General features: G+C 39.6%; 4 protein-coding genes across 9 annotated transcripts in view; 1 reads left to right on the top strand and 3 right to left on the bottom strand.

The window, feature by feature from the left end:
- Positions 1-13,010: 13,010 nt before the first annotated feature.
- Positions 13,011-29,727, bottom strand: tm9sf4 (transmembrane 9 superfamily protein member 4). The gene is made up of 18 exons (XM_063882405.1): positions 29,683-29,727; positions 26,935-27,039; positions 25,896-25,995; positions 25,586-25,742; positions 21,103-21,247; positions 20,690-20,813; positions 20,455-20,576; positions 19,635-19,746; positions 18,730-18,800; positions 18,413-18,545; positions 17,736-17,817; positions 17,558-17,633; positions 17,375-17,458; positions 16,437-16,612; positions 16,280-16,343; positions 16,067-16,186; positions 15,489-15,578; positions 13,011-14,422 (listed from the first exon to the last, which is right to left on the bottom strand). The coding sequence occupies exons 1-18, from the start codon at positions 29,698-29,700 to the stop codon at positions 14,273-14,275; spliced, it is 1,929 nt and encodes a 642-aa protein (XP_063738475.1). The 5' UTR covers positions 29,701-29,727; the 3' UTR covers positions 13,011-14,272.
- Positions 22,079-24,876, top strand: LOC134863731 (zinc finger MYM-type protein 1-like). Of its 2 annotated transcripts, none has more exons than XM_063882385.1 (2): positions 22,079-24,393; positions 24,659-24,876. In XM_063882385.1, the coding sequence occupies exon 1, from the start codon at positions 22,220-22,222 to the stop codon at positions 24,383-24,385; it is 2,166 nt and encodes a 721-aa protein (XP_063738455.1). In that variant the 5' UTR covers positions 22,079-22,219; the 3' UTR covers positions 24,386-24,393; positions 24,659-24,876. The 2 variants fall into 2 exon arrangements, with proteins under 2 accessions (XP_063738455.1, XP_063738463.1); XM_063882393.1 differs by lacking the exon at positions 24,659-24,876 and having other exon boundaries at positions 22,079-23,510; positions 23,604-24,560.
- A 2,318-nt stretch (positions 29,728-32,045) lies between the features above and the next one.
- hck (HCK proto-oncogene, Src family tyrosine kinase) lies at positions 32,046-58,844 on the bottom strand. Its single transcript, XM_063895654.1, has 13 exons — positions 58,609-58,844; positions 48,976-49,117; positions 45,139-45,172; positions 44,380-44,470; positions 44,113-44,208; positions 43,199-43,302; positions 42,299-42,448; positions 41,211-41,363; positions 40,930-41,112; positions 39,959-40,035; positions 38,826-38,979; positions 38,379-38,510; positions 32,046-34,786 (listed from the first exon to the last, which is right to left on the bottom strand). The coding sequence occupies exons 2-13, from the start codon at positions 49,108-49,110 to the stop codon at positions 34,584-34,586; spliced, it is 1,512 nt and encodes a 503-aa protein (XP_063751724.1). The 5' UTR covers positions 49,111-49,117; positions 58,609-58,844; the 3' UTR covers positions 32,046-34,583.
- A 10,245-nt stretch (positions 58,845-69,089) lies between these two features.
- The window catches only part of rbbp8l (retinoblastoma binding protein 8-like), a 16,264-nt gene continuing 13,264 nt past the window's right edge, over positions 69,090-72,089 (bottom strand). For all 5 annotated transcript variants that reach the window (XM_063893746.1, XM_063893769.1, XM_063893761.1 and 2 more), the window contains exon 14: positions 69,090-70,631. In XM_063893746.1, the coding sequence (XP_063749816.1) occupies positions 70,570-70,631 (62 nt within the window). In that variant the 3' untranslated portion in view covers positions 69,090-70,569. The remainder of the gene's footprint in view (positions 70,632-72,089) is intronic.

Genomic DNA, 72,089 nt, shown 5'->3' with positions numbered 1-72,089 from the left:
TAAATTATTATTCCAATTATTAGTACCATTGCATTTATGGCTATGACTGTGTGCTAACCTTACTAAAAATCAAGGCGTTGCAATTCAAAGAATAAATAAATCACGAAATTATGAAAATATTTATTTAGAACTGACATTATGCACAATATAAAATAAAATGAAATGTTTAACTTGACCACACATGTGTAGCCTACATGAAATAATAATGTACAGGCCTGTAAACTGACTGGCCTGCTGAAATATTGTAAAATTAAATATGCTCTCTCATAAAAAAACAAAGTGCATTAAGTCAAGTGCATTCAGAACAAGTGCAACTGCTGAAAGATAACAATAGCCAATTTTCTCTGTAGGCCTACAACATAATAGTATATCAAAACAAAGATCGCCATAGCCCATATGTTAAACTTAGGCCTTTAAGCACTGAACAGTCTCTCGCTGTCAACGCTTGTGCACGGAGCAGACAAGTACTTGCGTGCCATCTTTGCCAGGTCAGGGAAGCGGCCTTGGTTATTTTTCCAGTGGGCAAGAGGGTTATCACTTCTGGGGATGGTGACTTCAGACAGATAACCATCTAACTGTTGAGCGGTTGAGCTTGTCATCTGCATGACATTTGAGAAAGATAAATAGGGCCAGTGCATAAATAAACATTATTCTCAAATAGCAACAAAAAAATATCTAGCAGAAAAATAAAATCATCTGATAATCACATATATAGTAAGTATAAGTATATAAGAAAATAATACCCTACCTATTATTTGGGGCACTCTCTTGCAGGATCTCATTGAACATATCAGACAATGAGGGTGCATGCCTCTCATCTGGTGCAGAGAGACGAGTCCTTTTTTCTGCGCTCTGCTCTCCTTCTTCTGCGCTGTGCGCTTCTCCGTCTCCAAGCGGGTTCTCCGCATCCATCGCGGCTTGGATCATTTCTCGTGCGCGCTGCCTCGTTCCCACATCAAAGTAATGATCTTTATAACGCGGATCAAGTACAGTCGCGATGAAGTGCAGAGGATCCGAATAGATCTCAATGAAACGTGTGCTGACAGACTCTAAGAGTGTACTTTTCATTGTTTTCACTCCGTGGTCCGTCTCAACCTCTTTGCTTAGAAGACGCTTTAGCGTTGCAATTAAAGGAATAACGTCTGCTGCAGATGCATCAGAGGAGCTGATCTCTTTAGTTAGCTGCTCAAAGGGGGCAAGAAGAGAGAGAATGTTCTCTATTAAGACCCACTGGTGTGAAGTGAATGTCGCGGGGAGCTCGTGAGCTGCGCTGTATGCAGCCAAGACACGCTTTTGCGCAAAGAGGCTTTCGAGCATGTAATATGTGCTGTTCCACCGTGTACTCACGTCTTGTTGGAACCGTTTTTTTTGTTGTTCCTAACTGATCTTGCATAGACTGCAAGCGGGAATAGGCCAGCTGAGAATGTCTAAAGTGGCCAACAATTCTTCTGCCTATAGCCAATACGTCTTTTACGCTCCGCTGAGACAACACTCCCTCATTCACAGCCAGATGTAGTGTGTGGGCCATGCACCGTATTCCTTTCAGCTGACTTTCTTCTATCGCTTTTGTCATATTTCTTGCGTTGTCACTGACTATGGCATGCACTTTAGATCGGTCGATATGCCAGGTGTCGAACATATTGGCGAATGCATCAGAAATGGCTGCTGCTGTATGTGATCCTCGAAACTCTTGTGAATTAAGCAGAATCTTTTGCAGCTTGAAATCTGTGTCGATCCACTGTGCAGTTAGACTGAGCATACTCGTGATGCTGACGTCTGAGCTCCATATATCGGTCGTGAAACTGATTGCTGAAATATCAGATGCCATAAGCTCATGGACGTGAGTTGCAACAACATTGAACAGCTCAGGTAAACATACGTCTGAGAAATGTCGTCTGCTCGGTATGGCATAACGGGGCTCAATGTGCTCTATCAGCCTACGAAATCCCACGTCCTCTACAACAGAGAACGGCTGATCATCTAAGGCAATGAATTCCATCATTTTTTGTGTAATGCCCTTAGCCTTGGCACCATCACTGGGAAACTTTTTGGCCTTTTCAAAAACGTCTGCCACAGACGGAGTCGGTGTGCTCGGAATGGCTTTCCTTTTCTGTGCCGCGTTTTTCTCAAATTCAGAATAGCGATCGGGATGTTTTGATTTAAGATGATGAATTAAACCCGACGTGGAAAAACTCTTTGCAGATATACCCCCTCTAGAAATTTCAGCTTTACACGTATTGCAAATTGCTATTCGTTGTTCTTTTTCAGACACAGTGAATTGCGTCCACACCGCAGACATGTTGGCCCGAGTGCTGTTCGCGGTTTTTTGCTTGCGTCATCATCACAACGTTCTGTTTCGGCCTTGTTGTTTCGGTGACAAAAGTCGGTGGCCGAATTTTCGGTGGCCGAATTTTCGGTGCATCCCTAATTGAGAGTTATTTTTCTGTAAAGGTGAGATGTGTGATGTCGCTTTCCAGGTCATTAAAATGTAATTGAAGATGGTGTCGGCAGCAGAAAGGCAACGGCAGTACAGGGCATGGCGAGAGGCTGACCCTGAAAGGAGGGCGGCGAATTTGAAAAAAGACAGGGAGAGATGGATGAAGAGAAGGGATGCAGGGTCAACTGGCCAAGTGGCTACTCTGACTGAAAGGGGGAAGAGGCAGAAGAGGAAATATTGGAGAAAGGCTCAGCAAAGATGCAGAACAAGGAGTTATTTGAAGCAACACCAGAGATTTGAAACACCACCGCAGAGTCCTGAGCTAGACCCTGAGCCAGACCCTCAGCCAGACCCTGACCCAGGGCCATCCAGGTTAGAATGGTTAAGTGAGAGCAGGTTGATGAGTTTAATATTACAGTAGAGAAGGCTACTATAGATTTAGAGAAGTGTAGTTCTTTCATTATTAGAAACTGTCAATGCACTACGTAATATATTAAAATATACTTGCAATATGTTAAATTCACTTGGTAAATAATGTATTGTATTTGTTATTACAGACAAAGGACATCAGGACTGAAACGAATGAGACGAAAGAATTCCAAATTATACAGAGAAATCAAAAGATTAGAGATCGAGCTGAAAAAGAAAACGTCTACTGTCGAAAGATACAGGAAGCGCATGCAGATTCCCAAAGGCGACTGAATCCCCTCGATCACAAACAAAGAAACAGATAGGAAGACAGAGAGTCTCTCCGGCGATTCAAAGAACTTTACTGTTTCATAATGCATTGACCAGCACTATCAAGCAAAAGTACCAAGAGAGCAAAAAGGAAAGAGAGCGTCAGATCATTGCTAAAATTGTGTCAGGAAAAATCCTGAAAAGATACAAGCTACTGAAAATAACACAGGCCGTATTTGGTTTTTCACGAAAACGGTGTGGTCTCATTAACAGACATGGATTGTCATTTCAGCGAAGCAAGTACCAAACATCCCAAAGCGTGCTCCAAACAAACGTGAAGAAGTTTTTCTTGAGAGATGACGTGAGCCGCTCAACAGCAGGAAAAAAACAAACCGTTACTCGGAAGAAAGTGAAAATGCAAAAGAGGTTTCTAAATGATACCTTAAAAAATCTTCATCGCAAATTTCTTCTTGAATACCCATCATGTAAGCTCTCATACACGCTTTTCTGCTCCATGCGTCCTTTTTGGGTTGTCCATCCATCCATTTCTGACAGGGAAACCTGTCTTTGCAAAGTGCATGAGAACCTATCCTTTCTTGTGGAGAAGCTTCACGGGCTGAAACTTCTTGAAACGAGTCATTGCCAACTCAATAGGTTGTGATAATGCTGGCAAAGAATGTGCGTACGGTGAATGTGCAAACTGCAGAAGCAAGGCCTATCCCATCAAGCAAGGCTATGAGGCTGGGTCCTCCGTAAAATTTGTTCAGTGGACAATTGAGCTGGGAGAAAGGAGGAAGAAAAACAAAGAAAATGAGAAAGAAAGTAAAAAAGAATCACAACCAGTCCGAATGACTGTGAAAAAGGAGATGGAGAGTTCTCTTGGAGAGATGATCGATATGTTCCAAAGTCAGCTGAGAGTCTTCACAAGGCATCAGTTCAACATTAAAACACAATACAAGCACTACCGTGAGCACAAGAAAAGTATGACATCTCAGGAGTGTTTGATTCACATCGATTTCTCCGAAAACTATGCTTGCAAATTGTCTGCAGAGATACAAGCGGTTCACTCTCAGCAGCAGGCTACCCTGCATACAGGAATCCTTCATGTGGGTGGAGAGGAGAAACATTTGTGCTTCACCACTATATCAGCATCGAAAGAGAAAAGTCCACCTGCCATATGGGCGCACATGTCCCCTGTGTTAGATCATGTGAAAACACACTATCCATCAGTCAATACGGTTCATTTCTTTAGTGATGGACCATGCACCCAATATCGACAAAAGGGCAATTTTTACATGTTTAGCACAGAGCTGTTCAAGCAGGGCTTCCAAAAGGGCACTTGGAGCTTCTTCGAAGCAGGGCACGGGAAAGGTGCTCCAGATGGAGTGGGTGGCGTCTTAAAAAGAACAGCAGACAGACTGCTCAGTGAAGGAAAAGACATTGCAAATGCCAGGCAATTGTATGACAGTCTGTTAACGGCCCAGACCTCTGTACAGCTGTTCTACATTGAGGAGGAGGCTGTGAACAAAGCAGTGCAGAAGATGCCAAAACAACTCCCTGTGGTTCCATCCACAATGCGCCTCCATCAAATGATCACTGAATCACCAGGAAAGATCATCTACAGAGATGTCAGCTGTCCCTGCTCCACTAGAGGGACTTTTGAGTGTACATGTTACAACTCACAGAAATTTGAATTTCCTGTTCAGCCTGTCCTCCCTGATAGCACTGAAGAACAACCCATGCCAGTCTCCTCTGATTGCACTGAACAGCAAACAGCAGAAATCAAGTGGGGGAGCAAAGACATGATGATTGGACAATGGTGCGTCATTAAATATGACGATGACGTTTATCCTGGAACCATTCTTGAGGTCAATGAGACGCATGCAAAAGTCACATGCATGCACAAGGCTGGGAAAAATAGGTTCTACAGGCCAATTCGTGAGGACACTTTATGGTATCCCTTTGATGATGTCCTCAGAATCATCCCACAACCTACCCAAGTGACAGCGCGCCATGTTGAAATAGACAAAGAAATATGGTCTGAAATTGCTGAATAATTCTTACTGCAGGGACTGGGGGCAGGGTGCATTTGTTATTTTGTTGCATTCTTATTGATCAAATCAATTATCAAATCAATGATTTTATAGATGAACAGGATGGTGGGGTGGAGGGGGGTGTTATATTGTGATTTTGTGATATTGACAATGTAAACAAATTTACAACTTAAAATGTACAACTTTATAGATGTTGCTACCAGTCATGTAAAATGTGTTCACATTTTTTAAAGACAAGTTTTTAAAATTGCAATGTTACTGGTTTGGACTTAAGTTCATGGTGTGTCAACTCTGTTATGTCAACTCTGTTCGAGTCACGTTAACTCTGTCCTATGTTTTGTTAAAAAAAAAAAGACAATTAAATGCATTTTATTGTCAACAAAAAAACAGAAGATGTGTCATGACTAACTTACTCATTACAGGACATTTCTAAGCATTTGATTAATTTTTAAATCTATAATTATGAGAAAATGAAAGGGCCCTTGGCAACTTTTCAATGAAACGTCTCAGTGTTTTAACTCCTGAAAAAATAATATTAATCCTAGAAAGCTTAAGTTTTAATTAATTGATATAGGGACAAATGTTCTCTCAGGGAAGACATCATTTAAACATGTATTGCATTTTAGTACAATAAATATTCAACCCACTTTGTCCATAACAGAGTTGACAGATTTTACTCTTAGTTCACCGATTATCTGTTAAAATATTAAAATTCTTACATGATTAAGCGTGGCAAATACTGGAAGAGTATAATATAAAGTATTCTCTCTGAGAAATGAAAGAAGAAAATACAGAAAAAAACTCTTTTTTTTCACTCTTGTCTAAACTCAAAATGTACCCACAATTCTGAATTGACCCATGTACTGCCTGTTTTCTTGTACTGTTTTCTCATGTCCAGCATCAAGCTTAGTCATAATCATTGAACCATTTTTCATCCTTGCCTTAAACTCACACCAGCCTTCCATTGCTAGTTTATGAGAAACACTTGCATGGTGTTTTGTTAGTTTCTCACCTCCTTTCCTCCAGTTTCTGAAGCCAGCGTGGGTGAAGCTCTTTTCTGAGTGACCAGATGTCCGAGCATGGTGGGGAAAATGCCGACAGGCAAAACAGAAAGCAGCATCAACTGACACCGAGTATTCCAGCCACTCGTATTGTTTAAACCACGACTGGCAAAAACTTCTTAAAGTTAGCTGGGAGCAAAATGCCCGACGCGGGTAGGACTTCAGCTGAGGCTGCCTCGGTCCCTCTGCTGGGTCTTGGCTTAAATCCACAGGGCCAGGTTTCCCGCCACCCAAGATCGGAGCTACGGCTGTCGGTGAAGCTCTCCCTTCACTCCCCGAATCTTGCCCGACATTTTCGGGGATGTTATCGGCCTCCGTCCTCCTCCATCGTACTGTGCATCCGCAAATCACCGCCGCCACCACCATCATCCACTCTCATCCGCTTTCTGGAAATTAACGTTACAAAACGGTCCCTTTTGCTCTGTCACTTGCTAATCTGCTCCGTCGTTAACTAGCCGCTATGCATCAACCGCCGCCAACATGAACGTCAAACGCACGTCTGCGTGCCGTCTGGGTGCAAACTGCCAATCAAATCGCACTACACATCCTAACCCTTGTTACCATAGATCCTAAAAAGATACAGACGCTTCTGTAATACGGACCACTACAGCAACGTTATAAACAATTGTTGTCGGACGATTACCTATGATTGTTATGTCTCGGTGGTGTCTTCATTTTTTCTTTATTCGGATTATAGTTTGTAATGCTTATATGTTTCGAGGGCAGGGGGGGCAAATGGGGTTGCAAAGCCTTTGACTCGAGGATCTTAAGACCCTGCTTGCCCCCCCCCCCCCCCAGCGCCGCCATTGCCGCCATTGCCGCCATTGCCGCTATCCCTCTGTTTCAGCCCTGTTTTCAGAAGTGCTGATTCTGTGACTTTCCCTTTCATGCAAATGAACTAGCTGCTGCTGGCCACGCCCCTTTGGAGCTGCTGCTGGCCACGCCCCTTTGGAGCTGCTGCTGGCCATGCCCCTTTGAGCGCATGCATCTCTCCTCTGAAGAGAGAAGTTTCTAACGGAGAAACTCAGCTAAACGCTGCCGTGATTAAACTCCATATTATGTTCCAAACCACATCCAGCATTATTTCTGAAACTCTTGTCAGTGTTTCTACGGTGGTGTATTGCTATCACACTAAAAAAAAAAATAAGGCTCAGTATCAAGTAATTACGTGAAAGTTTCTTGTTATAACAAGATCTTTTTCACGTTTAAACAAGATAAGTATCATGTTATTACATGAAATTATCACGTTATAACGTGAAAATATCATGTTATTTCAAGATATGATATTTTCACGTTTTTACAAGATATGCAACTATCACGTTATTCTGAGATAAGAAATCCACCAAGTCTGACTGGGCTTTCCTCCTGAACAACCCCAAGAACTTCAGTCGCCTCCTTAGCGTTGGCATGCTTATTATAATTCCGTCCATCCTAACAAATGCCAATATCTCCCAGTGTCTCAGGCCAAGTAGGAAATAAAAGCATATATTATCAGAAACATCCATCTCGGGCAATTCGGTTGCGCGTCGGGCCGTTTTACTTCCTTTATAGTGTAGTGACATTACGATCTCCACAATAGGCTATTTCTTTGAAGCGAACGCTGTTTCGTCCATGTCATTATCTTGAAATAACATGATATTTTCACGTTATAACGTGAAATTATCACGTTATAACGTGATAATTATATTTTCACGTTATAACGTGAAAATATAATTATCATGAAATAACGTGATAATTTCATGTAATAACATGATACTTATCTTGTTTAAACGTGAAAAAGATCTTGTTATAACAAGAAACTTTCACGTAATTACTTGATACTGAGCCTTATTTTTTTTTTTAGTGTGATAGCAATACACCACCGTAGTTTACCACTAGAACAGAGACATTATATGTATTATATACACAACAACTCTAAGTCGCTTTTAGAGATGTGGGTTAGGAGGAAAAGAGAGAGGGTTGTAATTTTCTGACACTTTGTGAGTCTCCTTGCACACCGGGGACACATAGTTATGTATAAAAGACATAAAAAGTGCATTTTGCATAATAGGGGACCTTTAATAAAAACTGCTAAACAAACTTTATTTTAAAAAAAGAAGTCTTAACTGATATTTATTTTCTACGGAGCCCGCGAAGGGTCATGTTGGTAAATATTTTTATTGCGTTCCCTCGCAATAGTTTTGCGTTCCCTCGCAATAGTATTGCGTTCCCTCGCAATAGTTTTTGCGTTCCCTCGCAAAACTTTTTGCGTTCCCTCGCAATACCTTTTTGTGATCATTTTTTAAAGTCCAGGTTATCCATGGTGACTGAAATCCAAATCAACCGTGTAGCCTATTGTGAGGTTGGAAATACAGAGCCCTATTCAAGGGAGCACAAAAGTTATTGTGAGGAAAAAAGTAGCCTATTGCGAGGGAACGCAAAAGTTATTGCGAGGGAACGCAAAACTATTGCGTGGGAACGCAAAACTATTGTGAGGGAACGCAAAACTATTGCGAGGGAACGCAAAACTATTGCGTGGGAACGCAAAACTATTGCGAGGGAACGCAAAACTATTGCGAGGGAACGCAAAACTATTGCGTGGGAACGCAAAACTATTGCGAGGGAACGCAAAACTATTGCGAGGGAACGCAATGAAAATATTTACCAACGTGACCCTTCGCGGGCTCCGTAATTTTCCACTGTAGTTGTAGTAGAAAGTAGAACGTTGCTGCCGAATCAGTATCGCTGAGATCGAAAAGTGTCTAGAGCACAATTACACATTATATATAAGGGATAAGTGTGACACTACTGCTCCAGCACAGAACTAGAAATATAGAAAGGACCTCACGGACCGCTCTGTACTGAGCTTGGTACAATCGGTTACTTCCCTCCATCACATTCAGGGCAGGACATTCATTTTCTATGCTTTGACTGCTGGAAACTGGATGAAGCAGACTTCACAGCTTCAGTATGCTTCTCTCTTTCTCTCTAGGCCCCCACCACGTGACAGGACACATGACCAGTAACATGCCCCGAGAGGGAGCAGTAAAACACGTGAACTACAGGGAGGGGGGTTTACATTTGAAATGAAGACAAAAATACATAGAGTAATACGACTTTTAACAACAGCCATGCTTTTTAAAAAAAAGAAAGTTTTAAAGCCATCCCAGAATATCTCAAGACAATAAGACTACTGGCTGGTGTCCCACAGTGTGTGACCCTATTGGACCAGGGTCTGGACTATGTCTCAGTGAGCTGCAGCATGCACTGCCCAGTGTCAGGATGGCCCTAATTATAGCAGCATAAATCTAACCTATACTTACATCCACTAAGCTGTGAGACACACACACACACACACACACACACACACACACACACACACACACACACACACACACACACACACACACACACACACACACACACACACACACACACACACACACAATTTCTACATACTTGTACTTTAATTGAGTATTTACATTTAATGCTATACTTTTGCTCCATTACATTCATTAAATGCTCATAGTAACTATCTACTTTGACTTATGCAAACACAGGCTGTGATGCAATGCGTACATTTTTTTAATACACAGTATTTTAAAAGTATCTCAAATTGGCTCAACACTGAAAACCAGAACATTCAAATGATGGCACATGTATTTGTTACTGATGAAAACAGAATAATAATATTCTATAACACTGTTAAAATAGCCATTCTGCAAACTGAGTGCTTTTACATGTGATACACGAAGTACAACAAAGATAACCGTCTTCCCTTACAGTTACATAAAAAAAAGTCAGTTAACTGATGCATTTGATATTTTTAGGGAATATGAGCAGGATTAAAATGTTAGAATGCATTGTAAAGAAGCACATGCACACATTACAACAGATCACCAGTCTCAGGACGCTCATTCCAAGAGTCCTGTGTCTCTGCCTCTTTTCAAGCTGTCATTAAACCGGTCACTGCAGCATTATAGAGTATTAACGTGCATTCATGACATGAGCCTTGCCACCTTCTGCAGACGTATTAAAAGTAAGAGTTACTCAGTCATTTCAGGCTGTGGCATATAGCAAAGCATGTACTAGCTCAATCTGGATAAAGGCAGCTAATGGCTCGGCTGCATAATACATTCTAACATTATATACTTTTCTTTTTTATTTATTTGCTCTGCATTTGATATTGAGGTAATCCAAAAGTGACAGCACGTAATCACATTACAATTATATTGTGATACTTGGATTGCTCATAACATATTTTTGCAGGTCATTTGTTATTGAAATAGATGGTCAGGTGGGAGATGAAAACTGGGTACAGATGTGCATAAGGCCCCCGTTACTCCTATAACAAAACACACTTTAAGGGTTCTTTATGCTTTGTTTTTTCCCTTTGTCGCTACGCATCTCTCTTGCACATTGTTTTTAATCATTTTGTACTATCTCTCTGAAGTTTTTTTATTTGTAGATATGCTGTGTCTGTGGTTGTCCTTTCAGTTGTTCTGAGTCTTTGCAGAAGTATCGGTCACTTTGGAGAGGTTATTTGGGATAATTTTCAGCCTCATTCTAGTTGGTAAGGGTCTCTTTTAGTGGCATTATGGAGATGATGGCCCCTGTGACTGTCCACAGTGGACCTGTTCAGTAATTCGTCCACGAGTACTGCTGCAGACATTAACAAAGAATGATCAAAATGCAATTCTAGCATCTTTCACGAGACTTAACCTGGCAGTTAGTAATGCAACAAGAGGAAAAAGAGACACCATGAACACCTCAGAAGCTGATTTTCATATTCAACTTGTCATCACTTTATTGTTTTTTCATTGTACGTTTTGTAATTGGACATTCTGTAAAAGAAGCAAAGAGAGGAGTAAGTTCCTTTGAGTCATCATGAGCGTCATGCTTCTGGCTAAACCGATGACAGGATTGTTACAGAGAGCGCCACAAACAGCGAAACGCAACAAATACAAAGCTGTTTTCTTTTATTTACATTGTAAACCCCTTAATCATACGTACGCAGGCATGATCCGGGGTCTTCTAAAAGTCTGTGTAAAAAAATCTCCTCTTGCGTGTGCACAGCAGGAGAGGCAGTCTGCCTTCAGGAGAGACAGAGGCCCGCAGTAACTCTGACCGCACACACAGGGTGCTACAGTACCGTCCACTTGCCAGCACTGTGAACCCAGGATTGTTAGGTACACACAAGTTTAATTGCAGAAACGTATAGTACAGGTCCCCAGCACATAGAAACTGCAGAATGCTAACTAGGTTGGGCAATTTGCTCAATTAGCAGAAATTGAATTAATGTACATGAATTACCATTATAGCCTTTGGACATTAGTTTAAAATGGCCAATTTGCTCAATTTTAGCGTGGTTTTGGGGGTTATTGAGGATACTGGCGGTTTTATCAAGGAAGTGGCCATATTTGTACTCTCTGAGGGCTGATTTTGACTACCATGAGTAGTGTTGCAACCATTGGATACAGATGAACATTATTATCTCTACTGTGGAATTTGCTTTCAAATAAATAAGCAATCTATCCAATCCAAATGATCCAGTCCCCTAAATCTTCAAAATGCATTAAAATCAGCCCACAGAGAATCAAAATATTGGCATTTTCTGGTTAGATTCGCCATTTCTAATGCTGAACATGTCAGAATGGATTGAGCATCCTCATTAACCCCCAGAACCACTACAAATTGCCCAAATCAGCAAGCCATTTTTCTACGGTCTTCATGTGCTAATCGTGCTAGTTACCCAACATATGAAAGTTATCATCCGGCAGTTTCTATGTGCTGGGGACTCTACTATACATTTCTAATAGAACTTTGGGGGACTCTACATTTCCGTGTTCACAACAGGACTCTATGAGCTAGCAACAGATGAGTGAGAGATGCTATTGGTGTGTCTGATGGACTGAGGAACCCGGGGGCTTTACTGAGCAGTCCCAGGGCAGGTGGCAGGGCAACTTCAGTTTGGCTTGATTCACTCATCATAGAAAAGTTGTTGTGTTGATGAGGAGGAGGTGTCATTTTTACTCTGTTGCTCCTGGAGAAAGAGGGGTGTCCAGGCTACTTCCCTAACTCAATTCTTTACTGAAGCCATGTTCATGGTAACCATAAAGACAATAAATATTAACTGAAGGGATCATAGTGCCCTGCAAGCTTTAAGAGTTGATCACTGAATGGCTTTTTGTTTTGGAGCTTGTGATTAAAATTGACCTTTAGAATATTCCCTCAGGATTTAAATGTGCCCCCCCTCCAACCTCTAAATAATTCTACAGCAGTGCAGCAGAGAAGGATCCATGTGCTGGAGATACAGTTTATGTGAGGGCTAGGGATAACCATGTTGATGTGCCCAGGTTGAGTTCAAAGGAAACCAAACACATATATTCCCTTTCTTGAAGGGGGATGTGATGAAAATATGAAGCTACCTGCCAGCAGCTAGTTAGCGTAGCATCTTGACAGGACATTGGAACACTTTGACAGTTAAACCTGCTGGTTGTAGCTTCATGTTTAACATAACATTATGAGGGTTATCAACAAAGTGATCCCACTGTCGACAAGGAAGCCAAGACGCGTCTCCAAAAAACGTCGAATTCTCCTTTAACAATATGACTATTATGCAAGGCGGTTAATATATTTAGTGTAATTTAGCTAGTCGAACACCTCAGGAAGCCCTTAGCTCGAGTTGCTTTTCAAACCAAACTTTAAATTCATGTTCCATCCATGCTTTAAATGCAATTGTAAGGTTATTAGCTGGAAAATCTGACAAAACAAAGAAAATAAAACATTTGTCAGCCCGGATAAGGTAAAAAATGTGTGCTGTAATTTAAGAATACATTATTACTGTACAGATCTATTAAGAACATGTCAATGCTCTGCAACCCAGGACACTGAAAATGTTTTCTGAAACAAGGATATGATCCAGCTGGCTGTCATATTACACACACACAAATATCATACATCATAATTAAACTTAAAGAAACGACTCAACAAAAATGGTCCTTTAAAAACAACCTTCACAAACAGTTTTCCTCCCATTACTGCATAGTTCAGCAGGCTCTGCTAAGGCTACACTGACGGCACGGCGAAGGAACCAAACATTTGGACTTTTTCTGGACCTTTCTACCGGGGAAGCTTCAGACGTCCTTGCCATTCTCGTGTTGTCATCTTTTTTCCATCTCCAGTTGCTTCCCCCAACAGTCCATCACTTCAGGTCATCGGGTTCACAGTCCCATTCTGAGTTGTTCCGCATCATTTAGAGTGAATGGACCAATATGTCAACATTTATAAAGAGACTCGTTGTTTTGGAATGAGGGGAGATATATCTGGATTTCAGATGTGGTTAACATGGTCACACCAGGACATTGTAACTGGGGTAAAAATAATAGATCATTTAATTTATCCTTTCTTGTGTTACAATGCATTACTCCCAGCATAATTTCCATCCGCTTTTGTTGGACACAAGAAAGTCAACAGTATGACCACAGTTAGACTCCACAATGCTTCCCTGATCTCCAGAGTCTCTGAGAGGAAACCATTGGCAAACAGAGACAACGGAAAGAGAAAAGTCAGAATTTATGGAAAGAAATCAGAGCAAATATCCTGGCAGAAGATGATTGAAAAGAAAAGAAAATCCTGTGATGACAAAAATAAAACCACGATAAGTTAGACTCCGCAAATAAAATAGACAAAAATGTGCAGAAACCATTGTTTGACAAGCTTTGGCCCACTGTGCTGTGTGCGAGGTGAAACAGCAGGAGACGTGAAGTGTCCCATCAGAGGATTCTCTCTGAGTCTCTGTCCTGGTTAGGAGAGGGGTGGGTAGAAGCTAGAGAGAGAGCGAGATAGAGTACACAGCTGGTTTACCACCTTACTGTTATTCCCCAGGAGGCCAGCGGATGGGGCTGCTGCACCACGAAGAGTACCCGTCTCGTTCCCTCTACACAGAAGTCAGTGCTTGTTGGACATGAAGAATAAAAAATATATACATTAAAAAAAAAAACTGAATGTGACAAAAAAAAAAAGGAAACTGAAAACAACGAGAAAAGCAGCGACAGCGACCCTCAGTCGATCTTGACCGCGGCGTAGATTTTCCTGATGAACATGTAGGCTGCGTAGAAGCCGATGGTGCCTGTTAGCAGCCAGAAGGACAGCACCATCAGGGCGGTGTAGCCGAAATACAGGAGGGAGGGGATGAACTCCACGATGTCCAGCTGCGGAGCAAATCAAGAGGAAGCGGGATCAACAGGTGCGTCATTTCATATCTTTTGCTATTCACTCCCATAAAGTCAGACTTCCAAGGTGCAATTTTAATAACCAATAAATCCATAATAGTCAGTTTGCCAGCTCTGAGAGTCCTGTTGTGAACCCGGGAATGTAGAGTACCCCAAAGTTTCATATTAGAAATGTATAGTATGTGTTCCCAGCACATAGAAACTCCAATGAATCATTTTCAATATTTTCTGACATTTTATACAAAAAACGATGAATCAGTTTTATCTGGAAAATATTAAAACATGGAAAAAATGTTTAGATGCTGTCCTACTTTTACAAGCATTCATATCCTTCTGCCAACTAGTCCAGCTGTACTTCACATACATCCGTCTAAATTATCATTACTTTATTATCAATATCCTTTAATCTGTTCCAAAGTGTCATAATTAGCAGGTTCTGTGAGGTCATAGTGACCTTTGACTACAAAAACCTTATCAATTTTGAAGAAAATGTTGAAGAAATGTATATAAAAACGTTCCTGACATATCACATTTAAAAGATAGGGATAGAAAACCTGAAATTGTAATCCCTCTGGACACAGCTGTTGCCAGGCACATAATCAGCACAAGCAAAGACGTTCTGACTCTTAGTTCCCGGGTCTCCTTTATGTAATGTTTGTTTCAGCTATTCTGATACCACAGAATATTTACAGAGCCACATTGCTCATGTGATATTTGAAACCTTTGAAATGGAGCGGGGTCAACAGGTGGATGGGGTTTCATTTCTTTCTATCATTAAAGCAAAAACACCTCCACACCAAATGTGTTTCCCCTCGTTTTTACGTGGAAAAAACACAAATCACAGTGAAATATATTTTCTATTAACTTTATAATCCGGACATAGAATAAGTTGTCGGCAGGAGACATGTTGAGTTGTGTGAAATTCATATTTGCTCACATCCTGCAGGAAATGTTTAGTTGGAACAATGAATGAAACATAATTGGCTGGGTGCCAATCACAGAAGCTGTGGTTACCTGAAATGTTAAAAACAGCCTCAAGGTTTACCTTGTTGATGAAGTAGAAGACGGCATAAATGAGGACGTAGAACGCGGATCCTCCTGAAACCAGGAACGTTCTCCACCACCACCTGTAGTCCTGATGGAGAGCAGAAACAGTGATGATGCAGCAGCTGCTTTTACTACAGAATGTTGCTTCCATGTACACACTCCAAAGAAACCTGTATAAAACAGCCCTGCTCTCTAACTGATCATTACACTCCCTCATTGTCTGGTAGAGTGTAACTAATGCCTTTATTGTTTGCTAATAACTTGTTTACTAATGACTCATCGGGTATTGAAACGGATGGATTTGGTTTATTAGAAATCCATCAGACAGGTGTAAATCCTTCTTTAGCCTAACACACTTTTTATTTTTTTGCTTAAACCATTCAAAGGTGGCACATGACTTTTGAAAACGTAAACATTATCCGTGTTTTGAATACACAGAAAATATGTAGAAACGTTTTTGGATCTACACAAGGCATTTACACCAAACTATGATGGCGATCTTTTTAATTAAACACTTTCCATTCAACCAAAAAGATACCAAGGTACAGTACACACACCGAGCCTGAGTGAACTTACCTCTGCACAGAGCTGGAAGTACACCATCACTATGCTGATCTGAGAGCAGGACACCACCAGGATGATGAAAACCAGGAAGAGGAAGCCAAAGAGGTAATAGAACTGATTCTCCCAGATGGCCTGTTGGTAAACACACAAATGAATAAATAAATGAATAATTGTACAGCACTGAAAGAGATTGCAGGACGTTGAGGGCAGAGCAGTAGTACTCACACTGAAGATGAAGAAGAGCTCGATGAACATGGCACCAAAGGGCAGGATCCCCGCCATTAGGATTCTACAGGAAAAGGAGATTTTAGCTTCTTACAAGAGTGTTTAAAGCCTCCATTAAAGAACATAAGTGGCTGTAGACTCAAAGGCATACACTCACCCTACAAACTTGTTCATGTACCAGCGCTGCTCGGGCACCTGGCGGGGGATCTGGTTGGTGCGCACTGGGTTATCATAAGGCTGCTTGCGGAAGCCAAAGTAGTATCCCAGGTAGACCAGGGGCATGGAGATACCGAACCACATGCAGAGCAGGGCCAGCATGGTGGTGAAGGGGACCTGGTGGTGCAGGGGTTCAACAATCCATGAGTGTACTGATCATCTTTACATACATGGGCTTACTCTGTAACACAGCGGTCCACCAGGAGTTCTATGTAACTTATTTTTGTCTGCTTTCTTTCTCTGAACTTTTCTGTTGATTAACTCTAGAATTTACCTAAATCGTATTGCTAGTAAACTCTAGAATATACTAAAAATATTTGTACTGATAAACTCCAGAATTTACCCACATTGCTGACAAACTCTAGAATTGACTAAATGACTTTTTCCTAATAACCTCTAGAATTTAAGAAATCTTTTTGCTGATGAGTTTAATTTAAGTTACCTGCTAATAAAATAAATGTATATACATATATAAGAAATGGCAGTTAATTATGACACTATATCGATAGGACAGAAGTTGGATATTAATGTATTGCACTTTTTCTTGTTAAGGCAAACTGTGTAACCCCTGAAAGAAAGAATAACACGTTCTCCCTCTTTTGAATGACAAGTTACCTTTTTTCGATTAGATTAAACTTTTTTATTCAGCTACTTATTATTCTGAAACGTGCTGCTGACTTTCATACAGTCAGTGGTGGCAAATGTTACAAGTATTTTAACTTGACGACTTTAGTTTTGCTAGAGTTCGAAGATTTTGGTTTTACATATTTTCTCAAAGTGACATTCTTTGATATGTTTAAAGTGATTCATATTGTATCTCATCTCAAGTCTTATTTCAACATCACATTTACAATAAAGTCATCATGTCATGACACTCACTGCCCCAGAGGAGTGCTCCCCCCAGATGAAACAGTTGAGAACGAAGCAGATTCCAAAAACCACAGCGGGATACAGAGTTGCTGTCTGCAGGGAGATACAACAAACAACCTCAGCCTTTCTGTTCACAGCAGCAGCTCCTTATTATACATTAAAGGTTAGAGGGTGAGGTAAGTATTGGCTTACACAAAACGCTCCTTTCCTCCACCGATGGCCCTTCAGTGTGCGGTACAGTCTGCCAGCAAAGTAGCCCCCGAACACACTGCAGGAGGAACATCCCAAGCAGAGTAAATCAAATAAATACACTTTTTCATTTTCTGGGATTTTTCTTTATGGGGATAGGAAAGATGAACATGGCTCTTACCCCATGAACATGAAGAGGAAGCAAGCAGTGGTCATCAAGGCTCCTCTACTGGAGGGGGACAGCATGCCCAACATGGCAACAACTATGACACACACACACACACACACACACACACACACACACATTACACAGACAATGTCACAATGCGTTGCACAAGTGGACTGAATATTTTGGTTTTTGGAGGTAACATATTTAGAGGTAAAAAAGAAACAGCTGGAGCTCTTTCTCATGTGGTTGCCAGGCAACATTACCATGATGACAATACTCCAAGAGTTATCTGGAGTCTCACATCGTGTACTTCTGTACCTACAAAATCTTACACATATTGCTCGGTGCACGACCTCAGTGTATTAAGGGAAGTACCTGAATGGAGACACAGCATATCTCTAAAAAGTCATTTGAGACCATCACAACTTATTTAGACAATAACTCCCAACATTTAATGTCAACTCATTCAGAAACTAGTTTGTTTTAAACCGTCAGCTTCACTTTGGTTTAGAAAAAGGTATTCCTCTGCTTCATATTAGCTGGATGAATGAGAGCCCCCGCACCATGACAACATTCCACTGACCCTATGTAAACGCGCTGTTTGAACCATGTGAATGAATGATGGGAGAAGAGCTGTGTGGTGTAAAGAGAGATCTACAGGGAAAATATGATATAGAAAACAAACTCACAGATGACAATTAGGATCATACAGAAGAGCTGGATCCCTGAGCCTAGCAGAGAGCTGAGGATCATGGGATACTGAGGGGGCCTGAAGACGTCACCGTGGACATTCTTCCATCCAGACTCCTCCATGGTGTCCTCCTGTGTAGAAAAAAGAAACACTGGGCTTAAGGGCCTGGAATATACTGATAAACAATAAGAGGTCCCACTCCAATCAGTAGATATTTAATCAAATCACTCCCATCCAAAAGCTTTCTCAACTCCACAAGTGTTCTTTTCCCAAGGAATTGAAACCAAGCAAACTGTCAGGACTGCATTTACTTACTATGTCATCCTCTCTGTTGTAGTTGGCAATGTCCTTCCTCAAAGTCCTGATGATGATCATACTCAGAATACCTGAAAAGTGAAAGGCAGCGAACATTAGACAATATATATTCTATATATTTATGAGACAATTTGCCTTATACAGGGAGGGATTTTTTCTTCTTATCTTTGTATTCACCATTTGTTCTTATTTTAGTACAAGAGCACTTACCAAGATATGGATAAAACATTTGGTTCTAACTGTCCACAAATGATTGGCTAAGTTTTGAATTTGAGGAACATGAAAAAGCATAAATATCATAATCAAGTTGATATAACATGTGTTTGAGTTATTATAGTGTGTGTATAATTAGATGTGTGGGCTGAAGAAATGTTGGTCCATTGATCTGTAAAAACTATAAAACCTCCAGCTTCTGAAAGGCTTTTACTCTTCGAGGGTTTTTCCTGTCAGGCCTTAGGTTCTATGAAATGTTATGCTTTCTTTATTACAACTTTTCTGACAAGGAATCTCAAGCATTATTGGGCATGTGCCAGAGTATTTGCACACAGCACACACCTGCCTTTATACCTGTGCTGATCATAAACAATCAACCATTATGCCTCCAATTTATGATCATGTAGGATTGGTGACAACACTTCTGGAGCTGTCTGTTTGCACTTTTTTGTCTTAACAGTTGCAGTCTGAGGCCTCACATATAGATGCACATGGCATTAACAGTGAGGTGTAAACAGAGCAAAAGGCTCGTAGTATGTGTTAAAATCTCACCAATCAAAAAGGCAGTTTTATAGCCAAAATGTGTACGTAGCATTTGTGTTTTGGAATGAACTGCAGCACTTTATTGTGTTTATAAGGCCATTTGAGAAATGATAGTAGCACTGAGCAGGATTTGTCAAAAATGGACATACCAGACAGGAAGAAGACGACCACCACAGAGTTGACGATGGAGAACCAGTGGATCTGGACATCGCTCATGGTCAGGTATGTGTCCCATCGAGACGCCCACTTTATCTCACTCTCCTGCACAGAGGACATTAGAGGCTCAGCCCTCCTTCCTTTACATATATCTAGCTGTAGATCATCTTAGAAAACTAAAACAGCAGAAAAAAATGCTGGAATGTTAACATCTGACCTATATAACCATAATTGTACAGCAGTGGAAGTATACTGTATAGGGTGCAGTCGTAAATAGTCACTCTGGCACAAACTGGACCATTTGTTATTGGAATGTGATGTTCTGATTTAGAGAGCAGCTCTCTCTAAGAATGGCAGAGCGCAAAGCATTTAGTAATACGTTTCACTAGCTTTCATTTACTCTTACTCCTATAGCCTAGCTTTTTTCAAATGTATTTTCATAGGCATAATGTTACAGAGTACAGGCGAGTATCCCAGATATTATAAATAACATCACCTTTCTTCACAAGAAGCAGGCACAACATTTGTTGAATATACATATTGATGGGAATGGTTTTTCTTATGCATTGAAATGTATTTTGTAGTCATAAAGAAATAGATGGCTCTGTTTCTTCAAACAACAATTCTCTTGTTTTCATTTTCAGTGTCAGATTGGATAAACATACTTAACAGAGACCCATTCTAGTGTTTAGATTGTGTAGCACAGTAGCAGACTAGATTTGAAGTTGAATAGTAAATCCCTTCAGCTTTTCAGCCTGAACAGACTCCTACAGATGATTAAAGTCCCTGGGAATCCATGCAGCAGTCACTGACCTCCCAGTGGACGGAGTAGGTGAAGAGGACTCCGTTCTCCTTGGTCGGGTCGATCTCCTGTGGGGCAGAGCCACTGGCTTCAGGCAAGGTGCAAGTCTTGTCCGTTTCCACAGGCTTCAGATCTGAGAATCAATACAAACGAAACTGGGTAAGCATAACGCGTGTCACCACAACTCCTTTAATCCCATTTAGATCGTTTTAAATCACCATAGGTCAAACACATTACACAACCTACCATCTACTTTGACACTTTGCGGTACCACCTCAAAGCGCACCACCCTATAGTTGTGAACATCCCCCTGCTCTAGCTTCTCCCTGTGGAAGTACAGGATGAAGGACAGGTGGTTGTGCAGATAAAACTGTGAGGGAGAAGAGAAAAATCAAAATAAGGATACTTTAAAAACACAGGCAGAATGATCATTTGAGTAAATATTGAATGGATTTCAACACTGACACATAATCACGTGTGATTCATCTGGAAACCTTAAAGTGTTAAACAAACATTAATGCAGATAAATCACATAAGCAAGTTTGACCCAAACCATGATCTTGGCAGTTATAATATACTCCTTTGTCAATGCTTTAGCTAAGTCTCAGAAAACTGTTGGACTTCATGGCAAGAATTCCTGAATCGTTGTATAAACACACCTTGTTGTTGTCGACAAAGCCCAGTCTGTATCCGTGTTCAAACTGGATATCTTTCCCCACGTCCTTCTTCTGCTCCTCCTCCCCTGCTGCCTCTCTGTTGGGGTAAAACTCTAACCTGGTGGCAACTGGCAGGTTGTCTGCAATACTGAGAGGCACAGAAAGGTTCACTTAGTTATAGTTTGAATATTAAAAACATCTCATTTCCAGAGAATCACATTATCTAATGTAGTAACAGACAACAAACTGCATTCTGCTAAAAAAATACTAGACTAGGAATTACTTCAAACATTTTCCTTTACAAATCAGTCACTGAACAAAAAAATATGACTGTTTATATAAAGTAATGTGTGGTATAGATCAGTGCAGGAATGAGTCTTAAAACCCAGAAATGAGTTAAAATGTTAGCACTTCTGGGGTACCTCATCTCAAAGTCAATGTTTTTTTGAATAGATTTTTGTTTAGATGCCTAAAATAAGATCTGTGGTTAACACACGTTAAAGAGGTTGTGACATTTGGTTGTACCGCACAAAACCCTTCAGTACATACCCCAATGGAAAATGTCTGAAAGTGGATATGGCGAATGCTAACAAGCGGCTAAATGAGACTACATTATTTAGTTTAGTTTTAATCACGCCAAACATTAGCCGCCTTAAGCTTAGCAGTGGTGATGTGAAGTCATGTGACTGTCATTTAGTTTGTTTATAGCATAACATCAGCTATTTACTTCTGCTGATTGCGTTTTGCTTTAACTAGTATTAAAGCGATACTGGAGATTATCCTGCTAAACAAAACGTGTAAATATTCAAAACACTGGTTTGCCACAGAAATGATTCCAAAATCCATAAGGGATTTTGTTGAGGGATCCCTTGAGATGCTGTATACTTCTGAGTAGGCCTACAACAATACATCATCACTGCGTCACTGTAGTCCTCGTGGCAATAGGTCAATATTAGCATTTGTGTACATAGGCGCCGATACCGTGGGTGCTTCGGGGCCCGAGCACCCACGGAGATTGCCGAGCACCCACGGAGATTTAACCGCACACACGGAGATTGCCGAGCACCCACGAAGATTTAAACCGTTTAACCGCCAATGTAGAGCGCAGCTGGCTTACGAAATGGAGAGATTTCTGATAAAACCCCCCAAAAAAACATCAAGCGATGCTCAAACTTCCACAAGTGCCCAGTCAACTAACGGTAGGCCTAACGAAGATAACCAAAGCAGTGAAGGTGTGCGGAAAAAAGGACGGTCATTTCAGGCTAGTTGGAAGACGAAATTCCCGTGGATAGCATATGCCACCACCAAAGACAAGGTATTTTGTGAAGTTTGCACAACTGCTAAAAAAATGAATGCTCCGCTTCCATCAACAACACACGATCAAGAATCGTTCAAAGGTTTTGTACAGGATGGCTTTTCCAGCTGGTCTAAAGCACTGGAACGATTCAGATCTCATGAAAAGTCAAATTTGCATCGCATTGCTGCTAGCATTGTTGCTGCTGCTAATGCAGGTGTTAATGTTGCCGCTTCTATTTCTGCTGGAAAACTAAAGCAGATGTCTGATGCCAGAATAGCTTTGTTGGCTGTCCTATCGTCTATTCAATATCTCTCGTGTCAGGGATTGGCCATTCGAGGAAAAACAGACCAGGCTTCCAATTTGATACAGTTGCTAAACTTACGTGCAGAAGATATCCCGGAGTTACAGTCATGGCTGGCTCGGAAGGAGAGCAAGTGGCTATCTCATGACATCCTCAACGAGATGACTGAAATTATGGCCCATGATGTGATGAGAACGCTAATTGGAGAAATTAAGTCTGCTGAGTTTTTCTCTGTGATTATGGATGAGACCGCCGATATTACGGTCAAAGAGCAGGTGTCTATCTGCTTCCGTTTTGTGACTGAAGATCTGGAACCAGAGGAACTTTTTCTTGGATTTTATCAGACATCAAAAACGACAGCAGAAACCCTTTTTCAGCTTTTAAAAGACGTTTTGGTTAGATTCTCACTGCCAGTCAGTAAATGCAGAGGACAATGCTATGACGGTGCGTCAAATGTGTCTGGCATTAGAACAGGTCTACAGGCTCGCATGCGGGAGCTGGAGCCCCGAGCACAGTACATCCATTGCACTGCTCATGTTATGAATTTGGTTGTGCATGATGTCGCCCAAAACATTCCACCATGTCGGAACTTCATGGTACTTATTCGTGACATGGTAACACTCATCAGAAATTCCCCAAAGCGACTCACCTGGTTCCAAGAGTTTCAAGGCAAAGACGCATCATCTTTGAAACCGTTATGCCCGACGCGCTGGACCATGACAACGGCCTCGTTACAAGCCATTGCTTCCAACTACAGCGCGCTACTGGAATTTCTGGAGGACCTGTCTCTGAACGAAAAAGGTGACGCAGGAGGTAAAGCCTACGGTTTTCTTTTGCACCTGCAGAAATTTAGCACTTTTTTCTCTTTGAAACTCATGCTGAAATTCTTCTCTCGCATGGAAACAGTCAATGCTGCACTCCAAAAGAGGAGTTTGCACCTACAGAAAGCTAGGCAGATGGTTGACACGCTCAGAGAAGACATAAAGTGTCTTCGTGAAGAAGGATTCCAAGGATTTTGGGAAAACACAACTGCAGCAGCACATGACTTGAATTTGGAGAGCCCAGCTGTGCCAAGGCCAAGAAAAATACCCCGCCGACTGGAAGATGGAGGTTTGCCGCACTGCTTTCAAACACCAGAAACAATGTACCGACAGCAATTCTTTGAGATCATGGATACAGCGTCAACATGCCTGGACTGCAGGTTTAGTCCTTCTGTATTCGAACGCATGCAAGATGTTGAGGATTTTCTGATCGGGAAGGGTGACTGCAAAAGCATCATGGAGTTCTATAGGGATGATTTGGATGAGAAAAGGCTCAGGCTGCATCGTGATATGTGCATTGACTTAGCAAAGCAACGAGGAGTTCGCCTAGCTTCTTTTCAAGATGTAGTGGACTTCCTAAAAGGCAATCAGGGAGAGCACCTGAGAATCATGTTGCCAGAGATGACCAAACTAGTGAAACTCGCACTGACTGTCCCAGTAACATCCTGCAGTTCAGAGAGGTCATTTTCAGGCCTGCGGCGACTTAAAACTTATTTGAGGTCCACGATGGGGCAAGCAAGACTGACCCATATTGCTGTATTGAACACTCACAAGGATGTATCAAGAAATAGGAATCTGGATGTAATCGCAGACGAATTCATCAAGCGCACTGCTGCGAGGAGTGCCACTTTCCTCATAAAGAAGTAGCGTCAATGGTGAGTGAAAACAAATCCAATTTTGATATTTAGTAGCTGTGTGGGCCTATGTGTTGATGGTTAATTGACTGCATTTTACTGCGTGGACCTGTATGCTTTGTGTGTGTAACAACAGCATTAGATGGCCGATTATAACTTGTTTGGCTGGCGGCGTACGTGTCTCACAGCCACGGTGGTGTCGAATTTGCGTTGGATTGAGCACTTGGCCTTAGTTAATGCGAGTCGTTTTACTAAATCATCTTGGTGGAATTGATTATTACTTCAGATCATCTACCTGTGCATCGAACCATCCTGCCTGCCTCAACGACGACTCTTTTGCCTCTTCCTCGCCGGTACTTCTATATCTGACCTGCCTGCCGTGCATCGAACCTGGACTGTGACTGTGACCATCGGACTCCTCTACTGCCTTTCCCATACTGGATATTGTTTTATTTGTTTTTGAACTGCCTACCTGTTTACCGAACCTTTTCAGTAAAGATTATTGATTGCACTCACCCCCTCGTGCGTTTGAATCCTCAAACTCTGCATCCAGGGCTCGACATTAACTTTTTGGCTTACCAGCCAACATGACTGGTAGATGAAAATAATTACCAGCATATTACCATCATATTTTTACCGGCCAAAATTAAACCTGGCTTTCAGACCTACTCTGACATTGTTTGACATAAACAACCTGTAGCCTAAATAACCCGATGGAAGTAGTATTATTTACATTCATTTGTGCCTAATTTGATATGTGCCTAAATGATCATTTATTATTTGAATAATTCATAGAGGCTTATGCCACCTTCCGTCTTAGATGCAAAAGACTTTTATTTTGATAAAGGTATCGAAAATGTGTTTATGTCACCGTGGGAACGTGAACTTGTCATTACGACTTCAGATCTGGTTACGGATGGATGCACATGCACAAAGTTAACAAATTGTATGGTTTAATGGACCCGTAAGAGAGCTCTTATGGTGTTTTACCCATTTATATTGTTAGGCTACAGAAGAATACATGGCGCTGAAATCCATGCGTTTGACTACTTTTTCCAAATCCATAGGGCAAAAAGTCACGTAGGCTATGTTTTTTGCATAAGGTTTATCTTGGGCGTCGAGGGTCGGGCTTTAAACTTTTTAGAGCACCCACCGGCAGAAACATAAATCGGCGCCTATGTTTGTGTAACAACAGTTAGGAAAGGATGCTCACAGGTGCACATAATACTCCTCCTGGATTCGCTCAGCAACCAGCTTGCTCTCTTCTACGCTGAGCTTTTTCGTGTTGCAAACCATCTCACATTTCTTGTCCTTGTTCATATCCACATTGTAGAGGGTATTCACAATACGGTCTCCACGTAATACCTCACCTACAAAAAAACAACAATATGTTTACACATTTTTCATGAAAGCAACATGTAAGATGAGAGTGCTTTTCCTGAATAGGTTGAGGTTAAATGAGGCAAGTATATCGGGAAATTTCCCAGAGCATGATCCACACGTTTCAGCAGCAGTACACTCACCTAAGTTCTCTCCCTTGTAGAAGATAGAATCGGGCTTACAGAAAGGCAGAGAGTAGTATTCATAGGGAAGCTGGGTGCGGGAGCTAGTCAGCTTCACGGCCTGAAAAACAAATGAGGAGAATTACTGAGCGACTGTGTCTAAGATAAGGTCATATGGAAAACTACCCTCACAACACCTTGGTCTGAAACACATTGGAAACTATTCTTTGTGTGAAGGCTTTCCAACCATGATCAGTAGGAACAGTGTTTTGTATATTAACTTTATGGTAACCAGTCAGAGAGAATTACACAGAGCAGAACTAAAAAGCCAGCGATGCATCATTTTATCTGTTGGTTAGGACCAAATGAAGTACACTGCAGATTTGAAAGCACCGGATGTCCATGTTTTTGGATGGGAGGTGAACACTGAATGAATGAATATGGAAAGCTCAACAACACTACAGTATAGTGGCCATTAATCCAATGTACATAGGCCTCTGCATGGATATCTCAGTTCTGACTTGTGTTCCATAGAATTCCAAAACTATTGTTAATATCCAATGAAGTTTATTAAAAGTAAATTACAGCTTCGTGGCAGGTGATTTCCATTCAAAATGACGTCTTGCCCCATCTACTACTGACATGATGACTCCACAGTAGGCTGTATGATCTAATGCTTCATTAAATAACGTAGGCATCAAAAAGTTGCTGCGATCAAAACGTCCATACTCCTGATATATGTTACATGATGTAGATAACAAAATATAGCACCTTATAACAGAAGAACACAACACTAGAATAGCCGACCTACAGTATGTCAAAATACAGGAAACGGTGGTATCGCTTCAAATGATAGTCAACATCTCACATGTCATCTGTCATGCTAACACAACATTCTTTCTCACATATAAAAGTTATGCTTAAGTGGCCAGGTCTTACATACACAAAGGAACACCCAGTGGTGTTTGACCCAGGAAGTGTGTGATGTAAGGCAACTGAACAAACATACCATAATGTTTCTGTTAAATCCTGAGATGATGATCAGGGATTTTAGTCTTACCTTAAGATCTACTGTGTCACCATCCTGGAAGTCCCGAGGTGCGACTCCGGGAACATAGAACGGCCTGACAACAGGCAACAACAGCAGCAAGGCCCACCACGTCTCCTGACACACACACACACACACACACAATTCTTACATGCACTGAGATTTATGCAATAACAATCTTTATTGATCATCATTATTGTATGAGAAAAAATTATAAACATTAACTCATTACATCATGCACTATAAATTAAAAAGGGTTATCACAGCTTTATTTTAATGATTGACCCTGCATCAAGGCTGCATTATGGCCAAAATGGTAATCACAATTATTAAGATCAATATGTAAACCAAGATGATTTATCCTGATTATTTATTTATTTTAGAGATACGTTTTACTGCACCTTCACATTTAAAACAAACAGAGCAATCCTTCCAATTCACGTTGTGGTACATTCCAGCTGATGTACAAATTACGGATGCGCTATAATGGAAAAAGAATTGCATCCCGTGCAATATATAAAATGAATTCTAAATTCTGTAGGCTACATTTGAAAGCTTATTGCATTAATGCAATCAAACTTTCAATAAACGTTCTGCTTGGGTCATATTGCAGCCGATCATTTCCATTGATTTCTGGCCAAAAATGTTGAAAGCTAAAAATATTGAACTAATTGTGCAGCACTACCATGCTGAGCTCCGAGTTAAAAGAGAAGGAGAGAAGGACAGTATCACAGAGGGCTTCAAATGTCTTTAACTTTCAGGCAAAACAAACCTGAAACCACTTCAGGGTGTTAACCGTATACAGACTATGAACGGGTTCCAAACTGGGGTTTTAAATCGCGCATAGGGTTACATTTCTGATATAATTGATGAGGTAAAAAGTTTGGCTGTATTTCATTTTTTAGCTGCATGATCTCCTCTGCTCGGTGTCAGGACATAGTTCCTCCAACTACCTTAATCCTGTGTAGATATAAAACCTTCTTGGGTATAAAGCCAATGTTTTTTTTCAATACACCTGTTCAACCAGCATTACCATGTAAAAAGCCATGTTCTAATCTGCTCTTTACTTTTTGATCATTTTATAGATTTATTTTGCTGTTGAAAACATTACTGTTGGTGCTCTAATAGCACTTGACACGTTAATAAATTATAATCCTTGCCTGACTTTGTTTTAAAAAGACTATACATTTAAAAAAAAAAAGTAAAAGCAATAATTGAAAAAAGTTAAAACTTGATAAATTACCAGTTTTAGTTTATTTATGTAAAGCACAATTTAATATCGAAATGCATTTTAAAGTATGTTAGTTGAGAATGAATTGCTTTCCTATGGAATAAAACAAAAATACCATTTAAGTGGCTTTGTCAAGTTTACCCAGAAACACATAAAGATACATTTACATTCAGCATATAAGTACAGGCATTGAGGGGGATCATTTCAACAAAACTATTTGAGGAAAAAATACACTGTTCACAACAAGAGAAAGATGTCATATGACTTTGAACTATTATTGCTCACAAGATGGGAGAGGGAGTTAATGTCATGCTCTCTGAACTGTCTCCATGGAGCATAATGCTGCTACTAATACTATTTGATTCAAACAGATATTGATCAAAAACACAAAGCCGGAAAGACCTCTTCTACCTGCTAAACCACAACCGCCTTAATTTGTGGCACAGTACAAACAGAGCTCAAATGAATGGATTAGAGAGTACTGTAATGCAATGACGTAAAAAGCTACACACCTGCCTATCCTAACACAGCCTTTTATCCACTACATTATGTAGTACCTTAAGTTACTTTGCTTGGGTATAGATTCATGATAAACAGTAGGGTCAACACTTAAGACTTTAGTTACATCTGGATTAAATTCACATTCTACCCAACAGTAAATATAGTATTTGAAATAAAATCCACCCTTTACCAGCTTTGGAGAATACACCAATAACTATAACCAAAACATACGATATATTATATTCTGAGCTATTTGCATAATGAGCACTTTTATGTTTGGTACTTGAGTATATTTTAATACTATTACTTTGTAACATTTTGAATGCAGGACTTTTACTATAACATAACATTCCTATACTGTGGTATTTCTACTTTTCAATAAGTACAAGATCTAAGTACTTATATCACCTCCGTCCATCGGAAGGACGTGCATTGCACTTAATACAGAGGCATGGCGTTTCGGTAAATGAAGTTAGCAAGCGTTGCTTATGACATCAATTATATGTATGTTATAAGACACTAACAGCACAGTTAGATAACAAACATTATTAGATAACGTTATTTGTTTGTTTAGTAGCGTTCTACTGGTGTTGAAATATTTCAGCTCTGTTAGATACACCGACAACAGCCTCAAACTGAAGCTACTAACAGCTAGCTTCAAGTCAAAGTTTGGCTAGCTAATTCCTCTAGGCTGTACAGCACATGACAGTCCAACAACCAAGTACGCAGTCATTTTTGCTCTGTCAGTACAGTTTAATATACTAGACAAATCCTACAAATCTGTGTTTTTGCCACAGCTGACTGACAGTCAAGCTAGCTAACGATAGGTAGCTAACTACAGCAAGCAGTTAGCAGGATCGTCAACATTTTAACAGCGGCCACATTTCGTAAACCCGCGTCTAGTTAGCGTCGTTAATCGACCATGTTAACATCCACTGTGGTACGATGTCACCAGTGTGTTTGAATTTATTTTGGAAGAAGGAATGAGCGACGTGTAGTTTGAAGAAAATAGTTCGCTTTCCACTCACCATAGCCGCGGCCGCCATTTTGAATACGTGTCATTAGTGACGTCGCGGAAGTACTGTGGTTACGATGAACCTTTAGGGTTTATCTGACACACACACACCCCGTGTACCGAATAACTGACATAACTTTCTCTACTATGTTTTTTTTGTTGTTATTTTTATTATTAAATGCTTCCTAGTATTCCTTAAAAACAAAACATGTTGTTCTTGCATTTGTTCGAATGTCAATTAAATTAACAGTACATTTAAAATATTTATGTATAGTTGTCGCAATTTTACACCATTTTGGCAATAATATTTGAATTAAACTGAATGAGTAGGGGTTGGAAAAGTATTCAGATTCCTTACTTGAGAACAAGTACTACATACCACACTGTCAACATACTACATGTAAAGTAAACGTACTGCATCGAGAATGGTACTAAAGTACAAGTATTCTACCCAAAGAATTAGGAGTAAAAAAAAAACTCAAAATATATTAAATCAAAAGATATATTAAAGCAGGAACTCTTCCCATTCCGGGAGCTGGAACTGAAATATCTGTGGACAAAACACTTAAGAAAAACTTGCTGCCAAAAAGGCCTCGTCTGGACTGGGCGTCCGGGGTTCAAGCCCTGGGTGAAGTCGTCCCGCCGTACTCTTACCATTCATTCGGCTCTCACCGACACATCCACTGGAAAGCTATGGAAGCTTATAGTACTATTGTACCTCGACGAATTCGTACAAAGAGGTATACAACAATTGAGTGTGGTCTTTTTCACGCGTTGATACGCCAATCGCCTCTCTTTCACCCGAAATCCACTCATATTTTAACTTTGTCAATCAAATTATTAGCAGCTAAAAACTAGCGTCTCCAATCTCCACAACAACACAACTTACCGGAAGTAGTCGAGTGTACACTCAACACACGGAAGTTAACCGGAAGTTCTATTGTGCTCGTAGCCTACAGGAGGGAGAAAGGAGAGGCTGACATAGATTCAGGAGCCCAAAATATAAATGACCAAAAGTTTAAATGATTGGTTATTGGTTGTGGTCACATTATAATGATTTTTTGATTATTGAAAAGTATACAATTCTGTTTCATATGGGTGATGAGACATGTATGTATCCATAAATCTAGTCTCTTAATTTGTCCTCAGAGTGCACCAGATTGAAGCATTTAACTCCAAAATAAAATGAGAAAATCGTCCCGGTGGAACATGCCCCCAGACCCCCCTAGAGGAAGTGAGGTCCTCCCCCAGATTAAAAGAGGTTCACATGGCTAGGGCCCTAAATACATTTCCACACTGTTTATAAACCATAGAATGTCCAAATGTTTCTGTTTAATAATATATTGGTCGATTATAATGAGTGTTATTCTTTGTTTATATTTAATATAGTGTATTCTTTGGATACTCTATCGAATGTACAATTGTCGGGCTGATGTTACTAGATCCAAACAATGCACCTGCTGCCAAAACATTTCCTGTTAACCCACTTTCAGATACTTAAAAATAATGTTGGATAGTTTATTCTATACCAAATCATCTTATTTCAAACTTTTCCTAAGTATTGTGTGTGAAAATCTGAATTTATAAGTAACTAGTAAATTCATCTGTAAAGTAATTGTATTGGAGTAAAAAGTGCAAAACTGGCTTCCAAAATGTAGTAGAGTAGAAGTATAAAGTAGTATAAAATGAAAACACTCGGGTTAAGTACAATGACCTCAAATGTGTACTTAAGTACGTTACCTTTACAGTCCACGTCTAAACTGAAATTAAACATTGTTAGGAATAAACTACTTGTGTTATCACTGTATGCACAGCCGAGTATTTATTGTATGTTGAACAGTAGGTTAGGTCTGTTTCAAATAACTACAATTTTCAGAAGACACTTTTATACATTTAAGGGCGTTACCATAGAAAATATATATTGTTTGTTTGTACAGTTTATTTTATTTATGGGAAAATTCCACATCCATAAGAAGAGATGGACTGACTTTTTTGTACTTTGTCTGTGTATCGGAGTCCTGATGTTAACGGTTTTGTTGTACCATGTATAATAGGTTTATGTAATTTCTTGATTAAAAAATCAACCTCCAGTTGAAGATTTAACCTAAAGAAACACAAAAATATCCTCATAACTGAAACAATATAATACCAATAATAATATAACAATATTAATAAATATTAATTTCTATGTTTTCAAAGAAAGTTTAAACTGTATTTTTCCGGCTTGTGACATAAACCTCCTTTTATGTTAACCATCAACAGTAATATATATTTACATTGGTTCATTAGGATGTACTTCCAGCTTTATTAGCCTCCTACTATTTGACTACAAACAAGTACATGTGTACAAAAGTGTGTAAAAGAAAGGTTTTAAAATGCTTATAAATTGTTTTATTTGAAATATGGTCTCCAGAGATGCATTGAACAAAGCATCACACGAAATATGCCACTATTGATATATTGTTAAAGAAAAACAAAAAAACCTTTAGAAACCGGATGAATTCGTATATAGAACAGGACATTGATTTAATATTTTCACCCTCCTCTCAGATATTGTATCGCACAGAACTCAGAAGGATACAATCATCAGTCATTGTACAAAATCTTAGATTATTAAATACATTCCCTTTGACAGGATTTTGCTGCAAGAATCCCATCATCCAAACAAAGTAGGAAAAAAAGCTGAGAAGGCCTTAATGAGTCCTTCACTAAAAATGTTTAGAAAAAGTGTTTCCTTCTGGAAAGATCACTGCATTCAAGATACACTCATGTTCCATTTTCACAAATAAATTATTTTTTAAATCAGAATAAAAGAAGGCCAGATGTGTGGATCTACAGTATATGCACTGCTTTTTCATTTAGATCCCAAATACAGCACCACAAAAGTAATGGGCGGAAAGGGAAAAAAGCATCATTGGTTAATATGGCTTCACATTAAATGCTATTCCTAAATTGTACAGACCTTATATATACAGCGCGTGTGGAATATATTATAAATGTTTAAAAGAGACAACACCTTAAAAAAGGCACATTGAAGGAGTATGGCTAAAACAATCCACAACATAATGGAAATATACACTGCCTGGCCAAAAAAAAGGTCACACTCTAATATTCGTTGGACCGCCTTTAGCTTTGATTACGGCACGCATTCGCTGTGGCATTGTTTCCACAAGCTTCTGCAATGTCACATCTTTTATTTCTGTCTTGCATTCATTTTTCACCAAGATCTTGTATTGATGACGGGAGATTCAGACCACTGTACAAAGTCTTCTCCAGCACATCCCAAAGATTCTCAATCGGGTTCAGGTCTGGACTCTGTGGGGGCCAATCCATGTGTGAAAATGATGTGTCATGCTCCCTGAACCACTCTTTAACAATCTGAGCCCGATGGATCCTGGCATTATCATCTTGGAACATGCCCGTGCCATCAGGGAAGAAAAATCCATTGATGGAATAACCTGGTGATTCATTATATTCAGGTAGTCAGCTGACCTCATTCTTTGGGCACGTTGCTGAACCTAGACCAGACCAACTGCAGCAACCCCAGATCATAGCACTGCCCCCACAGGCTTGTGACTTTTTTTTTGGCCGGGCGGTGTATTAATAGAAGATTAAAGCACACAGTATATCTTGCACTTTGTAAAGTCCACACACTCCTTTCACATGGTAAACACTGCACATTAAACCAGAGAGGAGGGGACAGTGACAGCTGAATGGTTGGCATAAACACAGTATTATCAGACCGCTTCACACATTTCCTCATAACATCTGTGTTATAGAGATATAGAGATGGATGCACAATGTGTGCTGGAGCACAGCAACTAAATCCAGTGTCTTCCATGTGACTGCATTCAGGTGTCCTTGTTTGTTTGTGAATATAGACATACAGCTATGGAAAAAAACAATAGACCACTGCAGCATTACCAGTCTCTCTGGTTTTACTGGTATGTGTTTGGGTATAATGACATTTTTTAACATTTTATTCTATAAACTACTGACAACATTTCTCTGTGTTGGAATTCAACAGAGACTGGATTGGCTGCCATATGTAGAGATTGAGATTTAAGAACAATCTGGAGTGGTCTCTTATTTTTTCCAGAGCTGTATTATTTTACAAGAGACTGTACGTACATTATAAAAGGCTCAGGGTAGAGAAATGGGATCTACTATTTATATTGTTATTTTTTTACTATATTTATATATAGTAAAATAGCAGTCAGAATATTTTACAACACAATGTAGGGTCAGATTTGTTTCAAATACAGCTTTCCCTTTCCAATTTGTGAAAAATACCGTTCTCGATGTGCTTGCCTTTTCAGTATTAGAGCTTATCTAAGCACACATACTAACATTCTCCTTGATGCTTATTTATACCTGTTGTTTTTGTCACACTAGTCTCTAATCACTTATGCATTATTTATATATATGTTTATGAATGTTAATCTTTAAATTTCAGTGGAATGTGTTTTTGATATCTGTGAAGGAAACCGATGATTTACGGTCAGTTTGGTGCAGATAAATATCCAGTAGAGATGATGCAGCTGTGGTCATGTTAACCTATATTCACGCCTTCAGATCATCAGACTAGTGTAAGAGTATGAGGTAATAATGTTATCTCAAAATGTTAATGCATTAGTAATAATAATAAAGGATATGTTGGAAATATTGTTTTTGCATTTTTTATTCTGTAGTCATATATCTTTAAATGTTCTCATTCAAAGGAATGAGGGCCAAATGAAAAAAATGTACAGTAATGTTTAGCTTGCTTTCAACCCTCCCCAATAATGTTTGTACAGTCCCTTGTTATGATGGTTGTGTGTGTACAAAAGAGGAACAGAAAAGAGAGAACATGCTTGGAATTGCACTGTAGGAAGTGGACCTGCTGTGAGACTGAACAGCACTGTCAGAGAAGACTCATGGCTGCTGCTGATACTGGCTCTCTGTTGCCGTGTAGAAGTCCTCCAGGACACTCTGCAGGTACTCAAAGGTGGGACGCTCCTCAGGCTTGTTCTTCCAGCACTCAAGCATGATCTCATAGAGTTCCACGGGGCAGCTGTCAAAGCGTTTCATCCGGTAGTCCTTCTCCAGGGCACGGATCACTTCCGGGTTGGTCATCCCTGGAGACAAGAGTACATGGTTTGGTTAAGAGAGGCAGAACAACCACAAAAAAAAGACCAATAGGAAGTAGCTAATTGGCTGGGATGCTTGCTTCATAGCTTTAAGGCTAGCCATGTTAGTCTGTTGGTCAGTTGGTTCGTTTGTCTATTGATCTGTTCGTCAGTTGACTAAAATATCTTAGCAACTACTGGATGGAATGCCATGAAACTGTGTTCAGACTTTCAAGATCCCCTTTGAACATGTTCATCCCTTGACTATATCTTTAGCGCCACCGTAACATTGTGGTTTTAAGTTAACTACTGGATGAATTGCCATGTAATTTGTCTCATGATGCTCTCAGGATGAATTGCCTTAACTTTGATGATCCTCTCACTAGTGTAGCCCTAGTTCACAATGTTGAAACCTTCCACCTTCATTTTGCAGTCTATTGATGTTAAACTCATGACAGTCTATGCCGAAATTATGGGCACTTTAAAATGTAAATATTGATATCTTCACAGTGACTGTTTTACCATTCAAACTGCATTTGATAGGTCCATTACACTTTCTATTTGGCATATCAAATGCAATACAATGTTAGTTTATATCAATAACCTAAGACCCTGAAACGTAGGGATAACCCCCTTCAAAAAGTTGCTAGCATAGGTGTAGCCTTCTTCTTGCTACATCAAGAACAAGCGGTACAACCTTGAGAAAAATTAAATTACAATAAAATGATTAACTGTGGAGGACTTTGGTGATGAGTTGTTAAATGATAAGCAGAAAACTACAAATTGCCCTACACATGTAGTGTTTTTTTAATCCTGGCTTTGTTTCAAATTAAATCGATGGCATTCTCCTCCCAGCACCCTCATTTGGCAGGCCTTCACTGGGTTGAGTGTAGGGTTACATTTTGATTCAAGGTTCAAGCTTGATTTAAACTCATTGTAGCAACAGTTTTGCACAGCAAAATGGGGTTGAAGGATGCTACATAAGGACAACAAAACAAAATCTCGATTTCTTATGGTGATGATAGAGTCGAGGAGTCACAGGAAAGAAGCTGCTGTATAGTCTGTTATTTCAGCAGCAGATATTTGACTGAAGTAGTGAATCACACAGGTAAACAGGCAGTTGCTGGGGTGGATAAATCTTGAATATAATTTGATTTCCCCCAATATCACCATTGCTTAGTACAGGGGTGGCCAACCCGCGGCTCTCGAGTCGCATGCGGCTCTTTGCCCAGTCTCATGCGGCTCCTCAGTTCATATGGAATTTTAATTGTGTGGGGGGGTTTTTGCACATATGTACGACTGAGTATTAGGGCCACATATGAAGAAAAAAAATATTTTTGCCGTGACGAGATTAAAGTCGACACGGCGACTTTAAAGTCGACACGGCGACTTTAAAGTCAACATGTCGACATTAAACTCGAAATATCGAGAATAAAGTTGAAATATTATGTCGACTTTAATCTCGACGTGTCGAGATAAAACTCGAAATGTCGAGAATATAGTTGAAATTAGTTGGGAGACATAGCAACCGCTCCCACAGGTCCTGCACTGAATCCGAAATGGCTTGTGTAGATCATTTGGTCAAATTATACTTCCGAATTGGATTTAACAATAAAGAGATCCTCGCTGTTTTAGCGAACCTCGACACGTCGAGATTAAAGTCGACATGACATTTCAACTTTATTCTCGACATTTCGAGTTTAATGTCGACATGTTGACTTTAAAGTCGCCGTGTCGACTTTAATCTGGTCACGGCAAAAATATTATTGTTCTTCATATGTGGCCCTAATACTCCGTCGTACATATGTATCCAAGTTCAAAAAGGGTTAACGACACACAAGTTCCAGGCCAATCGTTACACAGAGTTTTTGATACGGAAGTGCTTTAGCCAATCAGAATGCACATCCTGCAGTACAGGAGGCGGGTTCTACTGAACTCGCGATGTGACAGGGAAGGGAGAGATCTGCTTCTGAACGGCGAAAATAAAACTCAGATAAAACTGAAATAACTCAATACAAAGCTGTCAAATCAAAACGGTAATAGTTTGCAGTTGTAGCTGTGTTGTGAGAGGGCCCGTTCACGGAAAGCTGGCCACCAACACAGAAGGACTCCTGAGTTGCTGAATCGCGATTACGAAATAAATAATAATAATAATAATAATAACTGTCATGAAGCAGTATTTGAACCAACCTTAGTCATGGGTTTGTTTTAAATACAAACATTTACATATTGTAAGCCAGATTTGTAAAGGAGTGTTCAACGCAATGAATGCCAACTTAGTTCAAAGAAGCAACTTGCAGTAATATAAAAGTAGTGATGAAGTGAGAGTGTGTGTGAGACAGTGCACACAATCTTAATGGCTGAAAATAACTGGCCTCTGGTCTTAATACTTTCTGTCAATATCATGATGTGTGATATTTACAAGAAGTCTGGCTGAGCAGAGGTATGTGTGTCTGTCTGTGTGACAGAGTGTGTCTCTATTGGAGTTTGTGTCTGTGTGTCAATTATTGTACATTTTTTGATTTTCATTTTCTATGTGTGAGAGACAGAGAGGGGAGTGAGGGAGCACACCAGTGGCGTAGCTATACCTATTTTAGGTGAACTTCAGCCCACCTAAAAAAATAAATCCCACCCAAATGAACATTTTGAAATTGAAAAGAAAAATGTGTATATTTTTTTTACGTCTCACATTAGTGTTGAGAGTTGTGCCCCCTCCCCTTACCAAGACCACACAGTTCTATTGTGTAGCCTCTTAATTTTGCTCTCAAAGTGCACCAGAAGCATGCAATTCACTTTAGGGGTTTTTAAAAATCTGCCCGGGGAAGTATGCCCCCGGACCCCCCTAGAGGATGTGAAGTCCACCCCACTCAAACTTCAAAACTAGCTGTGCCCCTGGAGCACACAGAAAGGGTGAGAGCAAAAGAGAAAAGGGCACGAGAGAAGTGGGGGGACATACATCCACGATGTGTGTATGATGTGGCTCTTTGCAGTAACACAGTCAAATAATTGTCTCTTCGTCTCTGACTGGTTGGCCACCCCTGGCTTAGTAGATTGGTATTAAAGGTGCGCTATTCTGCTCATGTTCAGGTGTAGGCCTATATCAGTATTTAGTGTCTCTCTTAGGACATGTCTCCATTCTTTAATGTTCATAAATCTCTTTATGTTTCTCATACTGCCTGTGCTGCAGCACCTCTTTTCACCCTCTGTCTGAAACCAGAGTTCAGCCTGCTCTGATTGGTTAGCTGGCCAGCTATGTTTTGATTGGTCAACCACTTAGAGATGTCCTGCTATTAGCCTATCACGCACAGTGTGTTGGAGTGCTAGCCAATAGAAGCATGTGTGTGACATAGTGATTACACTACATAAAGAAGCATTAGCACTAGATTCATAATAATACTATGGAGGTGAACAAAGAAGTCAAATGGAAGCATTTCAGATGGCAGTGGGGGAAGGGAGGAGTGTGTGGGAGAGAAACTCCCTCTGGTACATAACCGATTTAACACACTACTTCCTACTACTTTGTGTAGTGTGAAGTTCCTGTTCTGCAAACGCATTCTGGCAAATGCAATCCTATCAATGTTGAAAGCAATGAGCCACTGACCTGGATATGGTGTGCGTCCATAGCTGATAATCTCAGTCAGCAAGATACCAAAGGACCAGACATCTGATTTGATGGTGAAAGAGCCGTAGTTGATGGCCTCAGGGGCTGTCCATTTGATGGGGAATTTTGCTCCTGTTGAAAGAGGAAATCAAAAAAACATTTCAAGTAATGTCGACAATGTAACTGCCTCTGTACATTAGCTGGCTCCTATTGACACATCCTCGTTTAAACTCTAGTGTCTCGCTCCTCAGTTAGGCTTCCGTCCCCCCGTACTATTTTTGTCTCTCATGTTGTAATCCCACATCTGACACAAAGTAATTTCCTCCTAAACTGATGAAAACTCGACCTGCTTCCCCTTCATTAGTTCTGGGGGAATCAGTTTCCTGCTTTCTTAATCACTGATGACACGTGCCCTTCCAACATGTAAGCGTGGATGGCGCGCCGTACCTTCTCTGGCTGTGTACTCGTTGTCCTCAATGATACGGGCGAGGCCAAAATCGGCAATTTTGCACACCAAAGCCTTATTGACCAGGATGTTGGCAGCCCTCAGGTCTCTGTGGATGTAGTTCCTCTGCTCAATGAAAGCCATGCCCTCTGCGATCTAAAGATAAATCAGTCAGTTTAAACAGATCAAAACGTAGTGCCCCATACCAAATGTCACTGGAGATTAAATTACAAAACACTACGAAACATGACAGTAGCAACACTTCCATCCGTTCTTACATACAGTATAGAACACTTTGTGAAAGCACGCTGGTAACAACAGAAACTGAATTTTAATATGTATAAGGTACCTATAAGGTACACATGCTACCTTCCTTTAGTTTATTTGTGTTAGCACTAGATGAGACCAATCAATCTGTTGAACATGTCAAAATTAATCATGGGGGGTTGTTTTAGTATTAAGAGTAAATAAATAGAGGTAAATTGGGAAGGGACTAATAAAACTAATCAAGAAACATGCACATCCACAATAACTGAAACTATATCTCATATAAAACTATATCAACTGTATTACATTATTACTGTTTTTTAAACAACAATCACATCTTAGTTTTAAGATAAATATTATCTTGTCATGATCATCACATGGGTGTGTCTACACCTGCAGCTCAGACCTGCTATGGTAACTTTCCAAGAGGGGCTGCAGGTTGGACTGGATCTGCAGGTTTAAAGGAGCGGGAAGCTGAAATGTACTGGCTGGTAGTGGAAAGGTCCTCTACGTCTATCATTGTGTTCTCTTATTCAATCAACCATTTATTATTCGATATTCCCTGGATAAAGTGCCACTGTTTTTCTTGCAATCACAATAATGAACTTTATTTATAAAGCACCTTTCGTGCAGGATGCAACCCAAAGTACTTTACAGACCAAGACGAGATACATACCGTAAAACTAAAGGAGTAAAAATAAAGAGTAAGGGACATCCTTAAAAAAAACTAACAGAAAGAGTCAGATCACAAAACCATAAAACATCAAGAAGGTGTGACCACTTAAATTTCACCAATTTCAAAAAATATGTTTTTAATTGACAAGGTAGTTTGCTGTTCTAAGATCCAAAGGAAAATACTGTGACCCACCTGGGCCGAGAAGTCGATGAGCTTGGGCAGCTGGACACGGTTTCCCTCATCACTCTTTAAGAAGTCTAATAAACTTCCTGAGGGCACAAACCGAAACATTAACACACATATGGTGACACATCTTTACCAAATATTTTGGATGGTTAGTACATTTCATGCTATACTTATGTAGCTCCAACTGTTGCAACTGTATAATTAAGTTATTTCATACATTTTGCCTCATATTTTAAGCATTTGGCAATTTAATAGTATATCAGCACCATTGTTGGAACAAAAAGGTGAATCAAACCTTGACAAAATTCCAGCTATTATTTTTCCCACTATTATCCTTATAAATGTATGGAAGCCCTTTTGCGCCACAGAAGAAGAAAAATATATATCCTGTAAGCTATAACTATGACTAATCTCATTATTAGTATCTCATATATTTTGACTAAATATGTCATACGTATGACTTACCATCTCATAATTATGACTTACAGAATAATTGTTTATTTTTCTGTGGCGGAAATAGGCTTCCATATAAATTTGTGACATCAATCTCAGACATTATTTGAGTTATTTTATTGTACATGTGGGAGTTTTTCTTGCAATTAACCACTTTAATCTTAGATATATCTGAGTTAACTTTAGAAGGGAAAGTCAAATTTGTATTTCTTTTAACCTAAAATAGCCCTATCATACACGTCACACTTTCAATTTGTTACTTGTTAGTTTCTACTCGAAGCACTTCAAGCAGCAAGTCTTCTCTGATTGCTACCTAGTTTTCATGCATTCTCAAACACAAAACAAATCTAATTGTGATGTAACTTAAGTAACAAAAGGTTGGTAAAGAAACTTATAGTTTTTGTTTTAAATGAACACATTTGAAGCAAAACATTTGAAACACACACACACACACACACACACACACACACACACACACACACACACACACACACACACACACACACACACACACACACACACACCTTTCTCCATGAACTCGGTGATGATATAGATGGGCTCCTCCTTGGTGACCACAGCGTTGAGGCGGACCAGCTTGTCGTGCTGCAGGGACTTCATGAGGTTGGCCTCCCCCATGAAGGCTTCCACCGACATGCTGCCAGGCTTCATGGTCTTCACTGCTACCTTGGTGTGCTTATTGTATGTAGCTGAAAGCAGAAACCAATAATTGGAATTAGAAAATGTAATTCTAGCTTCCTACCTTCATTAACAACTGGATTGTTAAAATGCTTCAGATCTGTCTCACCCAACCAAACCTCTCCAAACTGCCCGGCACCGAGCTTCTTGTCCAGTTTCAGGGATGATCTGGGGATTTCCCAAGCGTCTTTCTCCCACGGTTTCTCAGGTTTAGGGCTCAAGCATGGGTGTGTCAGGTTTTGGCAGAGACCGTCTCCCTGCTCTGGAATAAACAGAAGAAATATTCCATGATTTAATTCAGTTTTTTTTTTTTAATGAAATGTTTCTTCTTTAAATATATACATTTCACAATTTTTCCTAATTGCCGGGAAATGTATATTTCACGATTCAAACAAGGACTCATATTGAAGAGTATTAAAACCAATCCCCTTAGTGATGCACTGGTTCAGGTGTTACTGTCGGCCAGCAGAGTGTGCTGTGTGACACACTTTTAGAGGTGAGAGACAGGGTGAACCCAAGTTCCTATTTTATGACACCATTTGTTTTGGTTAAGATAGATATGTGGGTGGATAGATGGAGAGATGGAGAGATGGAGGGATGGAGGGATAGATGGATGGATGGATGGATGGATGGATGGATGGATGGATGGATGGATGGATGGATGGATGGATGGATGGATGGATGGATGGATGGATGGATGGATGGATGGATGGATGGATGGATGGATGGATGGATGGATGGATGGATGGATGGATGGATAGATGGATAGATAGATAGATGGAGAGTTGGAGAGACGGAGAGATGGATAGAGAGAGATAGAGAGATAGAGAGATGGGTAGATGGGTGGATGGATGGATGGATGGATGGAGAGTTGGAGAGACGGAGAGATGGAGAGATGGAGAGATGGAGAAATGGATAGAGAGAGATAGAGAGATGGATAGATGGATGGATGGATGGATAGAGAGAGAGAGAGATAGATAGATAGATAGATAGATAGATAGATAGATAGATAGATAGATAGATAGATAGATAGATAGATAGATAGATAGATAGATAGATAGATAGATAGATAGATAGATAGATAGATAGATAGATAGATAGTTGTACTAACCAGATGATTACTTTACTAGACTACAGCTAATCAAACATCAGTGAGGATGTTAAATCTTCCCGAGCTTGGAACTAGGTCTGACTCACTCTTGTAATGGCTGACCAGCTCCTGCAGGGTGCTGAAGGTGATGCGGGGAGAGATGTAGAACCCTCCATTGTCCAGCGTACGGATCTTATAATGTTTCACTGTGTCTCCGCTCCTGACGTCCCCGTCCCTGACAGACAGGGAGTAGCTGCCTGTGGGAAGAGAGAAAGAAAACAGTAGTTACCATTTCATATTTCAATGTTGATGCAAAACTAACATTTTACTTAGAAATGTAAAATTACAATAGCTTGGACTTCCTGAAGAATAACATGAGTAACTTAAAGGGGTACTCCATTGAATAAATGTTTTACTTTCATAATTGTATGGGATTCACAGCAGACATATTAAAACAAGAATAACTGAAATCGAAGCAACAGAAGTCAAGTAATATTATGACTTCACTCTCCTATCAGTCAAACTGCAATGCTCAATTCTGATTGGACAATTCAGAACATGTGAAATGTTGTTAATCCAGTAGTACAGACCGCTGTCAAGGACTATAATGACCGTTGCAAAGGAGGATCAAGAGAGAGAAAGGAAAAGAGGTTAAAATACGGAGCGCTGGACGTCAGATTTATCACCAGAAGAAGACAGACAGGAAGTGAACACTAACAGGAACACGGTCTGGGCTCTGCAGGGTTTAAAGACTGTTAGCGGATCAGAAACTGAACAGACTTTAACAGTAACAGAAAAGTGGAAGCAGAAGTGACAGTGAACCCAAAAAGCTCTTTGCATTCATCACTAATAGACATAATTATAACAGCAACTTTGAGGGTCAATTATGAATAATTAAAGATATTTGTCTTAAGCAGAGTATGATTTTTTCCCGTTAATATTGTGACCACGTCTGTTGAGACTGCTCCACTACAGGACAGATATTCTGTTCTAACGCCTTTACTCACCCTGGGTAGTCTCACTGTCTCGGATCATGTAGGATCCAGCTTTGTTCCCAGCGGCCAGCAGCTGCCTCTCAGCATCTTTCCTGCTGACTCCCTTAAAGAACCAGCTTAACAGGAAACACATCAGTTAGTACGTCTCAACTGCTCTTTCATTTTCAGACTTTCGTTTTCTATTCATATTGTGTTCTTTGTGGCCTTATTCATTTCAGCTTTGTTATAAACCTCAAAAAAAGTGGAGTTATGCATGATGAGTGAAATTATTCAAAGGTTTTTTTGGTTCATGTGGGTCAAGAACACGTGTCTGCTGGACAAAATAAATATCTAACTACCAACTTCCATCCTACACTACCTCTCTGTTTACACATCCTGATAGGGCTGCATGAATTGAAAAAAAATTGGTTATTTTGTCTGAAATTGCAATTGCAATATGATTCACGATAATGGATGGATTGATGATTTTGCACAATTTGTCTTATAATCATTTAAACATGTATTTGAAATTACCATGGTGTGATCTCTTTTTACTTTTTTAAGGGCATCTTTACCAAACATATTTTATTCACAGTAATATGATTTGTATGCCGTGACATCTCTGCAGCAAAACTATCACACATTCAGAATGATATTTTCACATATTTTGCCTGAAACAAATATTGTTCCCTCCTGCGATTTGGATATTGCACCAGCCCATGATATGATTCCAAATAAAACATTGATAAAATAAGCAGCCCTATTACCTTAATCCCTCTTTACCGTTGTCATAATCATGACGGCCATTAGAGGCAGCCCTGCATTTGTAAGCTAAAGGGTTTAGGGGAGGGTCACTGTTTTATGAGTTTGACCAAGCTGCTGTATTTGCTCCGTTTTGAGTGAGAATGGATAATGCATTTACATGTGTTCATTGTGAGTACACTTACTCCTCTGCTTCCAGAGTATCTTTGGCCACATAGTTGCTGGGGATGAATCCTTCCTGACCTGTACTGATGAGCTTTGCTTTCCACCACTCCCCCGATCTGCAGAAGAGCAGAGAGACACAAGCGTGAACATTTCTTCAACAAGAAATGACAAACCACATGCTTCAAAAGTCCGAAAACGACATTTAACCGCACAGTTATGAGTTATTATATCATATATTGTAGCTATTCTTACATCTGAAGGAACACAAAATAGATGATGATACTCACTCCTCTAAGATTCTGAGCTTGTCTCCCTTTTTGAAGCCAAGGTCAGCTTCATGAATGGCCTCATAGTCGTACAGTGCCATGGCAATACTCTCTGTTACAGGGACGCGGACAAAGAGGAGGAAAAGTTTCATGTTGTGGTTTTAATACGCAGTGAAAAATGTGTCCCCTTTTTTGCATTGTCATGTGAAAGCTGCAAGCATACTTTCTGAAGAATTGTATACTGAAAAGTGGCCTGAGAATACATCTTGTTAAGCAAAAAAAATAGTAACATTGTCTTTTGAGAAGTCCACACTTGGGGATTGGGGAGGTCATGAGGATTGCACCAAATACTGATATGAGTGATAATAAAAATGAGTGAACAGGACTGAGTTCAGTACATGTTTTAGTAAACACTGCATTGAAGTCTTAACCATATCTATATTGGGTGCCCAGTACTTTGACTATGTAACTGACTTCCTTGTTAATAATAACAGTTGAGCCGGTCTCCAGAGAGTGTGGTGAAGTAGTGGGTGGGGAGGGGGAGGCTATCGCTCTGTCTCACTCTACTTCCTCTCCCTCACATGCTGTGTTGAGCCTCGAAAAAGAGTTTACTGCCTCTAAGCAGCGCTAACCTACATGACGCGGTTTAAAGAGAATCTATGGTGGTGTCAACAAGTACTAACTTTAATTTAAGATACAGATTCATGTACAGGTTTGCTATACATAACCCTACTGTGTGAGTGGAGCTGCAGCAGTATGTAAATAAAGATCATGACTCACCTTCTAAAGAGTTTGTATTGGATGGCATTTTGCTCTGAAGAGAGAAACACAGACACACAGTCATTATCATTTTATGTCCCAAGACGAGCCCTGAGGTCCGCCTCAGCTGGCTTTTTAAATATTCCTAATGTCCACCAAAATAAGAGGGATGAGGCCGCTTTTATCCACTACGCTCCAAAACTGTGGAACACCCTGCCAGGAAATATCAGAGGCCAACTCATTTTTAAACGGCAGTTAAAAACACATCTTTTTAGATTAACTTTTTATTAGTGACGCCTTCCTTTAAATGGTCTTTTAGTCTTCATTATTTACCTACTTTTATATTGTTTTATTTATTTTATTGGTGTTAAAGGGTTTTAACTTTTATTTTTTATTTAACAGTTTTAATAGCAACATTTCCTTTTAAGTTGGTCTTTTAATATTTAACCCTTTATTATAATTATGAAGGTTTTATTACTATCATCCTATTACATTTTATTGTACACGCTTGCTTTTATTTTATAGAGTTTTATATCTTTGCATCGATTCACTTAGTCTTGTGTGTTGTTTTTCAGAGAGGAATCATTATTTGTTTTATTTTATTCTATTTTCATTACCATACCTTTTACTTCAATGTGTCTCTTAACCTGTTCAAATGTTATACTTTCAATTTGTGATGTGTGTCATTTTGTTAAAGCACTTCGAGCTGCACATGCTGTATGAAAAGTGCTATTTAAATAAAGCTTTATTATTATTATTATTATTAATATTATTATAAGGCTGGGAGAAGAACTCAACAATCATTCCCCCCCTTTGAAGTTGCTTTAATTGTATTTTCGGTCTTTTTAGGACTAATGCAACACTATCAGCATATTAAGTCAGCCAGCTCTAAAAATAACAGGCAACGCAACTGCATGGTCAACTTTTTCTGGGAAACCTACATTCTCCAAGATGTGGTTGGTCTGTAACAAATACATTTCTACAGAACTTTTACACAGTAGACCGCTGTTTGTGTCTCGTGTGAAACCAAACGTCTATGCTCCCTTGTTTCATTTTTCTGACAAACTTGTTTTTAAGCCAAATGAGGATACTTTACATACTTTACCTAAACCTAACCAAGTAGTTTTTTTTAGGCTACATTACCCTTTATTTCAGAGGGACAGTGTTGAAAGGGGTAGACAGAGGGAATGACATGCGTAAATGGTCCCAGGCGGGATTTGAACCTGGGTCCTCTGCACGGGAACTGAGTTTGAATCCCAATACAACTAACCAGGTAGTTTTGTTATGTATAACTTATTTACAACGTTTCTTGACAATGCAGTTTTCCTTCAAACTTAATGTTGTAGAACACAGGGTTTAAGTTCTCCTGGCAATGGTGTGGCTTTTCTTCAATAGGTTTTTGTTAAGACGCTCTGTCTCCTGATGGGTGCTGGCTACTGCTGCAGAACGTGTTGTAGAGCAAGCAAAGCCTTTCACATTCACATTATGCATTCCTTATTTACTTTAGTAATATAAAAATACTGTTTTTCAGTTGACATGCACATTTTTTTGTGACAAATTGTATTAAATTCTACTTGTAGTGGTAAAGATTGTCCAAAGCAGGAGTGTTCTTTCTTGTCTCAAAATAAAGCGTACCATATAAGGCATTATTTCAATAAACTGATCTATTATAGTTCCCTATGTTTTGAAAGAGCACATTTGGCCCTCATTAAAATGAGCTAAAATAAAGCCATTGCAGTGAAAACAAAGATCTGAAAGGAAGGGAGGAAGGAAGAAAAGCAACATCTTATCAACATGTTGATGTTGTCGGCAGTTATCTCTAACTAACGTGGCTTCTCTACTTTAGAAACAGTCTGCTAGGTCAAATGTTTGATAACACGCAATGGGAACAGGCCACCAGACCTTCATTTGCACATTTAAATACAATAAAGTATGTGTGATTTTAGGGAAATGGTGTTGCTTAATAATCAAGTTTAGATCATTGGTCTTCTGCCTGAACGCTCTGCTTCTGCTTCTGTCACTTCCTCTTTCTTCATCGAAGCGTCAGAGAGATGTTACAGGCAGCACACAGGAAGCAGCCACCAAAGGGACTGCTGTTAACATGCAGCAGCTCACCAATATCACAGATCAAAGTCTGACCAGTATGCAAACAAGCCACGGGAACAGTGGGTGTCGGCACACGTCCATACTCTCTGAAAACAATCTCTAACATTGCCGTGGTAACCATTCAAACTGTATTCTTTATTCTTTTGTTCATTATCATTCTTCCTTATTCTCAATTTATCCAAGGGAACTTCTGCAATTGTGTTCAGCCATTACCGTTAAAAAAAGTTCATTAAAATCTTTTGGTCAAATATGATGCGCATAAGAATCTAAATGTATGTTTAGTGGTTTGAGTCATTTACATTCAGATTTATAATGCAGTACCTAAATCAAGGTTTTTCATTTGATGCTTAACTCTTATGAGGTTAAGCGTGTTATGAGGAGGTCAAGCCCAAATCTACCTCAGAGTTTTCCTGTTGTTGGTCATGCTCTTAGTAATGTGTGGGAGGGTAAAAATTGTTTGACAGCTATGCGTCAAGTGGCTGTAGTAATATGACTAGAAACACCAAAACAGGCCGTTAAAACATTAAAGACTTTTGAACTGATTAACTTACTGATGCACAACTGACCGTTCTTCATTGTGCACCACAAAGGGTGTCAGAGTGATAAAAGCATGCAAAAAGCGATGGTGACTTTGTTTGCCAATTTAAGTTTAAACGCATAAACCCACAGTAAGTAAGTTATATTGTCTAACTTCATTCGCATAACAATTTCTAGTTATTTTTGTAAGTTAATCTGATTGATAACTTTAATTATACAGCCCCTTATGTGACTATAGTGAAGTAGGAAGTCCAAATTCATTTTGTAAAAAACAAAGTATATAGATGTGTCCGTGGTGGACTGATGGGTCAAACAAACAGGCCTTTCACACAACTGCTGCTTGTGTACATGGAACAGAAACTTGACCTGTCGGCATATTTAAATTGAATTATCGGTAATTAAAGTTATGTAACACATATTAGTTAGTTAGCCTAACCACAATCTTTTCCTGAACCTAACAAAGTCGTTTTTTTTGTATATACCTAAACAAGTTGTTCCGTTTCATGTCACACAGTTTTGAAACTGTAACCGTTTTCACTTTCACCTAAGTGTCCGCAGATGTAGCCCTGCGACACACACTATTGGTAATAAAACAACTCATAACATTTAAATGGCTGATCAATAAATTCAAAATGAGATCCAACCCCTACTTTGTGAACAAGGATTATATACAGTAGCTCTTTTAGTTATAGAGGCCATTTAGCTGCACGAAGAGTACTTCTATTTTTGTATTACATATGGTTGCATACTGTAGTGATAGAGATAGAGATTGTAAAGCAGGTCTAAGTGCTTTTTCAATACGGGGCCCACCACATTTTCTACACTCTGAGATGCAGAAACGCTGACCAATCAGATGAAGACCTGGGGGCCCTCAGAGACTCACATTTTTATGGAGAATTTCACAGACAGAGACACTAGAGACCAATAAAGGATTTAAAACATATTCTAGTAGAAACCCAAAATACCAAAAAGTATTCTCCTGAAAATCAATGTCTCCTTTTATTGAATTTTGTTAATAATAATTATAGAAAAATGTATTAACATTTTGAAAGCAGAACTTTTACTTTTAATTGACTTCTACAGTGATGAATGGGTACATTAATTATTTAAATACTCCCAACAAGTTGCATTAAAGTGATGAGAAAGCAACTTGTAAATTATGAAATCTGTACATTACTTTTTGTTGCCATCTGATTAACACTCAGCATTACTTACAGCCTTGTTCCCGGAGTTCCCGGTGGTGGGGTCTTTGACATAGTGGGCAGCCTGCTGTGAACGGTTCTGCTGCTCGTCAATAGCCGCTCCTTTGCTGAGAGGCTCTGACTCCTTCTTTGAGCCCACACAGCCCATGGTGCTCCTGCAGGGGGAGAAACAGCAGGACATGATGGATGTGCAGCAAAAACAATTCAGATATAACATGTTACAGTCACAGTTATCCCAACCCTAGAGTTACGGTCACACCAATTTGAGATAAACATATAGCGTGGCCCAGTTATTGGAGTATTTGTAGGCAGACTCGGAAGTTAGCATCGCAAGGGCTCCCTGAACAAAAAGCATTGGGATTTTTCTGTTGAATTTTGGAAAATCTAAGGAAATTACCTCCTTGTCACATTAATGATACTTACACGTCTGGTTCAGCAGGATAATCGACACAAATGTTATAATATTTGAAGCGTAAATGCAAACGCCAGAGGTCACATGGATTTACGTCATCACAGCTGAGCTAAAGTTGTTTAGCAACGGTCATTTTTAAGACACGTATCAGCTTCAGAAATTCACTAATGTGATCTTTACTGATTTGTACAAGTCATATGATAAACCGTGAAGATGTTGTAATCTTGTGTTAACCACAGACCTTATTTTAGGCATTTTCGGCTTTTGTGACGAGGGAACCAGGAAGAGGGTAAAATGCTAACTCATTTCCACGTTTAGGACTCATCCCTGCTCCACTCTCTACTGAGCATGCATTATAAGATTGTAAAAGCTTTTGCCTCTTTAAAAAATGGTCATTTTCAAGCGTTTATAGCTATTTTTTTATTTCTAGCACACATTCAGAGGTTGTTGCACATCACCATATCCACAATGAGAGCATCAACAGTTGTTAAATAAACAATAAACAGTTACAAATCAACAATTAATGTATAACATGACCCGAACAGTAGAAGGGGCACTGTTCTAGACAATTAACAAACACTATCAGGACTGAGCACAAAATAACTCTCCTCTTAACTGTATATTGATATTTAATAATGCACTGTATGATGTTTGCAAGCCATAACAGATAAATATGGAGGTACTAAAGGGATTCATAACAAATATGGTTGCAAATATAGAACATATTGAGATAGAATGGACAACTGTGAAATATTGGGGTTTGTGTTTTAATTGCGACAAAAACTAAATGAATGTTTGAACTATGGTCGACAACATTCATGTTAGAGGAGGGTTTTCTTATTTATTGCATGATTGTGTAATAATCACAATTAGTCTTTATGCCAGGGCCTGTGTTCAGGCCTGATGTGTAAACATTAAGTTCTGTTGGAAACAGTGGGTTGTTTACCAGTTATTGAACATCACAAGCGGTTCCTTCAGGTAAACATTAAGTATTATTCGCTCATTTGTATATCCAAATTTTAATGTAAATACAATTTTCTCTTTAGTATGGAAGCCCTGAAGGCAAGTGAGAAAAACAAATTGCATTCATCCATTCTGTAAATTGTTTTTTTTCGCCTGTGTTCATAACTTGAGATCAGGTGAAAATAGGACTTGTGTTAGGATAATCTAATTCCTTCCATAAGCAGAAGTGAAGAACTCTTCATGTTCTCAACAGGACTAAACACATTCAACTTTTCTTCTAGGTGAGTTTAAATCTCTCCATGCAATCCAAATACAACGTATGTTGTGTGTTATTCATCAAGATAAATAATTACCCAATTAATAGAATTTGCTTTACGTTATACATTTGATATCACTCAACAGGTGGACATGAAAAAAAGTGGATTTGTATAAGATAAATGTAGTTATTTTAGAAATACGACAACAAATACCAAAAGTGAAAAAGTAATTTTTTTTCAGAATTAGAACATTTATCAGAAAAATCTTTTTTTCACTCACTCCTGAGGGCTTCTACTGAAAAACAGACATTTGGACTTTAATTAAATGGATGATGTCAACGGATTCCAATAATAGGTTCAACTCATTCATTTTGCTTTTAATTAACCTAGTGCAGTTGTGTGATATTTGTTGACATCATACATTTAATCAAAGTCAACATTTCAATGTTTTCAGTTTATTTAATATGTTATTTTTTGCAAATTACTAGGCAGCAAGTGTCCAAGTCTTTTATTACTGCTTCTTTAAATATATGTGTAACTATGTCCATTTTTTCACTGAGGGGTCATTGTACATAAAAAAGATAATTCACGTTTGAAAAAAACAGTGAAACACCCAAGTGCAGTCTTGTGAGGAACACACTGTGACACATATTGAGAAAAGTGAGGCTTTATCATCATCACCGGTTCCTATAAAGGTATTTCAACATGTTTAGTGGGTGAAGAAGTTGTGAGGTGTTCTCAGTTACAGGGCTTCAACTCTGACTCAGTCCGTTATATGGAATGGTTTAAACGACAGGCATAAGTGAAAAAATATTGTCGGAAAATTATGTAATTTGAGATTCAAGTCCAATTAAAAAAAAGTTACCATATTGACAATAAAGCCGAAATGTCAAAGAAAAAACTTTACATTTCAGGACTAAAAAAGTCAACCATTTGATAAATAATTCTATTAGTCTTAGCACAAGTAATGAACGTTTGATTTTATTCTCTATATTTCAATATTATTCTCAAAATGTTGCCTTTATTTTTTGTCTTTGCACATTACACTATACATTTTGACTTTATTCCTAAAATACATATATAGTTTTTTTTAAACCCTGGCCGTATGCGCTTACATACATTGGGTTTATCTGATGATTTTGGGGCTGCTTCTTCCATCTCTAAAGTATTGGATGGGATTCTTCATTAATAGCTTAAACAGATGTTGGCAAGCTGCCAACTGATTTGATTCTTAATATTAGGATCTTTCAGTATAGACACTTTTCTATCCCGCTTCTTCTTCAGACACATCTAGGGAATACTTTGTTTTCTCTCGTATCAAACTGTATCTGATTTGCCTGCATGTAAATGTGAACGCTGTTATCTGGAACAAGGTTTAACAGGAGCGGGAACAAAGAGGGAGTGTGTGATGGGAGGGATGGAGAGGACAGAAGAGAGAGTTATTCTGATAAATAATAAGTTTATTATGAGCACTGTTACAACGCAACCAGATCTCCCATGCAGTGGTAACATGTCACGGTAAAACGATCACAACTAAAGAAGACACACATTTCCTCAGAAGATCATTTAATATAAATAGCAATGGAAACACTGAAAGTACACGTTATTTCAAGCATCTCTTGATCTATCCTATAGTAGATATTGCAGTTTGCACGTGTTTAACACATGTACTTCTTTAGTCAATGGCTTAAATGAAGACAATCATTTTAAAGTGAGTTCTTATATTGTATATAATACGCAATTAATGCCTCATCGTATCAAATATGTGCCAAATTGCCTATACCTGGAACAGAACCCTGAACATTGGATCAAGTTAAAATGTATTTTGTTTACATACGAGAGTCTAAGATTTAAAAAGAGGGAAATTTATATCAATAATATCTTATATTACATATAAAAATCAGGCATTACTGTCAGCGATATAAATAAAGGTTTTCTGCCAATTCTTAGGAATATGATTATATAAAAAGGCTAAAACCTTACGGAATAGAGAAAGGAATTAAATGTAAAGTTTGCTGTATGTAAGTGCAAGTGGAGATGTCATGAGTATGAGAAAGAACTCAAGCGACCTGTAAAGATATATTTAGAAAAAACCATGAATTTAGCAAGACACTACAGGGGAATATGGTACACATTTGAACTTCCCCACTAAAATGCACTACAGCATTTATTTTGTATGACAAGTTTTCTGAAAGTCTAATTGTTCTGTATGAATAAAATCCTCCACAATTTACCATCACCCATCCACCCTGCAGCTTCTGGATCCAGTGCTAACCACCACTTGAGTGAACACCACCATTAACTATATTTCACTGGTCTTAGCCACTTCCCCTCTGCAGTGCAAAGCAGTGGAAAATATTTCATTTGAACATTCAGACACAGGAAGTTACGGTGTTCTTGAGGTCAAAATGAGTGGTGTCAACTTATTTGCTTCCTTATTTTCTGTGTTTCTAGCCTTGTTCCTCTTCACATGTCTAATTGCATCAGGGCCGAGCCACACTAGTGTCAGAACAGTCGGGGCTCCCTGTCATGTTTTACTGACACAAAATGGAGGTCAGCTTTAGTGGCTGGTGACACATTGCCCTAGTTTGGCTGGGTACATAATGCATCTGCCATTGATTCATGCCAGTCTATGAGTAAACACAACTAAAGGGAAATCCACATGTTTACATAGCCTGAAAGAAAATCTCAACTGGAAGCTCTCAGTGAATCAAGCTGGAAAAAATTATGTTTAATCTAACTCTCAGTGTCAGAGATCTATTGGGAGTGAGTCATGGAGACCAGCAAGCCAAAACTAAAAACCAAAAGGAAGATGGAAGCTTCCTAAAGCTGCAGACTGAGATGTCTTTTAGCAAGGTTCCACTGGGGGAGTCAACATTTTGCCTTTTGTTTTAACATTTTACTCAAAGTATCTTTAACTTGAGATAACAATTTGTTTTTCGACTTTTCTACTTCTCAAATATCTCCATAAATGGCAATATATACAATAAAAATAAGGCTGTGAAAGCAACTATTTCTCATCAATGACATCATGTTTAATTGTTAAATAATGTAGTTTTATTTTATTAGAGGACCGGATGACAAATTAGCCAGGTGGACGTATCAAGTGATTTATGCTAATTACAGATATTGGGTTCCACATACATGTCTGCCTGATGAACAAGTCATTTCAGTACACAAAGGCTTTTGAAATTGTGCAATAACAGTCTATGATTATATTTGAGAGCGCTGATATGTGGATTGTTAAAATGTAAAAAGTCCCACTCAGTATCTTGTTCACAATTCTTAAAAATCCATTAAAATATGCGTGTCTGTCGCTTTGGGTTAACGTGACCAACAACCAATCACATAAATCTCCCGCCCCAAACAAACAGGCGAATACATTAAGTCTCACCCACTGTCTCTGCCACCTCCCTACATGCCGGGTTCCTCCTGTTTGTATCCCTGTATGTGTTACACCGGGTGATTCCCTACTGCTATTATTATTTGCTCTTCCATGTTTTGGAAAATGCCCTGCGCTCTGGCTCTCCCAGCATATTAACATAAAAGCGGTTTGATTGGCTAGAGCTTGCACTGGTTATTTGCATTAAACGGGATTTGATTGGTTGGCGCTTCCGTCGACACTCGAAAAGTTGAACTTTTCTCAACTTTCGCCGTGAGCAACTCAGGCAAAGCGAAGCAACGGAACCACAATGCAGTTCGGCAAAGCTTGACGTCACCCCATTCAAAGTGAATGGGCAGCGCCTCGTTGAAGCTTCCAACGGAAGTGTGTGGACGGGCCGTTAGGGTTAGCCGGTATAAAAACAGTGTAAAACAAAAAATAGTACTTTCCAAAGCGGTAGTTCCACAAATGAGTTGCGTATCAAAATTATTTGAATGTGTCTTTGCCGAAGAATATTTCTAAACCCCCTCTTCCCTTGCTGGGGAAATGAAACGTACATCTATGAAAAATTGCTTATGCTACTTTGGAGACAGCTTCAGTTCTGTGTTTCTGTTTCTCAACTTCATTGTGACCTGTGTGTTAATGTCCAGACCACATGGTTCTTAAAGGGCCATATTCTGCTCATTTTCAGGTTCATATTGGTGTTTTTGTTCCTCTACTGGGATATGTCTCCATGCTTTTAATGTTCGAAAAGCTCTTTATTTTTCTCATACTGCCTGCTCTTTTCACCCTCCAGAGCCCAGTCTGCTCTAAATGGTTAGCTGGCCACCTCTGTTGCGATTGGTCAACCGCTTATGTGTCCCACCCATTAACCTATGTTGTACAATGTGTTGGAGCGCTTGCCAATAGACTCCTTAGTGTTACATAGTAATTTCACTAGGGTCAGGAAGGGGGGGGGGGGGGGGGTTGTAAAGAACTCAAAAATAATAGGGCCTCTTAAAAATAGCCCTATCATATCAGTGCCAGGCCAGGCATGTTTATATATACAGCACCAGAGCAAAAATAACCTGAAATTCAATCAGACCAACTGTCACATTCAGAATGATGCGAGATAAACTCTGCTCCTCCCTAAAACCGATATCTTGACTGTTCAACAACACTGATGGAAATATAACATTGCCATCTCTTCTATCATACTGTACGTTAAAGTGTGTATAAAGGCCTGATTCATATGTATCATATTACATCAAACCATGCAAATAAGTACCACTGCAAACACGAGGCTGTGGAACCATAAATCCAGAATGTGACAGCACAAGCTTCCAGGATGTGTGGATAACTGTGTGCATTGATACAAAAACACAACATAAACCCCCACCTGTCATATATCTGCTGCTTAACCCTCCCGTTTTTAAATAGTTTTATTGGAGGCTTTGGCGCAGTGGGATAGTGCACTGATCTTCGGATCAGGGGAGCACTGGTTCAATCCCCACTGCAGTCAGCATGTCGTTGTGGCCCTGGGCAAGATTTCACCCCAATTTGCTCCTGTGGGGATTGTCCACAGTAGTGAGTGTATGTAAATCGCTTTGGATAAAACCGTCTAAAAAGTGACATGTAATGTTTATTTGTATTTATTGAAGTCCTTCTCACACAATGACCAGGCTAGGATGATCCATCAAGATGTTTTCCCTGTGATCTTTACTGTAGTTTACTACAAAAAAAATGTATTAGTTGCCTTTGTTAACTCAACATTTTGTGTAAATGAGGTCCTTTGACCATAAATGGCAAAATGATAGAAGTACAACTTGTGGTAATGAGTTGGGAATAAAGTTGGAATTGAATGTGTATCCAACAGTTATGTGGTAAAAAAAATCCACCTAGGACAAAAACTGCAGTTAAGGGCACATCTCCACCCACAATAAATTCTTATTTGTGAGGGAATTAGAAACTAGTACAACACTTAAAGAGCTGATGCTCTCAGCAGACGGAAAACAGGAACAATTCTGTTATGAGGAGGGATTTTTTTACACAGATGTAAATGTTGTGGGCCATGTTTGGGACTGCCTAGGGCCATAACAACACCACCTGCTGCCAGCCTGGCTCTCAACCAACAGGAAAGTAAAAAAGAAAGAAAAAGTATTCTGTCAGCCCCGAGCTTCGACCAGTCGACTGCATTGTTAACAAGTTACTTATCAATGAAACGACTCTGGGACTGGGCTGCCGGTTGGCTACATCTCAGCGTGCTAACCTTTGCAATCATAGACACCATTCAGGAGATGGAGATTATAAGAGTCATATCAAATTTGAGACTAATACCTTATAGATCGATAGATACTTTATTTTTCACAAATTGGGAAATCATTTTGTCACAGTGGCAAATGGAGAGTCAATCCAAAAGAATTACAAATGTACTTTAAAAAACAATAAGATAAACAATAAAAACAGTATATCTCAGTAAAAAAAAAAAAACCTATATTCAGAAGAGTATCTAAACATTATACAGTATACGATATATTGTATCTTTATCCTACTTATGTCATTTGATTTGATTGCTGTCCATGTTCTATTTGGTATATCATATAGCATGGTACAGTATGTATTGCATAGGCAGGAATGTACTGCATGTTGGAAAACATATGCCAAATATGATGTAGGTTATACGAAATCTACATGAAAAGTATCTGGTCGGAGCTTAAAAAGGGAACAAGAAATTAATCTGCAACTATGTTGATAATGTGTCATCAATCATAAAGAAAAAGGCAGAAACAAAAAAATAATCATTCACTGTGTGAATTTTTCTATTTGTTGGATAAGACAAAACAATTGATAAGGCTCTCCTAAACTTTGTTGGGCAGTTTTAATATTTTCCTGGTATTTCATAGAGCAAACAATTGATCATATCTGAAACGAATGAGTTGCAGCCCGAGGCAAGAAACTTATATATTTATGTATCTCCAGTAAGTGGTATACCAAAGACTATAAGAAGCGACGTATGGTCTGGCGATTGCCATGTCATTTTTTTTAGAACCAGAAGTGTGGAGCTAAATGTAATTTTAAACTGAGTTAGACATTCTAAGTGACCAAAGGGTTCAAATAAACATGAATGAAATGAACAAACATGGTGAAAGGGTAAAGTGGAGAGACGACACTGTGAGCCATCTATCAATCACAAAGTAGCCCCGCCCTAAAGCATATTCTGCTTAATCGTCTATTTTAATCTGAATTAAACCAAATGTTCTGAAGGATTATCGTGTGGAATTAAAGAAAAATAGCAGTTGAGACCATACACTTTCATTAAAAGTTAATAAAACCAAGTGAGAAGCAGAAGGATTTTCTCATAGATCAACAGAAACTTCACTTTTCTTCACCATCATCTGGCCATTGATTCCTAATCCGCCTTCATCGTTTAATCTTCATATTGGAACATATGCTGTATTATACTAATAAAGCTTTGTTTTAAATAAAGGAAATTGTTTTCAAAGCAAGTCATACAGACACCAAACATATATGTTGTGTCATTTGAACAATTTGAGGTTGCAATACCTCTTTACAACATTTTGGGTTCAGCAGAGAGATGTGGCTGCAGATAGATGCTGAGTGGGGAATTTATAGTCCCGACATGTTGTAATAATGGCATTTCTGCAATGTACATAACTTTCTACTGAGAGTTATCTCACTTCCACTCTTTCATGCACAAAGAGTGGGAGTGAGATTCCCTGAGAAGAAACACATTTTCTGTAATGGATACACTAAAAGAAAATTAATTCACTATAAAGTTAAACAGTATATCTGTTATGTGTGTTGGGGTAGAACAGGGCGATATACTTATACTATTCCATGATATGATTCACGATATCAGAGGGAATGACCGCAGCACCACAGCACTCCGGAAAATATTTTCACATATTTTGCCTCAACCAAAATGTGCCCATACTGCAATTTGGATATTATGCTTTTTACTGCATTTTACTGCAATACAGCCTTTAAAACCAGGAAACTCGGGTTTTGAAATAGCCTTTTTCAAAATCTAAAACGATATTCACTATTCACAATATAGTGAGCAGCCCTACAATGCTGCCCATTAACGATTGAAATGAAAGTTAAAGTACAGACTGGTGTTGAGAAAGACCAGAAGAGAAACTAGCTTGTTTTTTTCTGGAGAGACAGTTTTAAAAATAACTCTAACACACACACACACACATCCACGCACGCGCGTGCACAAACACACACACAACGGGCAAATATTTAAGAGACTTCTTAATGTATGAGGAGAGGCCTGTATTAGAGCAGTTTGCATCACTTTTGACCACTTTCACAGTCCTCTACAGTGTGTGTGTGTGTGTGTGTGTGTGTGTGTGTGTGTGTGTGTGTGTGTGTGTGTGTGTGTGTGTGTGTGTGTGTGTGCAGTGCAGTGCGTGTAGGCGCTGGTCGCTTCAACTCCAACTCACTGAACTTCCTCTTTTGGGAACCGAGCATCCTTGTTTCAAAAACGTATTTTTGCCTATCAGCAAATTAAACTTTCTTGTATCCCCTATATGTTCCGCTCCCTTATCATTGATTCCTCGGTGATATTTCGGACAGTTTGAATACTCCCTCTGCACTCCACCAAACACACAACGAGAGGAAACTTACCGCGCTTCAACCAATCACCTCGACTCTTGTTTGTTTCGGTTGTATATTCTCTTCTAGACTCGGAGAAGAATATTCCTCATTTCTTCTTCGTTGGTTCCATCTCTTCTCGGTAGTTTTTCTGCGGGTTCGGCTGGAGATGCGGACAGGGCGGCAGAGCGCAGCGCACTGAGCTGTATGAGGAAGTTGGAGCTGTGCGCATCTCACAGTGTGTGAAAAGAGGAACCAGCCCTCATCCGACCTACTCTCAGTTTCACTGGCTGAAATAGCCGGCTTTATTTTTCTTCCCCCAGCTGCTTGTTTAGTGCAGTGAGAGAGGCGGGCGGCTTGTGCGTCAAAATGCAAATCTGGATGGTGAACTGTCTTTAAAACATCTCTAAAGCCTATGAGTATTTTTTAAGGCACTGTCCGTCTCAGAAAATCACGTATTTTGTATTTTTGAATCATGTTTTTAACAGTAGTTTTACGCAACAAAGTAAATTCACTCAAATACTGTACAGTTTTGAGGATCGTCTGCTTTACAGATCTGGATTAATAAAGTACAAGATCTGAGCACCTAGACCGCCTCTGTGTCAAGGACAATGTTGTTTTATGAGTTCAACCCTGTAAAGTGTCTTTAAGAACCTTAAAAAATATTCCAAAACAAATATATACAGTAGATGGATGATAGATGTATAGATTTATTGATCCCAAAAAAATGAAATTATTTTGTTATGCAGCAGTGTCTGCAGGCATTAAACTATTTAAAACACACTACAGTATTTAAGACAGATATCACAAATAATACACAATATAATGTTAAAGATATATTTATCCAGAAGTTCACAGTCTGGAGGTCATATTTTACCCCCCTTTTTTGCAAATATATCAACTGTTTCTAAATCATTGTATGTAAAATTACAGTCAGGCACTTTAAAAAAAAATTCCAACCTGTATGTTTAATGTAATAATTAACTCTGTCTCTGCTGCCAACATGTCAGACTCAGGATAGAGGGGAAGGACGGGTAACTGGTTGTGTTGACAGATGTGAGGGACACATTTGCATGGTGTATAGGACAGCTCTAACATGCATTCAAATGAGACAGCCATCACGCCCGGTGCATCCTCTGGGTGGTGACAGGCAGGTGGGCGGTAGAGGGTGTGTGTGTTTGTGCGCGTGTATATGTGTGTGTGTGTGTGTGTGTGTGTGGGGGGGGGGGTGGCAGCTCAGCCTGAGGGCCACAACAGCAGCTCAGCCATAACACGTCAGAGAGCGCTCCCGGCTCTCCAGCTGTAATCCTTAATCAACAGTGAGGATTAGACACTGAGTTCCCTGTGAGATGGAGACATGGAGGATCATTGAATGACATCAGAAAAAAAATAGGTAAATGTTTAAAAATCGGTTGTAGGATAAAAGAAAAGAAAAACAATCCGAGCGCAAGGGATTAAAGGAAGGACTGGTTGTTAAACAGCTGCTTGCAGATGTGCTGATGTTGCCGGGTATGTTTACAGGCACAGTGAGAGACACACACACACACACACACACACACACACACACACACACACACACACACACACACACACACACACACACACACACACACACACACACACACACTCACCTCAGTCTGTGGCTCTCTATAATTAAAGTTCAGGGGAAATGACCTCCTCTTTTAGGAAGGCAGTGGTCTAGTCTCTAGGGACTTGGACTTTGAACTGAAGGGTCGCTGGTTCACGTCCCGATCAGAACAAGGAAGACGAAGTTTGGACTGATACTGGAGAGGAGCCAGATCACCTCCTGGGCCACTGCCACGGTGCCCTTGAGCAAGGCACCGAACCACCTGATCCCTGGCACCGGCTAGACTGGCTGCCTCTCCGCTCTGGATTCTCTCGTTGCATGTGTATACTATAACTGTGTGAATTTGTGTAAAAAATAAACAGAGTGGAAAACTGAATTTCAGGAAATGAGGCGAAGGAAGTGATGCTAAGACTGTGTATAAAGGTCTATCTTCTTTTAGCAGGTTGGATATCCACAGTTTCATTATCACACAGGGAATCACAGTACATGATTAGGAGTAGAGTTTTATATTCCGTTTTTCACATTGACATTTGGATGTATAATGTTCGTGACATTGTGTTTTTCTCAGATATTGCTGGAGGGTGACCTGATTTTTTACATGTTGTTTTTATGTTATTCTGCTAATTTTTGGGAGCAAGTAATTCCAGACACATTTCAGTGTGAATGTAAAAAAGTAAAGTATTATCTAATCTTATTCTAACTAATCATAGACACAGTCTTAGCATCACTTCCTTCGCCTCATTTTCTGCATTTTGTTAATATTTAGCATATTTGCTGATCATTTCCTTATCCTTTAAACTGTTATATTTGTTCCTTGTAAGATTTTTTATTAATATTTTAATTTCCAGTAATCACTATATTTTTAGGTGAAGATTTTACGGCTGGTGGCTCATAAATGGGATCACATGACATCAAGAATTTGATTACTTTAGACTTGACTTAAAATACAAAACCAGAAAAAACCTGACTTTAACTGTAAGTGACTTCAGCTATTGAACTTGGATTGACTTTATGTATTTCCTAAGCCCAAAGAATGAGAAGACTAAATCAGATATCCCCCCAAATCAGGTATTTAAGTCAGAGTGTCTGCTGTGTTTTGTGTGGAACTGTGTGACTATACATAACCAAACTATCTGCTAGGTGTTCCATTCAAAGAGATCCGCCCCTGATTTTTAGGGGTTTTCTCTCTCTGTGTAAATAGGTCTGTGTGCATATATAAATGGTCTGCAAAGGCAAAAATCCCCCACCCCCCCGAAACGCCTCCATTGGATTCCTTTGATTACTTCAACCACGTAGTGACATCACTATGTAACAGAGGTGGGACCAAGTCATTGTTTTGCAAGTTACAAGTTAGTCTCAAGTCTTTGCTTTCAAGTCCCGAGTCAAGTCCCAAGTCAAGACCGATAAGTCTCAAGTCAAGTCCCTAGTCCTACCGTTTGAGTTTCAAGTCCTTTTAACAATGGAGAAATAATATTTACACAAATCATGTATGCTTTTAAGATCTCTATATATTTATCAAACCAAGAACATTGTTCAAACACATTTGAAATAAACAAAGGCAAATGTAATTTCCACAGAAAGTGCTGACATTGTATTTCCATTGCTTATTGCACTATAACGGTCTCAAAAGATCCTTATTTTTGCAAAACACTCTTCACCTTAAAACTTAAATCTAGCCTTGAACTAAAAAACATGTCTTCACCCTCAAACAGGTAAATGTGTTACCACTAGATGTGAAGTGTCATGAACATGACAATGAACAGAGTTGTGCTTTTCTATGTCAGGGCCCTATGCTGCATTGCATTTGCAAAAGATCAAATTGGCCAAAAGTCTGTCAGTCATTTGTGCACGATGGGGACGCAGTATGTTGCCACCATGGCTGAAAACTCGCTCCACTGGCGCACTAGAGGCAGGCACTGCCAAGACTCTGGTGGCCTCTCGGAAGAGTGAAGGAAGAGACTTCATGTTCAGTGCCCAGAACAAAAGGGCGTTCTGTCCTGTGGCTGTGTCTAGGTAGTGATTAGCTGTAGTGCTGGAGTGCTCCCAACATCCTTCTTCTGCCTCTTATGGTATGCAGCAAACAGCCCTTCTCCTTGTCCAAAGTCCTCTTGCTCTTCTTCATCAACCAGAGGCACAGGTTGCTCAGTCTCTGCAGCATCTTGCAGGATCAATTCTGGAAAAACATTTAACAGCAGAAACAAAAGAGCCCTTATTACCATTGGTGTTGGTGATACAGTGTTAGACTGAACAATGCAATTATTGATGCTGTCAATAAGATCAGACTACGAGAAAAAAAGTTGCATTGAAGTCAATAATATTTACCTTTAACTCGTTGTGCCACCTCTGCCTTGATGTCACGATTAACCAGTACATGGTGCTCCACCCACAGCAGAGAAAAGGCTGGATCCAAGGCGGCTGCTTTGAGGTAGACTGGGTCTGATGGGGGGCAGTGATCCCATCTTGAGTCCCGGCCATTTTCACGTTAATGAAGATCCCAAGAAATCTTTTGTTCAGGGATGCCTGGAGACTTCCGACCAGGCCGTTTAGGAAACGAACTTGAGGCTTGGTGATGATTGAGGGACAAGACGGATGGAACAACTGCACTGATTGTGACGACCTTCTCTCCCTGTGTCAAATCAGTTGCTTCTCCAAACGGCTTCAAGATGTCCACCAACTCCTTCAACAGATTCCACTCTCGTGGTGTGAATGACAACTCCTTATGCCCAGCCTTTTCTAGAATGGCACAGAGCTTTAGATGATCACACTGGAGAACTGCCTTTACTTGCATCAGTGTTGAGTTCCATCTTGTGTTGGCTGCAGCAGGGATACCTTTCTGTTCCCCAAATTCACTATCAAACACATCTTTGAATGTTGTGCTTGTGTGCAGCAATGAGCTATGTTTTGATAACTTGGAAAGAGAAGGACATGCCACTTTGTTTCTTTCAAACCGTCTCCCACCACCATCTGAAGAGTATGCGCAAAACACTGCAGGCGCTGTTTCTTTGCCATAGCAGCATCTACCGTTTGCTGTTCTTCCAGGGTTAAGTCACACCAGAGATCAGGGTCATCAAGATGATCTCCGTCATCATCCTCTTGTTCACTGGGGAAGCACACATTGAATGCCTTTCGCTCGTTAGCAGCATTGTCACTAATAATGTAGTCCAATTTATCTTTGATGTTGTATTCATCGCATATTGACTCAAATTGGTCACAGATTCGTTCAGCTGTGTGTGAGCCTTTGAAGCGACTGCAGGCCAAGAGATTTGTATTTAGCTGTATCCTCTCTTCAGCTGTCTCTTTCTCTATCCAGTGGACAGTGACACCAAGGAATCCCCTCATCTTTCGGTCAGACCAAATGTCCACAGTGACTGAAACATGCTCAGTGTTGCTCAATTGAGTTTTTAATCTTGAACGTCTCTCCCCAGCGAGGCTCTCTGTTTTTGATGTCAACGTTCTGAGACACACTGGGCTGTACTTACTGTCAATTACTGTCAGAAAGTGCCGAAAACTCTTGTGTTCCACAATAGACAGGGGAAGGTTGCAATCAATAATCAAGTCAGACAGTATTGCGTTACTGATAGCCTTCTGCTGTGGATGACTCATGCTGTAATGCGCTACACGACTGTCCAAGAATTGTGAGATTGAAGGCTGTTGTGGTTCATCTATGATGCTTCTACTCATCTGGTATTCTTCAAATCTGTAACAGGTAAGCATATAAAACAGATGTCAGAAAGTCCCTTATAGCCACACATAAATTGCATTTGAAACTATCTCCTCATATATCAATGCTAACATTGTGTTAATTTTATTTCTGTATTATTATGAATTGTATAGTATACCGTAAGATTGTGTTTTAACATTACATTGATAAAATACATTTCCATTTTCAGTGTACACTTACTATATTAATTTATATTTGTCCTGCTTTACCTTGTCATCAAGCAGCCCTTTCCGACAGGAAACTGAAGTATGCTTGTTAATTCACTCCCTTCAGCACACCTGATTGTTGGCAAAAACAGCAGTTTTACCTGCATCACACAGAAATTGCCGGTCTACTGCTGGCTCAATGAATACGTTTAATGTCTTCGTTGATAGTTCAGCTTTGTTGTGATTTACCTAAATTACATAAGCGACCTTTCCGAGAACCAGCACCTTATCGTGGTGGAGAGGTTTGTGTGCCCCGATGAACCTGGGGGCTGTGTTGTCTGGAACCTTGTGTTCCTGGTAGGGTCTCCCATGGCAAATTGGTCTCAGGTAAGGGGTCAGACTAAGATTGGTTCAAAAAGACTTCATGAATAACACAATTGGAAGCGAGGATACCCGGCCCGGAGGAAGCCCGGGGTCCCCTTCTGGAGCCAGGCCCAGAAGGAGGACTCGTCAGCGAGCGTCTGGTGGCCGGGCTTGCCACGGAGCCCGGCCGGGCACCTACGGGAAACAACGATGGAGTCGGGTGCGCTGCCAGAAGGGTGGCAGTGAAAGCAGAGGGTCTCGACGGACCAGACTCAGGCGACAGAAGTTGGCTTTGGGGACGTGGAATGTCACCTCTCTGGGGGGGAAGGAGCCGGAGCTTGTGCGGGAGGTGGAGCGTTACCAGTTGGATCTGGTGGGGCTCACCTCTACGCACAGCGTCGGCTCTGGAACCTTACTTCTGGATAGGGGTTGGACTCTATTCTTCTCCGAGTTGCCCAAGGTGTGAAGATGGATGGATGGATGGACATAAACGACCTGAATGAGGCAGCAGTAGACTAGCAACTCCTTTGTGCTGCAAAGTAAAATAGCCATTTTTGTCAATGGAATCTGGTGTGCTGGAGAGAGTGAGATATACTTAGTTTTCCTATCGGAAAAAATCGTCTGGCAGCAAGCTAAAAGGTACACATATTTATAATATAAAGTACATTAAACTGACCTTGATTTGATTAGGCTTGGTTTAGTGTTGCTGCTGGCAGCAGTCTACTGTGTATATCCACTGACTAGCTGCTAAGTACATACAATCTCGCTTCAAAAAATCCTAAACTATCCTTTTACAATATGAGTATGGATAAGTTCACTATTTTGCACTTTGAGCCCCATGTAAGGGCATTCATAAAGCGGTCCTTAAATCAACCTGAAAACATTAGTTTTCAAAGATGTGCAACTCACCGAGTGCTCACTGGTTAGTGGTGATGCTCCAAAACGAGTGTCTTAGTGAAATACAGTTTCTGTCGTGTTTAATTTGCCATTTTGTATTCCAAATATCAAGCGGAAGTTAATAGCCTACTCAGTGAGGTATGTGAAAACATAGCTAGTTCCACAATAACAAATAACACGGATGGAAACCAAATATTTTGCCGATATATTTTTTAAAAACAACTACGAACACCACTTACCACTCGGTGAGTTGCTCATCTTTGAAACAGATGTTTAGGGTTGTTTTAAGGACAATGTTATGAATGCCTGCAGCCAACCATTCTGAAGCAGGGGGTGATTCCAAATTAGCCAAAAGCTGGAGACTGGACCAATCGTCAACATTTCTGTTTCATCCAAGACGACCCAGAAAGGGGGCTCAAAGTGCAACATAGTGAACTTATCCATTAATGAACCCACAGGAGATGCCGTTTAGCGTGTTTGTAAGCCGAGTGACGTTTACAGTCTCATTGATATGTAGCTAGCTAGCAGTTAGCCGATAAGCTAGTGTTGGCTTTCATTAAAAACTTACCGTTCTTTGTGCAACTTCAAATGTCGAACGAAGTTGGAAGTTGTCTGTCTCCGTCTGTTATCTTCGTCCCGCATGTTTTACAGACTGTAGTTCTTTTTTTGGTGACCACCTCAAAGTTTTTAAATGCAAACGATAGTAGACCTACCACCGCAAAAAAGGCTAAGCGCTTTTTTAATGAGAGATGGCGAACAACAGATCGCGACAGGCTGGTGTACGAGGACACGAGCCAGACCATGTGCTGCTCAGCCTGTCGTCAGTACGCATCGGACGCTCACAGGTCAAGCAACTTCATCGTGGGGACAAGAAACCTGAAATTGGAAGCCGTGAAGGACCATGAGTTATCTCAATGTTATATTAACATTTGGAACTGGGACATTGAGGTTGACAGAATTGTTCTGTACTGTTGTGTGGACTCAGGGTTCAACATGCTGAACTGTGGTGACTTCTCTAAAAGTTTTCTCGCTGATGTTTTGGAGATCATCCTTTTCTATGAAGCATCTTGGATCTTGGATAGTTTGATGCACTGTCTATGCCTATGGTTTGTATTTGTAATGGTTGCAAGTGGCTTGTGCTTGTGTTGTCTGCGACTGAAAGTGTTAACCTTTTCCTGAGGAAATAGATACATTTATGAAGTTTAATGGCACAATGTTTTCCAGAATAAACATTACTTAACATGGCAGATACTTGTGTATAGTTTATCATATCATATGCAGTAAGACTGTAACATTTGCAACTCAGTTCTTTGGTAGCACCTACTTATTGTATAATCAATTCTGATGAAAAACTAGTTGGTAGGCCTACTGATTAGAAAAACATAATATACCCTATTATATTGTAAACATTAACGCATATATATATATTACGTATAAAAAGTGGCTGGTAAAAAAGTTGAGTGGCTGGTACATTTTAGAATCTACCAGCCACAGTGGCCGGTGGGCAAAAAAAGTGAATTTCCATCTCTGCTACATACTAATATACACCTGAACATCAGCAGGAGAGGACTCTTTAAAGTAGAGACTCTACATACTGATATACAGCTGAACATCAGCAGAAGAGGACTCTTTAAAGTAGAGACACTACATGCTGATATACACCTGAACATCAGCAGGAGAGGACTCTTTAAAGTAGAGACACTACATACTGATATACACCTAAACATCAGCAGGAGAGGACTCTTTAAAATAGAGACACTACATACTGATATACAGCTGAACATCAGCAGGAGAGGACTCTTTAAAGTAGAGACACTACATACTGATATACACCTGAACATCAGCAGGAGAGGACTCTTTAAAGTAGAGACACTACATACTGATATACACCTGAACATCAGCAGGAGAGGACTCTTTAAAGTAGAGACACTACATACTGATATACACCTGAACATCAGCAGGAGAGGACTCTTTAAAGTAGAGACACTACATACTGATATACACCTGAACATCAGCAGGAGAGGACTCTTTAAAGTAGAGACACTACATACTGATATACACCTGAACATCAGCAGGAGAGGACTCTTTAAAATAGAGACACCACATACTGATATACACCTGAACATCAGCAGGAGAGGACTCTTTAAAGTAGAGGCACTACATACTGATATACACCTGAACATCAGCAGGAGAGGACTCTTTAAAGTAGAGACACTACATACTGACCTGAACATCAGCAGGAGAGGACTCTTTAAAGTAGAGGCACTACATACTGATATACACCTGAACATCAGCAGGAGAGGACTCTTTAAAGTAGAGGCACTACATACTGATATACACCTGAACATCAGCAGGAGAGGACTCTTTAAAGTAGAGGCACTACATACTGATATACACCTGAACATCAGCAGGAGAGGACTCTTTAAAGTAGAGGCACTACATACTGATATACACCTGAACATCAGCAGGAGAGAACTCTTTAAAGTAGAGGCCCTACATACTGGTAGTGAGAGGTTTATGTTAAAAGGGAGTTTTTCTTTTTTATTTTAGGCCTCAAAGCCAACGAAAGAGACATGGACTCGAATAAATGACTGTGAACCTGACTTTGAATCAGTTTTGATTTGGGACTTTTTGGGCCTAATTCCAGACTTGGGTCTTGTTGTTGACCGGCATCGTCCCTGTTTTGTTGATTTGTTGTTCTTGACTGGGGACTTGAACTAACTTACTTTTTGTTTTTGACTCAAAAACGTCTTTGTCCAGCTTCTGTCTAGTAGCAGTACCTTGTTCAAAGTGTGCAGCGATCACTGTTTGTATTTGACAGACTGTGGGTCTGATAGTAACTACAGTGGGTGTCAGATACAGGTCCACAGTTTCTTTAGCAGGAATGACACAGCAAGACCAGCAAGACATTTACTTTGCTTTTCCTGAATACTTGAATTGGTATTTGTTTCAATAAAAACATTCAAACCTTTTTCACAAACTCTGATTGGCACAACTGATCTTAACACCAGTGTGAAATTACTCAATATGCAGAAAGACACAATTCAAATGAATATATATTTTATTATTCGCTTATTTCTATTGATATGTTAATGTGATTATCACTTTAAATTGTTATATATACATTTAATTGCTTTATATATTGCTCGATAGTTTAAAAAATAATAATTCACTTTCAGTAGTTGGTTGTTGATGAACATAAGTGATAGTTTAAAAATAAATATATAAATCTGCAAAAAGTAACTTGGAACTTGTAGTGAAGGAGAAGTATTGTGTAGACAGAAATGGAATAATACTACAGTTGAAGTATCTCAATGTTCTAATAAAGTACAGTACTTAATGTAGAGTCGGGGTAGGTTTCCCTCAGTGGAAACTGCTTACCAAACAGCTCATTTCCATCAGTCACTTCCTGCTTGCAGTACTGCAACCTTACAATCAAATTTCATCTGCACAAGCAGAACTAAAATAAAGTAGAGGAACTGCTCTGCAGTATGGTGAACACTCAGTTAGATTGCAGCTTTACAGAGAATTGTGATTTGTGAGTAGAATAGACTTTTATAACACAACACCCTATATGACAAACTTTTGATGGTTTCCACTTGTTTCTACATCCCTGATTATAACAACGCAACTTGTTTTGCATAATTTCCTGAACAAACGTCAGATGTGTTGTTACTTCTTTTTCCAAGAACACTCATCATTATTCACCAAGGTCATACAGTATACAGGAAGTGTGTGTGTGTATCTGGTTTAAGTACAATATATCAGAGCGGGTCACATAAGTGGGAGCTACAGAGGCAACGTTCAACAACAGTAGTTTATTTCAGCATTAGAAGTAGTGCATTCAGACAACAATTTCTATAAGTGTACATTGTATCATTTTGAAAACCAAATTTACTCAGAGCACACGACAACACTAAATCACTATTAAAGTCAATGCAAAATACAACGTACAGTCAATCACATTTGAATAAACAAAGAGCTACAACTGGCAAGGGGAAAGCTATTCTGTCCACCAACCATTGACCAAGTATTGTACGTAATGGAGTCTAAAAGTAACAGTCTATTCAAAACAGCATAAAAGTTATAAAGGCTTTCACACAGGAGAATAACAAGTGCACAACAGAAAAAGAGCAGAAAATAACAATCTCATATGTAAGGTAAATACTGGCTGATTCTGCCTATTGATTAGGACATCTCCATTAAAAAAATATTTTCTATATTCACACAAAATGTATATTTATCGACTTGTGCTAGAGCGTTATCACAAAAGTAGGCTAGGCGTTATGAAGTGTCTCTGTCAATTATTACATTTATCCACCCGGCTCACCACAAGTTGTCACAGCTGTGAACGGAAAGTTAATACTTGCAAAATATGTGCATTCTGTAAATGTAAAAGAGGAAGAGGAACATGTTTCTTTGTTGGTAAGTAAGATGGTGTGAAGGGTGGGGAGGCTCTGAGGCAAAAATAGCCAGGCAGTTAGAGTAATGCCAGGAAAGTGAAATAATTCAAAAAATGTGACCTGAAGTCATCATAGTGTGCGATAAGCGTTTAATTAATGGCTTATCTGATTAAACAGCTATTTTCTACAATATTTAACAATTAATTCGAAATGTCAGATTAAAGGTCATTTTTAAGTGTTTTACAAAGGAGCATGGGGGTGGCAGGGCAATGAAAATGCTGTTTTCTGCAGAGCGATGAGCAGTGGTACTGCATCTGCAATAATCGCGGTGGTCACATTTAAACCAATCATCAGCCTTAAAAGTAGGGACTGCACAGAAGTCACACTCACATTTATTTGTCACACTTCTATAGGTACGCTGTCACCTACTGCAATCATCTTCAGTTGGACATAAGCTGTGAAAATGGGCTGTAAGTATTACACAATGTGTGAATTACTAAGCCACTTCTCCAACAAACAACTATAAACTGCCAAATAGACTGCTGATGGGCACATTTATGCCATTAGGATTGGATTTGGATAAAGGGACACCATGGAATTTGTTTTGTTTACCTATCCAAAAAAGGACTTCAGTATAATGTTACATGACATGCAACAGTGGTTAATATTGTTATGTCCAAGGTAGTAACAGTACGACTTAGAGGACATATTGCAAACAGTATATCAAGTAAGATGTAGCATGATCCAGTTCATAATATCTTGATGCTAAACTGACTAACCTAAAAGCAATAAGTGATGTAGCGGCCCTCAGCCACAACTGGCCATTACAATCAGCTGACGCAGGTCTGAGTGAAATCACATGGGACATGGTTTTCTTCAGCGAAGGCTCCTTTCCTCAGTTATCACGGTGATCTTGATGTTCTTCTCCTTCTGGATGTCTTTAAGGGGAAAAAAAGGAGATTGTTCCATACATTTCCTTTTGGTGAAGGACAAAGATTGTCTGGCAAATTATTTTTAAATGTGTATATGAAGAAGAAAGCGGGATGGTAGAGATATATCATCATGACAGTGATAGAGTTGGCTGTGTTGATTAGGATGCAAAGACAATTAGACCTTATTTTGTTTGTCTGTTTGTATTTGTACAGGATTAGGGAAAACTATTGGCCTCTGGTTCTCACAAAACTTGGTAAAAGCATGAATAATAGGATGGGAGAATGTAAATGATGAAAAGCAGGGGACCAAGTACAGAGTCCTGGGGGACATCGTGGGTGACGGAGGCTGTGGGGAATTTGTCGGAGAGGTAAAATTTAAACCAGGAGAGGGCTGTACCGGTTATGCCCAGGGTTCGAGTTATGATTTGATCTCTGTGGGGGCTCAAAAAAACCCCAAAAACTATGGATGCGCAAGTAAATAGTCTACAATCAAATAGGTGCGCATTTAGTGACGGCTATGTTTGGCTACGTTTAACACTTGTGCGCGCACATATTAACACACACACACACACACACACACACACACACACACACACACACACACACACACCACACACACACACACACACACACACACACACACCACACACAGTATACTTAAACTGATCTTTTTTTTTTTGTCTGAAAATATTGTTTGTGGCTACAGCCCAGCTCAGGCTACACACTTGTACAGGCGCAATTAGGCCTACAACACACAAAGAGAAATAATGTATTGAATGATAACGGTGGCCTAATTAAGGCAGTGAACATCAAGAGGACTTATTCAAACAGTTGGCCTCCGTTTGTATTTAAAAAGAGGGATAATACATAGGCTAACTATTGTACAAAGTGAAAGCTGTCTTACAATTACGCAGACAAAATAGACCAAACTGGTCTGTTTACAGCAGGTTGTGGTCGTGGTCCAGGAACCCATGATGCTAACTAGGGCTGTAGCGATACACTAATCTCACGATACGATACGATACACGATATTCAGCTCACAATACGATATATATGACGATATTCAGCCAATGATACGATTCGATACGATTCGATACACTTACGTCATTTTCTGAAAGATTTTAAAGGGACAGTGTGATTTTGGTGACATCTTTGGTGAGTGTTCCATTGACTTGGATTGAATTAATTCAACTGAAAACTGAAAGCATCAATTACACAATATATGGCTCTGACTAGACAGAGAGTCTACAGCTTGCAAATGCTGGACAAAATGAATCAAAATATGTGGTGAGAAAATTTGTTTCATTTATTGAAACAGTGCAAACTGTAGCTTACAAGCCTTTGAAACATAAGTACATAAAGTGCAGTATCACAATGGACAATGGAGAATTAAAAGGTGCAGCAGGTGGCCGCAGCTTCTTGAGTTCCTCAGTTAGCATTACCTTGTCCGGGTGGTGAAGTTGT

Source organism: Eleginops maclovinus, chromosome 1 (assembly GCF_036324505.1).
Source record: "Eleginops maclovinus isolate JMC-PN-2008 ecotype Puerto Natales chromosome 1, JC_Emac_rtc_rv5, whole genome shotgun sequence".
NCBI classification, from domain to species: Eukaryota; Metazoa; Chordata; class Actinopteri; order Perciformes; family Eleginopidae; genus Eleginops; species Eleginops maclovinus.
This window is presented reverse-complemented; position numbering and strand designations above follow the sequence as displayed.

Coding starts and splice junctions, on each gene's coding strand:
- tm9sf4 (XM_063882405.1), bottom strand. Junction 18,801..19,634: donor GGTCGTCTTCTTCCTGTCTG/GTATGTCCATTT, acceptor TTCACTTTTCAG/GTATTCTGAGTATGATCATC. Junction 18,546..18,729: donor ACAACAGAGAGGATGACATA/GTAAGTAAATGC, acceptor TTTTCTACACAG/GAGGACACCATGGAGGAGTC.
- hck (XM_063895654.1), bottom strand. CDS start 49,110: ATGGGCTGTGTGGGCTCAAAGAAGGAGTCAGAGCCTCTCAGCAAAGGA. Junction 44,471..45,138: donor CAATACAAACTCTTTAGAAG/GTGAGTCATGAT, acceptor TCCCTGTAACAG/AGAGTATTGCCATGGCACTG. Junction 44,209..44,379: donor AAGCTCAGAATCTTAGAGGA/GTGAGTATCATC, acceptor GCTCTTCTGCAG/ATCGGGGGAGTGGTGGAAAG.
- LOC134863731 (XM_063882385.1), top strand. CDS start 22,220: ATGGAGAGATTTCTGATAAAACCCCCCAAAAAAACATCAAGCGATGCT.